The sequence below is a fragment of the Engystomops pustulosus genome, chromosome 10 (assembly GCF_040894005.1).
Source record: "Engystomops pustulosus chromosome 10, aEngPut4.maternal, whole genome shotgun sequence".
Lineage (NCBI taxonomy): Eukaryota > Metazoa > Chordata > Amphibia > Anura > Leptodactylidae > Engystomops > Engystomops pustulosus.
Window position 1 is genome coordinate 32,612,561 of NC_092420.1, and position 72,089 is coordinate 32,684,649.

General features: G+C 41.7%; 1 protein-coding gene across 1 annotated transcript; it reads right to left on the minus strand.

Moving 5' to 3' along the window:
* Nucleotides 1-22,683: 22,683 nt before the first annotated feature.
* Nucleotides 22,684-36,138, minus strand: PDGFB (platelet derived growth factor subunit B). The gene is made up of 7 exons (XM_072127021.1): nucleotides 35,722-36,138; nucleotides 32,688-32,784; nucleotides 27,660-27,752; nucleotides 27,222-27,415; nucleotides 25,101-25,248; nucleotides 24,761-24,935; nucleotides 22,684-23,593 (listed from the first exon to the last, which is right to left on the minus strand). The coding sequence occupies exons 1-6, from the start codon at nucleotides 35,776-35,778 to the stop codon at nucleotides 24,799-24,801; spliced, it is 726 nt and encodes a 241-aa protein (XP_071983122.1). The 5' UTR covers nucleotides 35,779-36,138; the 3' UTR covers nucleotides 22,684-23,593; nucleotides 24,761-24,798.
* Between the last annotated feature and the right edge of the window lie 35,951 nt (nucleotides 36,139-72,089).

Sequence of the window (72,089 nt, forward strand, 5' to 3'; positions counted from 1 at the left end):
TGTGATTTGTATCTACAAGCCCTATAGGTAGCCTGGCATTCAGGTTAAAAGAGTTAATAAAGTTGCTTCTCTATGAGTAGGAGTTGAAATGTTAATTATATGAATAAAAGCCATTCCCTGTTGTCATTGCACAAGTTAAACTTAATGGGGCACTAAAAGTGGTATTTCCGTGCATAATGCTGCGTGAGGCGATTCACTAAGATCGTGCGCCAGATATCATGAATGTGTCGCTTCCCCGCACTGGCCCAACAGAGTTCACCATCTTTTTTGTGGTGTACAAAACGTGCACAATTTGCAAGTTAAATACGGCGCTCAGTCCGAACCAACCGATGGCACGTCCCCTAATTTGTGTCGCATAGAGGGTTGTGTGCAACACATTAGCAGTGCAGACACTTCTTAAATACCAGTGCAAGCCGTTTTAGCCTGGAAGAACATGCACAGTCCAACAAAATTGTGTCGCAAAGCCCTTAGCAAATGAGATCCAACATCTGTGTCTGTGGTTTTTACTTAAAGGGGAACAGGGGGAGAAAAGTTATGGGTACACGCTATACATGCTGTCCCTTTGCACCAGTTTTGAGTCACCTTTCCCATCTCCAATACGTAACTAAAGTAGCATACATTCAGATTAGTTTGAAACCACTAATAAAATCATGTGTGGCTTTTTTTTAACGGAATAAGTTTGTAGAAAAACAACCATTGATATTTCTAATTAACACCTACTTTAGCAGCTAATGTAAGCACAAAACTGAAGGAAGACGGTGCATGTGTCTGGGTAACTCATCTGGATATTTTCACCATACATCAGTTTATTCAGCATATATTTTCAGCTAAATAAGCATAGGATAAACCTGTACATTAGGTCTCTGCACTACATGGAATTACAACAACACATTTGAGCGCATTTACTAAAGGCTTTGCGCCAGTGTTCTGTCAGACTGCATGTTCTTTCTAGTGCAAACTGCTTGCACAGGTATTTAAGAAGTGTCCGCGCCACATTTGTGTCGCATGCGACCATTTAGTTGTGCGGCTTCACTATACCCAATGTACCACACAAATTTCAGGGAGTTCCGGTGCTCAGTTGGACTGTGCACCTGATTCAACATGCAAAGTTTATTAGAATTGTGTCCCACGCCCCATGTTAAATGTGCACCAAAAAAAAGTGGGACACTCTGTTGGAGCGGTGTAGGGAGCCCCTGATCCATGAAGAACATGTGCCAGAAATCCTGAATCTGGCGCCCCGTGCACACTACACAGGCAAACTGCATATAGTGCAGTTTGCACTGTTGTTAGGATATGGGCCCCAGTATACATAAAAAAAGGTCCATATGCAAATATTGGAAATTTTTTTTAATAGCGTTCTAGTGTCTTCTACAGTGGCGTAACTACCACCGTAGCAGCCATAGCCCGGGCCCGGGGACGCACGGCCGCATGTGCTTAACCCGCCTACTCCCTCCCAAACAGCCTCCCATACGCCGGCCGACAAAGGGGAGCGACCACCCACCCCGTGACTGACCCACCCCGAATACTGAACTTCCCTCCCAGCCGCCGGCACAAGGAACCTCCGACCACACTGCCCGCCCCCACCGCACTATCCCCGCGCGCGCGCGCCCCCAGCACTTGCCATCCGCCCGCCCCCCGCACTTGCCGCCCGCCCCCCGCACTTGCCAACCGCCCCCCGCTCTTGCCATCCGCCCGCCCCCCGCACTTGCCATCCGCCCGCCCCCCGCACTTGCCATCCGCCCACCCCCCCGCACTTGCCATCCGCCCGCCCCCCCCCCCACTTGCCATCCGCCCGCCCCCCCCACTTGACATCCGCCCGCCCCCCCGCACTTGCCATCCGCCCGCCCCCCCGCACTTGTCATCCGCCCGCCCCCCGCACTTGCCAACCGCCCGCCCCCCCGCACTTGCCATCCGCTCGCCCCCCGCACTTGCCAACAGCCCGCGAACCCACCTGCCCGCCCGAACGCCGAACCACCCAGCTGATGGCCTACACAGCCGCCACGCTGGACATCAAAAAAGTAAGTACTATTATTTACATGTGTTTGTATATATATGCTAATGTGTGTGTTTTGTATATATATGCTAATGTGTGTGTTTTGTATATATATGCTTATGTGTGTGTTTTGTGTTTTGTATATATATGCTTATGTTTGTGCGTGTATATATATATATATATGCTTGGGTATGTGTATGTATATATATGCTTATGTTTGGGTGTGTGTGTGTATATATATATATATATATATATATATATATATACTAGTGCTTGTGTGTGTGTGTGTCTATGTGTATATATATGCTAGTGCTTGTGTGTGTGTGTATATATAATATATAAATGCTGTATGTGTGTTTTTGTATATGGTGCGAATGTGAATGTATGCATGTGCTGTATGTGTGTACATGCTATATGTGTGTGTATATGCTATATATACTAAATGTATGTGTGTAAATGCTGTATGTACTGTATGTAAACACTGTATGTATATGTTGTGTTTATACTGTATGTATAAGTATACATATACATACTATATGTATATAATGTGTATGTAGTATACAGTAAGTGTGCAAATTTGATGTGCATATACTGTATGAGTTTGTATATATGTGTATAAATGTATTTGTGTACATAAATGTATGCATATGAGTGTATACATGTATGTATGTGGATGCGAGTATAGGATAGTGAATGTATGAGTGTAGAACTTTATATGTGTGTATATGTCTGTATAAATTTGCATATATCTTTTAAAGGGGAAGGGGGCCCCATGCAGAAATCTGCTATGGGGCCCAGCCACTACTAGTTACGCCACTGGTCTTCTAGTTTACTTTTATCAATCTCTGTAAGGAACATATGCTCTGTTTGGGGTAATCACACATGATATGGTCTACCGTATATACTCAAGTATAAGCCCACCCGAGTATAACTGGAGACCCCTAATTTTAACACAAAAAACTTGGAAAGTCTATTTACTCGAGTATAAGCCGAGGGTGGGAAATGCATTGGTCACAGACCACCAGTATATAGCCTGCCAGCCCCTGTAGTATATAGCCACTAGCTCCTGCCCTCTAATTTATAGCCTGCAGCCCCTGCCTCTCCCCAGTATATAGGCTGCAGCCCCTGCCACCCTCAGTACATAACCTGCAGACCTGCCCACCCAGTATATAGCCTGCAGCCCCTGCCTCACCCCAGTATACAGGCTGCAGCCCCTGCCCCCCAGTATATAGCCTGCAGCCCCTGCCACCCTCAGTACATAACCTGCAGACCTGCCCACCCAGTATATAGCCTGCAGCCCCTGCCTCACCCCAGTATACAGGCTGCAGCCCCTGCCCCCCAGTATATAGCCTGCAGCCCCTGCCACCCTCAGTACATAACCTGCAGACCTGCCCACCCAGTATATAGCCTGCAGCCCCTGCCTCACCCCAGTATACAGGCTGCAGCCCCTGTCGCCCAGTATATAGCCTGCAGCCCCTGCCTCCCCCAGTACATAGCCTGCAGCCACTGCCCCCAATATAATGCCTGTAGGAAAAAACAAAAAGTGCACTCACCTTCCGACGCCTCCCGGCATCGGCTCTGTGTCCCTGGGTGGTCCGTCGTCCACACCATGACGACAGCCACTCGTTGAAATCATAGTGTACATCATGATACCTGCGACGGACCATGCAGGGACACAGAGCATTGATGGATAGAAGAGGACCTGCCCAGAGGGATGTCGGAAGGTGAGTACACTTTTTGCTTTTTTTCTTGACTCGAGTATAAGCTGAGTTAGGTGCTGAAAAACTCGGCTTATATTTGAGTGTATAAGGTACTTATGTTGGAACCTCCACTGATCACAAGAATAGTGTCCTATGTGTCTTCGATATGAATGAAGCATTAGGTTGCTGTTTCATGTCAGTTTACAAAAAAATTTGGGAAATTTATCAAAAGAAGACATATAAAACTTCAGGTGGAGATTTCTCATTAGGCGGTTCCTTGGGGCAGCTCTATGGGGGATATTTATCATATGCCGGTGCGCATTTTCGCAGCGCGATACATCAAGTGGCGGAAGCCTCTTAATGTATCGCCCAGGCTGCTGCACAGCGTCTATTCTGTGCTGGCCCACTCCCTGTCAGCCGCCCCCTTCGCTTGGCCGCCCGCCCCCCCTTCACAGCCCACTGATGTGTAGGTCGTGGATTAGGGCAAATAATCGCAAATGCTAGCAATAAGTGGCACAGATGCCCTGATAAATATGCCCCTATGTCTATCTTTGGGACTTTGTAGCTTGTAAGATTTATTAAAGTGGCTTTGGCCCTTTAATTAATGTTCTTATTCTCTACGTGTGTCTGGGATTTTTCTTTCAAAAAGTTAAAAAAAAGATGCAAAATGCATAAAAAGTCGCTGGAGCTACATTTTTGCGCCTTTATAAAAAAAAGTCGCAAATCACGAATCTGGCACGGGCAGTAGTTCTATATTAACGCCAGAATAGTGAAGTGGCGGGAATAGTCCTGTGTGACTTTTTAGCAATGAATAGTTACAAAAAACCTCTATGCAACTTTTTTGCAACTATTTTACACCAAACAAATCCCAGGAAAACCAATGATATATCTTCTCCAGGAGAGATTTATATTCCCCAAGCCATTGCAAAATGCCCCAGATATACTTTTATTAAATCCGGTGCACAAAACTACACCTGGACGAATTCGACCCCAGGTCGGACTTAAAGGGAACCTACCACCCCGATTCTACCTATAAAGGTAGAAGGGGTGGTAGGTGGATGAATGGGACGTGAGGATAGCCCTTTTTGGGCTAATCCTCACGTCCCGGCTATCTTTTTATAAAGTTTATTGCGGGCATATGCAAATTTATTTATGCGGCTACTGGGGCGTGGAGTAGCCGGACATGAGGCTACTAGTCGCGGCTACTCCACGCCCCAGTAGCCACATTACTCCGCCTACCATTTAATCTTCGGCGCGCAGCTCCTCGTAGCTGCGCGCCCTTGTCCGAGTCCCCCGACATCTGCGGCCTACTGCGCATGCGCAGTAGCTCCGGCCCCCGGAGCCACGGCTGCGCAGCCAAAGGCCTGGGTTCTGCGCATGCGCAGAACGCAGGGGACTCAGACGAGGGCGCGCAGCTATGAGGAGCTGCGCGCTGAAGATTAAATGGTAGGCGGAGTAATGTGGCTACTGGGGCGTGGAGTAGCCGCGACTAGTAGCCTCATGTCCGGCTACTCCACGCCCCAGTAGCCGCATAAATAAATTTGCATATGCCCGCAATAAACTTTATAAAAAAATAGCCGGGACGTGAGGATTAGCCCAAAAAGGGCTATCCTCACGTCCCATTCATCCACCTACCACCCCTTCTACCTTTATAGGTAGAATCGGGTTGGTAGGTTCCCTTTAAATTAGTAAATTCACCAGGCCCTACTCCAGCCAACCCTACTCCCCACTTCTTCACAAACTCTTTTCAAAAAAGAGAAACTGGCATACAAGGCATGGTAAATCCCCCCTGCAGTGCTGAACTTGCCTCCTTTTCAGCAGTCCAAGAGATCTGGGAAGCAGGAGCACACGTGTGTTCTGCCATTCCATACATCAGCCCCATAACTGATTAGTGGAGGCTTCCCAGTCAGATCACCAGTCAGCAGCATAGAGATACATGCACATGTGTGTCCTTAACTCCGGTGTTGACAATAAGCCAGGAATAAATCAGAAGCTTCCAAAGACATAATTATCATCATTATATGGGCTGCCCCATGTTGTTTAAAGGCATAGTAATCTTAGTGTATGTAAATCTTTGACTTTGCAGAAAGTCATAAAACGGTTTTAAAAATTCTCTCTCTCATTATTGTGGCATTTGGCAAATAGAAATAATTTTCTAATCTAATTGACCTAAAATTGGAAAGATGTATTCTGATTTCATGTCAGGTAGTGAGAAAAACATATCTATCTATCTATCTATCTATTTATCTATCTTATCTATCTTATCTATCTATCTATCCAAAACACTACTGAAACTGTATATCTGGGTGCAAGCAAACAGATGATTTTATGTAATTTATTCCAAAAAAAGATGCAGCACTAAACAATTAGAAAGTCAAAACCTCAAGTGGATTTATTCATACCACACCGCAATGTTTCAGCCTCTATCGAAGCCTTTTCACTTTCTAATTGTGGAATGCTGCATCTCTTTTGGATCTATCTATCTACAAGTATCTGTATATCTACTGCATTATTATTTTCACTGTTGTCATAATTGGGGAAACCACAAACGGTAGATTTATATCTCAGCCCCACCTGTGCTGCCTATATAGTGGTTTAGGATGGACCGCCACTCTTTGGCCAGTGCAATGTGCCTACCCCCAGGTTATGCTCTGTTCTATTAAACAATTAAGTCAGTCTAAAGGCCACATGTAAAAGTTAGAATAATACATGTAACCTTTGTGAAAATAAGGTGCCCTGTTCACAATAATTTTGTTGAGATAAAAAACCTTTTTATTCTCCGACCGGAGCTCTAAGTCTGTAGACTGTATCTTTTTGTAATGTTCTAAGAGTCTTAATTTACATAATAAAGTTCACTTATTCCATTGCATATGAAAGTACTCCGATTGGAATAGACCACTTTTCAGAACATCCTTAGTGGGTTTTTCTCCCTTCAACTCCACCACTCGGCACAGTAGGTCGCTAGGAAAAAGTAGACGCACAGAATAGCGTAGTATACTCACAAAATTATACTCACAAAAGTAGTATTAAAATGCTCATATATAAAATGATCAATGGGACGCCATTTTCTGGTGTTCGCCCTGTTCACAATAGTTGGCTATAGTTAGGATATATTTTAACTTTTCAAATGTAAAGCATTGGTTTTATCTGTGGCTTGGCACAGGTACGAGTCACCCTTCTCCACCTTTATGGTAGACTTTCACTGCATCAGTATCTCACTGTTTAGCAAAGTGCTTGAACAAATAGGTCAGTGGACTTCGGCCTCTTTTGTATAATGCCAAATTTATCACTTGATAGGCTCATAGTTTACACTATGCCTTTACTGTGCCTTTACTTACACCAAAGCTTTCTTAGAAGATAAGGTAGAGAAACTCAACTGCATAAAATGGAATTCATGTTTTTATATTTTTTATTTGACAAGAATTATGAAAATAGGTTTAAATATTAAAGCTTTCACAATTTAAATCAGAGAATTTACAATACTTTGTGTCTTTCATGTTTGTGCCCGCTGCAGAGTTACCCATTACCCAGAACCGGCTACTGGTATCCTGTGGCTTTCTCTACTGCTTGTCCCTGCCCCTGAACATATTAATTCTTCAATACCAGAGTATAATCTTATTTACCTGCATCTCCTGGATGTAATGTGTACCATAAGCAGCACCATGAACAATGTTCTCTGCAGCTACCAAAATCAGTTATCCAAAGCAGCAGATGTAAAGCACACTTGCACTTTTGGACTGTTAACTAGAGATGAGCGAACATACTCGTCCGAGCTTGATGCTCGTTCGAGCATTAGCGTACTCGAAACTGCTCGTTGCTCGGACGAATACTTCGCCCACTCGAGAAAATGGCAGCTCCCGCCGTTTTGCTTTTTGGCTGCCAGAAACAGAGCCAATCACAAGCCAGGAGACTCTGCACTCCACCCAGCATGACGTGGTACCCTTACACGTCGATAGCAGTGGTTGGCTGGCCAGATCAGGTGACCCTGGGATAGACTAGCCGCTGCCCGCGCTGCTCGGATCATTCTGTGTCTGGATGCCGCTAGGGAGAGAGCTGCTGCTGGTCAGGGAAAGCGTTAGGGTGTTCTATTAGAATAGTGTTAGGCAGGAGTGATTCAACAAGAACCCAACAGCCCTTCTTAGGGCTACAATAACGTTATACTTTTTTTTTTTTGTTTGCTTGTGGCTGGGCTTGCTGGCACTAGTAGTGCAGCTAGTACCATATTGTGAGGAATTTGCAGGGGGACTTGCTACCATTGTGTTTTGCTCTTAGTGACGCACATATCCACCTCAAACACCAAAGTGGGAAAATTTATTAGGGGTTTGATTTCAATTAGGCACAGTCTGCCATTTACTTTTTATTTTACGTTTATTTTTTCATAACTCAGCGTCATCTCATTAGTGTGCTTTCATACTTGGCTAGAAAATAGCCATAGGAGAATCCAAACGGCTTACTTACGCCTACAGTAGCGTTATATATATTTGATTTCTGGTTGATCTGCTGGTGGCTGTCCTTGCTGCAGTGCATCTACTAGCAAATTGTGAGCAATTTGTAGTGAGAGTTGCGACCGCTGTGTTTTGCGCTTAGTGACGCACATATCCATCGCAAAGACCGAAGTGGGAAAATTTATTAGGGGTTGGATTTCAATTAGGCACAGTCTGCCATTTCCTTTTTTATTTTACGTTTATTTTTTTAATAACTCAGCGTCATCTCATCTGGCATAGCAGTGTGCTTTCATACTTGGCTAGAAAATAGCCATAGGAGAATCCAAACGGCTTACTTACGCCTACAGTAGCGTTATATATATTTGATTTCTGGTTGATCTGCTGGTGGCTGTCCTTGCTGCAGTGCATCTACTAGCAAATTGTGAGCAATTTGTAGTGAGACTTGCGACCGCTGTGTTTAGCGCTTAGTGACGCACATATCCATCGCAAAGACCGAAGTGGGAAAATTTATTAGGGGTTGGATTTCAATTAGGCACAGTCTGCCATTTCATTTTTTATTTTACGTTTATTTTTTTAATAACTCAGTGTCATCTCATCTGGCATAGCAGTGTGCTTTCATACTTGGCTAGAAAATAGCCATAGGAGAATCCAAACGGCTTACTTACGCCTACAGTAGCGTTATATATATTTGATTTCTGGTTGATCTGCTGGTGGCTGTCCTTGCTGCAGTGCATCTACTAGCAAATTGTGAGCAATTTGTAGTGAGAGTTGCGACCGCTGTGTTTTGCGCTTAGTGACGCACATATCCATCGCAAAGACCGAAGTGGGAAAATTTATTAGGGGTTGGATTTCAATTAGGCACAGTCTGGCAGTTTCTTTTTATTTTACGTTTATTTTTTCATAACTCAGCGTCATCTCATCAGTGTGCTTTCATACTTGGCTAGAAAATAGCCAAAGGAGAATCCAAACGGCTTACTTACGCCTACAATAGCGTTATATATATTTTATTTCTGGTTGATCTGCTGGTGGCTGTCCTTGCTGCAGTGCATATACTAGGCAATTGTCAGGAATTTGGAGTGAGACTTGCGACCGCTGTGTTTAGCGCTTAGTGACGCACATATCCATCGCAAAGACCGAAGTGGGAAAATTTATTAGGGGTTGGATTTCAATTAGGCACAGTCTGCCATTTCCTTTTTATTTTACGTTTATTTTTTCATAACTCAGCGTCATCTCATCTGGCATAGCAGTGTGCTTTCATACTTGGCTAGAAAATAGCCAAAGGAGAATCCAAACGGCTTACTTACGCCTACAATAGCGTTATATATATTTTATTTCTGGTTGATCTGCTGGTGGCTGTCCTTGCTGCAGTACATATACTAGCCAATTGTCAGGAATTTGGAGTGAGACTTGCGACCGCTGTGTTTAGCGCTTAGTGACGCACATATCCATCGCAAAGACCGAAGTGGGAAAATTTATTAGGGGTTGGATTTCAATTAGGCACAGTCTGCCATTTCCTTTTTATTTTACGTTTATTTTTTCATAACTCAGCGTCATCTCATCTGGCATAGCAGTGTGCTTTCATACTTGGCTAGAAAATAGCCATAGCAATAGGATAGCATTGTTTGGTTTTAAAAACTAAAAAACACAAAAAAAACCTAAAAAACACAAAAAAACACAAAAAAAAGTTAAAAAAAAATTAAAGTTATAACTTTCATTTTCAAAATGTTTAACCCGAGGGTTAGGGGTAGAGGACGAGGGCGGGGACGTGGGCGTCCAACTACTGCAGGAATCAGAGGCCGTGGTCCTGGGCGGGGTGAGACACCACCTGCTGATGAGGGAGCAGGGGAACGCCGCAGAGCTACACTCCCTAGGTTCATGTCTGAAGTTACTGGGACTCGTGGTAGAGCACTGTTGAGGCCAGAACAGTGCGAACAGGTGATGTCGTGGATTGCCGACAATGCTTCGAGCAATTTGTCCACCAGTCAGTCTTCCACGCAGTCCACCCATGTCACCGAAATCGGCACTCCTCCAGCTCCTGCACCTCAGCCTCCTCCCCCCCCAGTCTGCCCCCTCCCAGGAAAATTTGGCATTTGAACCGGCATACTCTGAGGAACTGTTTTCTGGACCCTTCCCACAGTCACAAACCACTTGTCCGGTTGCTGCTGAGCAATTTTCCGATGCCCAGGTTTTCCACCAGTCGCAGTCTGTGGGTGATGATGACCTTCTTGACGTAGTGGAAGAAGTGTGTAAAGAGGTGTCCGACGATGAGGAGACACGGTTGTCAGACAGTGGGGAAGTTGTTGTCAGGGCAGGAAGTCCGAGGGGGGAGCAGACTGAGGGATCGGAGGATGATGAGGTGACAGACCCAAGCTGGGTTGATAGGCCGGGTGAACACAGTGCTTCTGAGACGGAGGAGAGTCCTCGACCAGAACAGGTTGGAAGAGGCAGTGGTGGGGCCAGACGGAGAGGCAGGGCCAGACCTGGTGCATCAGCGCCAAATGTGTCAACTAGTGAAGCTCCCGTGGCGAGGGCACCTGCGGCGAGGGCTAGATTTTCAGAAGTCTGGAGGTTCTTTAAGGAAACACCGGATGACCGACGGACTGTGGTGTGCAACATTTGCCAAACCAGGATCAGCAGGGGTTCCACCACTAATAGCTTAACTACCACCAGTATGCGCAGGCATATGAATGCTAAACACCCCACTCAGTGGCAACAAGCCCGTTCACCTCCGGCCGTGCACACCACTGCTCCTTCCCCTGTGTCAGCTAATAGTCAGCCCCCTGCCCAGGACCCTGCCACAAAAACCCCATCGTCGCCTCCACGATCCTCCACAGCATCCACCAGCGTTCAGCTCTCCATACCCCAGACGCTGGAGCGGAAACGCAAATATAGTGCAACCCAACCGCACGCCCAAGCCCTTAATGTCCACATCTCCAGATTGCTCAGCCTGGAGATGCTGCCCTATAGGCTAGTAGAGACCGAGGCCTTTCGCAACCTCATGGCGGCGGCCGCCCCTCGGTATTCGGTCCCCAGCCGCCACTACTTTTCCCGATGTGCCGTCCCAGCCCTGCACCAGCACGTGTCAGACAACATCATCCGTGCCCTGACCAACGCCGTTTCTGACAAGGTCCACCTGACCACGGACACGTGGACGAGTGCTGCCGGGCAGGGCCACTATATATCGCTGACGGCACATTGGGTTAACTTGGTGGAGGCTGGGACCGAGTCTGACCCTGCGGCTGGTCATATACTGCCGACGCCAAGGATTGCGGGGCCTACCTCGGTCCAGGTGTTTCAGGCCTACTATGCCTCCTCCTCCTCCCACCCCTCCTCCACCTCCTCCTCCGAATTACCATCCGTGGGCATGGCGCCATCAGTCGGTAGCTCTAGGCACAGCAGCAGTGCCGTCGCTAAGCGACAGCAGGCGGTGCTCAAACTGCTGAGCCTAGGCGATAAAAGGCACACCGCCCAAGAACTATTACAGGGCATCACGGCGCAGACTGATCTGTGGCTGGCACCGCTGAACCTGAAGCCAGGCATGGTTGTGTGTGACAACGGCCGTAACCTGGTGGCGGCTCTGCAACTCGGCAGACTGACACATGTGCCATGCCTGGCCCATGTGTTAAATCTGATAGTTCAGCGTTTCCTCAAGACATACCCCAATCTGTCTGATTTGCTCACGAAGGTGCGCCGCATCTGTGCGCATTTCAGGAAGTCCAGCACAGATGCTACCTCTCTCAGGGCAGCGCAGCGCCGCCTCCAACTGCCCGCTCACCGACTGTTGTGCGACGTGCCCACGAGGTGGAATTCAACACTGACCATGTTATCCAGAGTTTACCAGCAGCGCCGAGCGATTGTAGACTGCCAGATGTCAACTTCCACCAGAACTGGTAGTCAGGTCAGTCAGCTTCCTCAAGTCTACAATGAGGAGTGGACGTGGATGTCTGATATCTGTCAGGTGCTGAGTAACTTTGAGGAGTCAACACAGATGGTCAGTGGCGATGCCGCCATCATCAGCCTCACCATCCCGCTGCTTGGCCTGTTGAAAAAATCTCTGATCAGCATGAAGTCGGAAGCTTTGCGCTCGTCACAAGAGACGGGGGAAGAAGATTCCCTTGTTGATAGCCAAAGCACCCTTAGGTCTGTTTCTCAGCGCATATCGGAGGAGGTGGAGGTGGAGGAGGATGAGGAGGAAGAGGAGGAGAATGTTGGCGAGACACAAGAGGGGACCATTGTTGAGTCCTTCACTGTTCAGCGTGTATGGGCAGAAGAAGAGGAGTTGGAGGAGGAGGAAATGGACAGTCAGGCCAGTGAGGGGAGTGAATTCTTACGCGTTGGTACTCTGGCGCATATGGCAGATTTCATGCTAGGCTGCCTATCCCGTGACCCTCGCGTTCAAAGAATTTATTCCAGCACCGATTACTGGGTGTTCACTCTCCTGGACCCACGGTACAAGCAAAATCTTTCCACTCTCATCCCTGGAGAGGAAAGGAGTGTGAGAATGCATGAATACTAGCAGGCCCTGGTGCACAAGCTGAAACAGTATTTCCCTTCTGACAGCGCTAGCGGCAGAGTGCGTAGTTCTGCGGGACAAGTAGCGAGGGAGAGTAGGCGAGCAGGCAGCTTGTCCAGCACTGGCAAGGGTACGCTTTACAAGGCTTTTGCCAGCTTTATGTCACCCCAGCAAGACACTGTCACCTGTCCCCAGTCTCGGCAGAGTAGGGCTGATCTTTACAGAAAGATGGTGAGGGAGTACGTAGCTGACCATACCATCGTCCTAAATGATCACACAGCTCCCTACAACTACTGGGTTTCAAAGCTGGACATGTGGCACGAACTGGCGCTGTACGCCTTGGAGGTTCTTGCCTGCCCTGCCGCTAGCGTCTTGTCCGAGCGGGTTTTCAGTGCAGCTGGTGGCATCATCACCGATAAGCGTACACGCCTGTCGACTGACAGCGCTGACAGGCTGACGCTTATTAAGATGAATAAAGCCTGGATTTCTCATAATTTCCAATCTCCACCAGGTGAAGGAAGCTCAACCTGAATAATTGATCCACTCCTCCTCCTCCTCATTTTCCTCCTTCTCCTCCTCTTTGTACAGTAAAGCAGAGGAAACTGGCTATTTTTTGACAGGGCCCACTGGCTCTAGCTATAGTACTTTATGCATTTAATTTTTCTGGAGGGCCACCGACCCGGTCCTCTGTTTTAAACAATTTTTGGGAGTGCCACATACAGGCACTCAATCTATTCAATTTTTCTGGAGGGCCACCTACCTGCTCCTCTGGTTTGAAAACTTTTTTGGACTGCCACATACAGGCACTCAATCTATTCCATTTTTCTGGAGGGCCACCTACCTGCTCCTCTGGTTTGAAAACTTTTTTGGACTGCCACATACAGGCACTCAATCTATTCCATTTTTCTGGAGGGCCACCTACCTGCTCCTCTGGTTTGAAAACTTTTTTGGACTGCCACATACAGGCACTCAATCTATTCAATTTTTCTGGAGGGCCACCTACCTGCTCCTCTGGTTTGAAAACTTTTTTGGACTGCCACATACAGGCACTCAATCTATTCCATTTTTCTGGAGGGCCACCTACCTGCTCCTCTGGTTTGAAAACTTTTTTGGACTGCCACATACAGGCACTCAATCTATTCCATTTTTCTGGAGGGCCACCTACCTGCTCCTCTGGTTTGAAAACTTTTTTGGACTGCCACATACAGGCACTATCCAAATTAAATTGTCTCCATAGCAGCCTCCACACGTTGTCTCCATTGCTACCTCCAAAAGTCGTCCATATAGCTGCCTCCATACATCGTCCCTTTATCAAACGAGGTGTGTCAGGCAGAAATTTGGGTTGTTTTCATGGATTCCACATCAAAGTTGTTAACTTTGTCGCCACCCAGCTGTGTTATCCACAAAATATACTGGCAAACTTTTATCATTTACCAATATTATTTCAGCGCTTCTTGCGCTTCTGTTTACATTCCCCTCACCCGCCATATCCTAAACTTATAAGAACGCTACTACACTTGATCTTATACAAAAGGTTCTTAGAAGTGCTTTTTGGGGAGTAGCCTAGAGACACGGGCTTGGATTGGCGAAAGCTCGCCTGGCAGCGGAGCGCCAGCTCCATGCCAAGATCCAACTAACATAGTTTTAACTGCAGCACCTTTAATCTACTACTAGTTCACTGCCTCCATACATGGTCCCCTTATCAAACGAGCTTTGTCAGGCAGAATTTTGGGTTGTTTTCATGGCTTCCACAACAAACTTGTTAACTTAGTCGCCACCCTGCTGTGTTATCCACAAAATATACTGGCAAACTTTTATCATTTACCAATATTATTTCAGCGCTTCTTGCGCATCTGTTTACATATCCCAAACTTATAAGAACGCTACTACACTTAACTTGGTGCACGCTGGGACCGAGTCTCACCCTGGGGCTGGTGATATACTGCCGACGCAGAGGATTGCGGGGCCTACCTCGGTCCAGGTCTCAAAGGCCTACTATACCTCCTCCTCCTCCCACCCCTCCTCCAGCTCCTCCTCCTCCGAATTACCATCCGTGGCCATGGCGCCATCAGTCGGTAGCTCTAGGCACAGCAGCAGTGCCGTCGCTAAGCGACAGCAGGCGGTGCTCAAACTGCTGAGCCTAGCCGATAAAAGGCACACCGCCCAAGAGCTATTACAGGGCAGCACCTTTAATCTACTACTAGTTCACTGCCTCCATAATAATAATAATAATAATCTTTATTTATATAGCGCCATCATATTCCGTAGCGCTTTACAAATCATAGGAAACAAATTCAAATGTAATGTAACAGAGCACAACATTTGTATGGAACAACAGTAGTGAGGTCCCTGCTCGCCAGAGCTTACGGTTTATGAAGATGATGGGGTAACACGAGGTAAAAGAATTTTTAATGGTCAAGCCATTCTTCTTAGGGAATAGAACAAAATATAATAAATGGAATTGCTGTCGCTTGAACCACTCAGCTGTCACCAGGTCCAGGGTGAATGGGACTGCATAGAAGTCTGGTGCCTGTTGGTTGCTGGATAACAGATGGGAGGACGACACAGGACGGGTTAGTAGAAGAGTTAAAACTTCATGCAGTTAATGAGTGTTATAGGCTTGCCTAAAGAAATGGGTTTTAAGAGCACGTTTGAAACTTTGGAGGTTAGGTATTAGTCTGATAGTCCGGGGCAGAGCATTCCATAGAATTGGTGCAGCTCTAGAGAAGTCTTGGAGACGCGAGTGGGAGGTCCGCACTAGGGTAGAGGTTGATCTAAGATCACTGGCGGATCTAAGAGCACGGGTTGGGCGATAGACTGAGATAAGAGAGGAGAGGTAGGGGGGTGCAGCATTATACAGAGCTTTATGGATGAGGGTTATTATTTTAAACTGTATTCGAAAGGAGACTGGCAGCCAGAGCAGCGACTGGCATGAACTGTAGGCATACATGGTCCCCTTATCAAACGAGCTGTGTCAGGCAGAATTTTGGGTTGTTTTCATGGCTTCCACAACAAACTTGTTAACTTTGTCGCCACCCTGCTGTGTAATCCACAAAATATACTGGCAAACTTTTATCATTTACCAATATTATTTCAGCGCTTCTTGCGCATCTGTTTCCATTCCCCTCACCCGCCATATCCTAAACTTATAAGAACGCTATTACACTTGATCTTATACAAAAGGTTCTTAGAAGTGCTGTTTGGGGAGTAGCCTAGAGACAGGGGCTTGGATTGGCGAAAGCTCGCCTGGCAGCGGAGCGCCAGCTCCATGCCAAGATCCAACTAACATAGTTTTAACTGCAGCACCTTTAATCTACTACTAGTTCACTGCCTCCATACATGGTCCCCTTATCAAACGAGCTGTGTCAGGCAGAATTTTGGGTTGTTTTCATGGCTTCCATGTTAACTTTGTCGCCACCCTGCTGTGTAATCCACAAAATATACTGGCAAACTTTTATCATGTACCGATATTATTTGAGCGCTTCTTGCTCACCTCCTTTGGTTCCTCTCTGCCACCCATTGGTTTGAAGCCTGAGTCCATTTAGGGTATGTCGCCATGCCACTCTCTAGCCTGCCGCTGCTGCCGCTGCCTCTGCATGAAGTCCCCTATAGTGTCAGGGTCAATTATTGGATGTTTTAGATGCTATCTAGCTTCATTCTGTCACTCTGTCATGGCCATGCTGTTGCCCATAATTTTGGCATAATGGTGCGATTAAGCAGCCTCAGAGGCATCCATGCATGCTGCCCCTGCTGTTTCCTGTCCATTTCCGTGGTGTTTCCATCCTTTTCTGAGGTTCCCAGGTGTTTGGCCAAGCTTCCCTGTGCAGAGCCTTGGTCCCCTTGAAAAATGCTTGAGTCTCCCATTGACTTCAATGGGGCTCGTTATTCGAGACGAGCACTCGAGCATCGGGAAAAGTTCGTCTCGAATAACGAGTACCCGAGCATTTTAGTGCTCGCTCATCTCTACTGTTAACCAAATAATGGGCAGGAAGTAGGAGACTAGTCCATACGTTTTTGGAAAACAATGGGCCACATTTATTAAATCGTTTGCACCAGTTTTTTGTCTGACTTTGCGCTGAAAAGACAGGGACAGCTCCAGGTTTCAGTAGGCCCCTGGGCGAAAGAGCCGCAGTGGGCCCCTTTGCAGTAAACTCACTTGGCAACATTAAAAATTAAGAAACCAAAACAAGCTCCTGTTCCTCATTATCAACCCAAACAGCCCCTTCAGAGTTATTTTATATACAGTCCCCTCATGGTTATTTTATATACAGCCCCCCCCCACGGTTATTTTATTAGATATTGCTGGCCCTGGCTCTGAGAAAGAACATGCAAACTGCTTGCACATGTATTTATTAATTGTCTGCGCCAGTTTTTTGTCGCAGGTGCAATGTGTCCGAAAAGATAGAAAAGAAATTTACACTTAACCCTTTCCCGCCGAGGCCCTTTTTAGTTTTTGCGTTTTCATTTTTTACTCCCCGCTTTCAAAAATCTCTAACTTTTTTATTTTTCCATGTAGAGAGTTGTATGATGGCTTGTTTTCTGCGTAACAAATTGCACTTCATAGTGACAGTATTTAATATTCCATGCCGTGTACTGGGCAGCAGGAAATAAAATTCCAAATGTAGTGAAATTAGTGAAAAGAAGCATTTGCGCTGTTTTCATCTGGGTTTGGATTTTACGAATTTCACTGTGCGCCCCAAATGACACTACTACTACAAAATCTACTTTATTGTTTGGGTCGGTACAATCACGGGGATACCAAATTTGTATAGGTTTTATAATTCTTTCATACATTTATTTATCTTTTTATTTTGCCATCTCCTGGAGCTTTTTCATACTTCAGTGTACAGAGCTGTGGGTGGTGTCATTTTGTGTACCTTTTAATGACATTTTCAATGCTACTATTTTAAGGACTGTACAACCTTTTGATCGCTTTTTATTGTATTTTTCAAAATGGCAAAAAAAACCTGCCATTTTCGACTTTGGGCGCTTTTTTTCTGTTGCGGGATTAAACGCAGTGAAATAACGTTATTACATTCTGATAGATCGGACATTTTTGGATGTGTTTATGATTATTACTGTTTAATTATATTTATATCAGTTCTAGGGAAAGGGCGGAGATTTGAATTTTTAGTTTAAAAAAAAAAAGAAAACTTTTTTTTATTTTTACTATTTTTCAGACCCCCTAGGGTAAGGCTGTCTGATCGATCCTACCATACACTGCCATGCTACAGTATTTCCTTCCTCATTCATTACAATGTGCTAATTGCACTTTGTAATCAATGGGTTAAAACGAGACAGCTGAGGCCCCTGATGACGTCATGGGAGCGAGAGAGAGAGCGAGAGAGCAAGAGAGAGATACTATCCAAGTACATTGATACATATACATATACCATCAACTTAGACAAAGGTTCTTTACTGTACGAGCAGTGAGACTGTGGAACTCTCTGCCGCAGGAGGTTGTTATGGCCGACTCTATGTACACGTTCAAGAGAGGCCTGGATGACTTTCTGGAGAGAAAAATATCACGGGTTATGGGGATAAAACAATTATTTAATTCTTAAAGGTTGGACTTGATTTTTCTGGCCTTATACACTATGATACTATGATATACATGCAATTAAAAAAAATTTAAAAATTGGCTAAGTCTTCATTTTTCATCCTTTGGTTTGAATTAAATTTGTGACATGAATATTGCTATTGGCAATAATACAATTGTAAAATATTGGGACAATTTCTTGTGGGCTAAATAAATGCACAATCATGGAGATTATAGAATAGGCTGCATTTTTTGTAGAGTTTAAGCCAATGTCCAACTCTTGGCGATGCCTTTTTCTTCTTTTCCTCAAAGTTTACTGTTGGGAGGAGATCCCTTTAGCTAATCAATGTACCGTTTATGTTATGCGCGAGGTGTGCATGGCCAACTAAATGGGATTCTCCCGAGATTGAAAAACGCAGCTGCTTTCTTCCAAAAACAGCGCCACACTTGACCATGGTTTGTGCAGGTATTGCAGCTCAGCTGTATAGAAATGAATGTAGCTTAGTTGCAATACCCCCATCTGTGGTGCTGTCTTTGGAAGAAAACAGCCATGCTTTTTAACCTCAGGAGAACCCTTTAAGCATTTAATGTAATTGCAATGCCTGCAAAATATTTTAAGCAGTGCCAATTTTTTTCAGGCTAAACCAGTAATTTGATTAGCAAAAATTATGCCAAATGAATGTAATAAATATTCATAGTGCAGTTTTATGTAGTGTTATATTAGTTTAATACAAATACCTCTCAATACCTCTGACTGCATACAAATGTAGAAACATTGCCAGTCTGTGTATGGGTTAAACTTAGCTTCTTGCTGTCTGCTCACCTCAGTCCTGACCCCAGAGTCTCAGGAGGAGGAGTAGGTGATGTTCTCCCACCCTATTTCTTGGCAAGGCTTCGGTGTTACAGGAGCAGCTGCTCTCAGCCTGCCTAGTTTCTCTGCCATCTATAAAATCCCTTCTCAGTTTCCTAAGGATATGGCCGCCTCCGGCAGCTACTCGATCCTTCCTCCAGGAGTGGGGTTACCTTTGCAGCTGCTGTCTTCTATCAGTGGTCACCAGTGGGTGTAACTCCTTCTTAGAATCTACAGTGTTTCATTCCTTGCTTCAGAAGAAATAATACAACAACCTGGATTCCATCCCTTTGTTCATCATACAGAACAGTATATAACTCATTTTATAACCCATATTTATCAAAACTAGTGCAAACTGCACTGTGTAGTTGCCTGTGTAGTGTGAAGAGGGTGCTAGATATGTGATTTCTGGCGCACGTTCTTCAAGAGTCTTGCGCCCTTTGCACTTCTCTGACAGAGTGCACTAGCTTTTTTTGGTGCACCTTCAAAGGAAATCGACCATTTGCTTTAATGCATTTTGAACCAAACATACCTTGAGAATGCTGTAGCTACACTGATGCAGAAACATATCTTGTTTAATCCCTGATCCGAGTGGGTTTGCTCAAAAAACAATTATAAAATTCAGGACCTTGGGAAAACTGGTTGACTACATAAACACATTACACACAGAGCTTCCTGAACTGCCCAAACAGGACTAATTATTCTGAGCTGGATGACTCATACACAACATATTGATTACTTCTGCCTGTCGGGGACAACACAGTGATTACATATTCTTGGCTTATGCTGAGCAGGACAAGGCTGGAGCAGTGCATAATTAGGGTGAGGAGAGCACCGAGGCAGCCTCACGAGCGACAGAGCCTCATTATCATAATTTTATAATAGTTTTTTCAGCAGAACTAATCAATTCAGGGATTAAACAAGATATGTTTCTGCATCAGTGTAGCTACAGCATTCTCATGGCATGTTTGGTTCATAATGCATAAAAGCAAATGGTAGATTTCCTTTAACATAGGGCAGTGGTGGCACACGGGTGCCAGAGGTGGCACTCAGAGCCCTTTCTGTGGGCACTCAGGCCATCTCCCAAGGACAGAGTTCAAACAGGACCAAATCCACCAAATCTTCGTGCAGTCCCAGGCAACTGCTCTCAGCGCTATTTTAAAGCAACACTTCATTGACTGTTTGGAACTGCGGGAAAAATGAAAAGGTTTTGACAGAAGATCTTTGGAGGTCATCCTGTTGGACCCATCATTCTTCCTGTACAGAGAAACCCTGGAGAGAAGCTACAATTCTGAATTTTCCCTCCTTCTTTCAACTGTATTGATGGCCTCAGGCAGGCCTCAGCCGGTCTCTAAAAGGTTCGCCATCACTGACATAGGGTATGCAACATAATTCTGTGGGACATTGCATGATAAATGTGACACACGGTCCGACTGTGCACCTGAACGCCCCTTTATGTGCAGAAATATGTGTTGAAATATCTGTCTAACTTCTTAAATCCATGTACAAGCAGTTTGCACATTCTTTTTAGTGAAAAGTCCTCCGGAAAACTGGTGCAAAGGCGTAAATAAATTTGGGCCAATGTTGTTTTTGTGTTTTTGTTACATTTTGTTACATAGGATAAAACATTCTAAATCCAACGTTTAGAGACTTAGTGCTTGCTGAAGGTTCTCCTAAAATTCTACTTTCTCTTTAGCCTTGTCAGAGCATAAAACCATGATCCATAATGACTCTCATAGAGATAATTATAACTAAACTATGTTATCATACACAAGCCCATTCGTGTCTTGACTTACTATTTAGTCAATGTCTTTGGATTACCATCATTTCTGCGCCTTTATTTATTCAGAGAATTTCCGAAGGGTTCAAAAAATGGCATCACTACAAATCTTGTGCAGTATATTAATTTATATTGGATGGAGAAAATATTAATTTTTTTTTTTTCTTCTTCTGTTTAGGTAAAGTTTATGCAGTTCTTCTCAGTTCTTTCTGCTGCTAATATCATCAAATTAGCACAGATATTTTCAGACACCAATATGTGAAATGCCCCAACCAACGAACTGGAACACAAAGGATGTGTTAAGTTCCAGAGGTTAAAGGTCACTAATGTCACACCTAGGTCACAGAATGCTTTTCTATGAAAAAGCAACCTTAAAAATCCCATTAAATGTTAAGCCTTGGAATGAATGAAAACACCAAAAGAGTAAAAGTCAAAAAACAATAAATGCCAAGATAAAAGGCTGCTGTCAGGCTTTGTCATTCTTCTTTTAAAACCATTTAATTTTATTGTTGTCGTAGACCATTTTGCTTTTCATATTAAAATAAGTAGGGTCACCAACTGAACTCTTAACGGGGGTGTCCGCTTTAAACAAAAAATTGATATGATTTGCATAAAGAAAAGTTATACAATTTTACAATATACTCTGTGTATCAATTCCTCACGGATCTCTGCTTGCTGTCCTGCTATAGAAAGTTTCTATGTTTACTTCCATTGAGTCCAGTGAATAGAAACCTGTCCCTGGTCATGTGATGCACACACAGGTACACAGCTCGTTATTATCACAGAGAGTAATCAGAGCTGTGTGATATAATGAGTGGGTGCACCTGTGTAACGTCACATGACCATGGATAGATTTCTATCTACTGGAAGTAAACATTAGAAGCTTTCTATAGAATGACAGCAAGCAGAGATCTAGAAAACAGTGAGGAATTGATACAGAGGGGCACATTTACTTACCCGGCCGAAGGAGTTCCCACAATACGGAGTGTCCGACGATCATGCACTCCTGCGCGATTCACTAAGGTCGTGCGCCCGATTTCCTGCATGTGTCGATTCCCCAATCAGGTCCACCGGAGTTCACCTTCTTCTTCCCGGTGTATGTGAGTGCATGTCTTGCGGGATTTAACAATTTTAAAGTTAAATCCCGCGCTCAGTCTGAATCTGTCAGATTGTCCTACCACCCGCCCCCCAATTTCTTTCCCATGAAAGCCAGCGCGATTGCGCCAAAATCCTATCACGTGTAACACAATCCCCTTCTAAATGCCTGTCCCAGAATGTATATTGGAAAATAGCATAACTTTTCATAACACACACAATATCAACTGTATAGAAATAGTTGTTTTTTGCAGAAGATAGAATTTATAAAAACTATATGTCATTCTGCATCTCACAGTCTATAATATATTGTCTATAATAAGGATTGCATGTAGAGTGACAGGGTTCCTTTAAAGCAGTGGTTCTCAACCTGTGGGTCGGGACCCCAGCGGGGGTCGAACGACCAAAACCGGGGGTCGCCTAAAGCCATCGGAGCCGCAATTTTACTGTGTTTTTACTGCGAGTTGCATGGTTTGGGGTCACCACAGCATGAGGAACTGTATTGCGGGGTCCCAGCATTAGAAAGATTGAGAACCACTGCTTTAAAGCAATACTATACATATACTGTAACTATTGTGAACAAATTGCCCAAAACTGCAACTTTGTGTTTTAGAAGAACTAACCTATTTCTTCAATTACAGTGTGAAACACCAAGTTGTCTGGTCAGACTCCCGCTTTACCTATAGAACAGACTTATGACTGGCTCACCAAACATTGCTTGGAGACTTTCATTTCAATACAAAAAAGCAAATAAAAAAACCCAACAAATTCAAAAAAATGTTCTCGTCTTTAATACAAATGTCATCCCTTTTAATACAAATTGAAATTTGGTTGGGGGTTTTCTTTGTACAATTTAAATATTGAATATAAATTACTTTACATAATAGATCAATATTTTTCATTATTTGTTGACAGGCAGAGCTGTGTGCAATGAGAAAGGAATTCAGAGTAATGGGAAGGAGATGGATAAGTCATGTCAGAAATACTGGAAAACAGTGAGAAGAAGGACAAGTTAACGTTCCACATGTTAACAGTTTTCTGCCATCATTTATGGAAAAACACTGTCAAAAAGATAAGCCGACCTGCAATTCTCTATTGGATGCTTGTTGCATGGGATATTGTAGCAGGTTGCCTGTAGATAGTTTACTCCATTAGCTTAAAGCAGAAATACAATTGGGATATATCCAACATGTGGCCTCTTCCTTCTCAGTGGTTGCAATGTCATAGAAATACATAAATACTGGGCAATGAGGGTGAAGGTCACTAAGAATTCAGTCTCGTTCCCATTTTTCAGTCTCTGTCCTGCCTCGTGCAATCTGAGCAAAACCACTTTTTACAAAAATATGTATATATTTATATATTTATAAAAAATACAACATAAAGAACATTAAATAAGGTGACAAAATACATCCAGTGAGTTCAAGAGTGGTTTTGTGTTCCCCATCATTTTCTCCCACCACTTCTGATAATCAGAGATTTTTATTTGGCAGTAGGTTCTCTGCTCCGGTCAAAGGAACACATTTCTTTATCTCTGTTGAGAAATTTGCAGTGGGATCTGTGGGTACAGATGGAAAACAGTCTTTTTTGTGTCTGTAAAGCACCAGCGGCACCAAGTCCGGCACATGAAGCATCCAGTCAGAAGACCCCATAGGGGCCAAATTTCATCTTGCTGTGTATCCTGGGGACAAAATATAAGAAAATATGAGTATATTTAGACTTTTTAGATCAGACAAAGGGTTAACAGAGTAAGTGTATTCTTCATAGGATTTCCTAGATTCAACAGGGGCAAGGGGATTGGTAACTGCTACCAGTCAGGGCCCTGAACCGGTACAGGAGATAGAAGAGTAAACGTTGGCCACTGACTGGCTACAGAGGACCAGTCCCAAGGGTACACAAAACCAGGGGGCGCTGAATAGTAATGCGAGCCAGAGCATGGTTACTGCATTTAATTTTGACCCTCATTTACTACTTCTTTAATACTATCTATAAATGTCGTACCCGGGAAAAATAAGTAAACATTAAAACCTATTGTTCACTATATTGTACAACAAATATGTGAAATATTAGTAAACTGTTGGACTAAAGGCTACATGTATGGGAGGCATGCTATCCTTCCCTGATAAATGGCAATAGATATATGATATCGGATATATGAAATCTCTCATACTTTGTTCTACAGCAAGAGAATGGAATTTATTTAGTGGAAAAGATTGTTAAATATCTAGATAAGTGGACCCAAACCCGTAATGTTTGTGGGTAGGAGACCCCGAACCCAGACCTCAGCCAGAAGTTCGGGTTTTATGTTTGTCTCATCCCCAATCCCCACCCCCTCGCCTTAACACTCGAGATTGGTCACAATCTCCAGAAAAATCATGGCCACATTTGACCGTTGTGGTGCAACTAGTTAATGGATCAGTTCATCCCTATCAATATCTTATTAAATTCCGATTTCTGACATTCACACCAGGAAATTTCATTTGTGTGAAGTAGCAGGAAGGTAACCAGAAACTTCCCAGTTACATCGAACATTGTTATCAACTTTTGAATCATTATCTCCCATTATATGAAATGATATAATAGGATTAAACATTCTTGAAGGCTGCATATATTGTCTGTAGATATTAAGAGATAATCTCATAAATGTTTGTTAATTGTCGATGAAGACTTAAATGATTGCTGCTCCATTTTTACCGCAACTCCTTAAATTTGGATCGGATTGAAAAGAAAAGATTTCCATGTCATAGCAGCTACTTAATCCCACAAGTAATTGGTGTAACCCCTCCCCCCGGCATTTTTAGGATTAATTTAATGTGTTAATAATTGGAAGGGAAGTATCACATCTCACCTGCAAAATAACAGGTACAAAGAAGCCTTCCCAAGTCACTACGTGGAGAGAAAATGTCTCTGCTCCTTCTTGCTGGGTAGGTGCTTGAATTTTTTATTCTTTCGCTTCAACGGTCGTAGTTGAGACTCTTCCTTACGAGTTACAGTGGTTGGAGGTGGAGTGGTGGCCGGTACATCTATGATAGTGAATACAAAGAATAAATGGGATGGCCGGTACCCCAATTATAGACAAGTCCCCCTACAGCCAGGAAGAATAAATGGGCACTCATGGAAGATTAGAAACTGAAGATGACGTATCAGTGAACTAAGAAACCAAAAAAACCCTAAATTATAATAATTACCTGCAAGAATCCTGTGCTCGTTGACAGTGTGGTGACTTCTTACGGGTGCAGGATTGACAGGCTCACACTTGCACTCCACATGATCTTCTAAGGGAATAGGGACTTGGATGATATTTTTTTTGGTTCGATGGATGACAATTTTCTTCACCTGTTTCAACAGGAAAGTCATTAACACAGGTTCAGGGATCAGAATACTAGTAAATGCCAACAAGCTGTAAACCTTTAAGCCCTTTATGACTTATACACATTGGGTCCTAAACCATTCTTCTGTGTAATTTGTAAAATCCAATTCTCTTAGATCCCTGCTATAGGAGACTCACATTACAGGGAATGATCACATACTGCTGATATAGTAGATCTTTCCATTGCCCAACTGCATATTCCATCACACAAATATCCAGCCAGGAATGTTCCATAAAAAATACTCAACTTTTCCAAAGCACAGTGATTTCCTGGAAAGTACCCCCAACAGAGGTACATTAGCAGCACAATGGGAGATATACTCTGTTACAACACAGTGGAGTGCGGATATGGACTATTCCATCATTTTTTTCAGGAATATCAATCTTTAAAGTAAATATCTTTATGTTGTCTTTTGATTAGACATTTATAATTATTACAAAAATACATGTAAAATGTCCATCAATTTAACAACTCATCTTAGCACTCCATGCTGGGAGGAAATTTGGCAGTGCCTCAAAAGTAACATAGCTTTAATATAATGGAAATTGGGGAGTGGGGTACTGTATTTGAGATGTGTTATGTAGTTTCTTTTAGAGTTCCTGTGAATATTTTTGGGGAATTTACAGGTGGTATTATCGGTATTATTGTTCAGTAGAAAATCATATACATGTGGTCCCCTACTTAAGGACACCTGACTTAAAGATGACCCCTAGTTACAGACAGACCCCTCTGCCCCTTGTGTCCTCTGGTAAAGCTCTCTGGATTTTACTATAGTCCCATGCTGCAATAATAATAATAAAATAATAATTCTTTATTTATATATCGCACACAGATTACGCAGCGCTGCACAAGCACGTCAAATCAGTCAGCTGTAAGGTGTCTGTAATGAAGCTTTATTCATAAGCCTTGGTCCCATTACAGCAAAAAATGTTGAAACTCTAATTAGACTTTCATACAAATTCAACTTAAGGACAAACCTATGGAACCTATCTTGTACGTAACCCAGGGACTGCCTGTAATGTTTTTTCATTGTATCTGATGAATTATAGTTGTCAATTTGAAAGAAAATCGACTATCAAAATCAAGTATGATAAACCAGGGAGACTAGAGCCCTATGCACACAACCGTATGGGGGGCTGGTGACCCTTATAGTGGTCTATGGCACCCGGTCACCTCAGTGTGACTGAGACGGGCAACTGCAAGGCAAAATATAGGACATGTACTATATTTTTCCCTTTTTTAGTGCACGGATGATTGGCTTTCAATGGAGTGGATAAACACACAGTCGTGTGTATAAGACCTTACTCATAGAACCAGGCCTGTGGCTGTGGTATTCTTCTTATATTTGTTATCTATTGCCTCCTTCCTTCTAAGCAGGAAGTTCTCACTGCACAGATGCCGAGGAAGCAGGAGTGGATGAGACAGTGTAACAGCCTGTAAAGCCAGATCTCAATGGGGCCTGGGTAGCCCCTCAGGCTCATTAGCAGTATTTTTGAAGTTGATGTTAGAAGGAAGGATAACAATTATAAGAAGAATATTACAATCGCCGTGCCTGGTCCTATAAGTAAGTGTCCCTGGTTTATCATTCTTGAATTTTTCTTGATGGTTGAAACAGAGAACTCCTGATAGTATTTACGATTAAATCATACACATATTAGTCCATATTGGGTGTAACAGTCGGACCAAACAGACAAACAAATCTAGCTTTTCTCCAGACGGTGTTGTTGTTTAAGCAGTCAGACAAAACAATCATTCATCAAAGGGGTTGAAGTTGAATTTTGTCAACTGAAGTTGTGATTGTTGAAAAAGCCAAAAAACTGTGACTGTTTTCTGACCAACAGCTTTTGGGGTGTTATCAGGACCCGTACAATTGGGGCCAAATGTAAACATACATTAAAATATGTTAAAATTATTTTACTGTCAGCATCACAAAATTACCTTGACATGCCGGATATGTACTCGATGGGGCACACATTTCATGTTTCTTGAGTTGCAACATCCTGAGCACCTCTGCACCTCCACACATGATGGCTGAACTAGAAAGTTAGCATTCGTTGGATCAACCAAATTACGGGTGATTTCAAACACTTCTGTTCTTGTTTTGCATTGTGCAAGCTGAGCTTGTTCTACATCTGAAAGAAAAAAAATTGTCAGTTCTCTTACCTGCAAATGGGGTCACAAAAATGTAGAGTTGTGAAATTTAGGTGTAATATTCAGTTGCTAATACCTATAAAGGATCAGAGCTGTGAACCGATGCACAGCTTCAGTGTGATTATGAAATGAGGTGGCTATCATAAAATCGGAATGTATGATGTCACTCCTAAATTATGGCTCATAGTGAGTGTAAAACCGTTTACCCCAAGCAATCTTCCTTACCTAAGCTACGAACGACCCGGGAGTGGCTGGAATTGCCCCTAGGGAAACTTCTTGTTCCATTCCTGCTTAACTCATATATATCCTCCTCCTCATCTGTTAAGGGAGACACAAGTTGAATTTCAATTGAATGAAAAAGATTTCCCACATAATGACATTAATGATTCAAGGTCAGATTACAAAGTCGTTATATCAGATAAAATGACGATTATAGCACTGGAGTTAGTTCTCACACCCTTCTTCTGGAACGTTAGTGTACAAGGTCATTCCTATTGTTCACGATTGAAGTTTGAGGTTTACATTTTCTTTCTTGACTTTGTGTTTGCATATATCATGATATCCTAACAGTTCTATTATACTATTCATATAAGACTGAAGAAATCACAAAAAAGTGTGCCGCAACCATTGACCCTCTTGATATATGAATTACATGACATCACTTGGGCTTCGACCAAATTGTTGTACGATGGGCTTGCCAGGTCTTATGACACCAGACTCTTCAATATAAAAGTAATAAAGTATAAAAGGTTTGTCAACAGTTTGTAAAGTGAATCCGGTGCTATAATCCTAAGTACATACATTTTGTTTGATAGCAAATCTCGGTATTTGCTTGCTTAACGACTATCTTCCTGGATATGTGACCATTATGAGAGATCCGTGTAAACTCCAGCTGCAGAAATAAGGTCATGCACCCCTCGCTGACAGTAATGAAAAACCCTTTCATGCTATTTTTGGCACTCTCTACAAATATGTAGGTAAAAAGTGATTGAAACATTTTCAAAGGAAAGCATTTCCAAAGGGATGGACTCTGAATGGAATGATATCAGTATTTTCCCCAAAGAACCTGGCTTTAGCGAAAACACAGCCTGCTGAGAGGTTCCATGGAACAACCAGCATGCAAATGTAAGCCTCAATTATTTCGGAGACCATGCTCTGTAGGCTAATGAATGGGGAGCCTTGCAGCTTCTAATAGTTTACGTTTTTCAATGTTGTGTCTGTTATTGTGCTGTAAATATGAAAGTACATGTAGCCATAATAAAAAATATTTAGTGAACGTTATTATAACTTAGAAATGTAATCTATGCACGTTTACGTCTTTGTTCTTTTTTTTTGCGTGTAGGTGGAATAACATGATTATTCTGTAATATTACACTATATCGAGATCCTAACCTTTTAGCATTATGAAACAATGACGCGCTGACATTTAAAGGCGCAGGACAATGACATACTGTGACACACTGACATTAAGGGTCTAATAAGAATGGCACACTGACATTTAGGGTCTAAGTTCAATGATACACTGGCACTTGGGGTCCTAGAATAATAACAAAATGAGTGAGAGTATTGGCCAAAGAACAAAGGCGCACTCACACTTGGAGCCCTACAATAATGACACATTGACTTACGCCAATAGACCAAGAACAATGACACACTGACAATTGGAGCCTTGGAATAAAGACACGCTAGCTTACCCCGAGTGATTGAGGACAATGCCACTCTGACACTAGGGGGTCACAACATCATTAAGGAAGAATCCTGGAGAGTGTGAAAATAGAGCAATGTGCTGCAGAATATACACAGCACAAGGCACAATTACCCAGTTCCAGATTGGACTATTAATTCCAGTTTTAATCATCTACAGCTCATTTGTGGTTAGTGGAAGGGTTACGGTAAACTTGGGTTATTACCACTATTAAAGTGATTTTCTACCAGCAACATTGTCATAAAAGAGATAACATGAGTACATATGTCATCACTACACAACTACAATGAGCTGCCCTGCAGGGTATATCTAGTCAGTTTGCTAATAAATGTCATTTAGGTATACATTACATCGGTGGAGGTAAAGCAGCATATGTAGCCAGAGGCTATTCTGAAGTAACGGGGCAGAAAACTACTTAATAACAAAAGATGAGTAATTTCTTACCTTTATCTAAAGAAACAATGAATAACTTTGTTTTCTTATTTTGTTTAGACTGTTTTAATATAAAAGCCTCTTACTGGGAAAGGAATAAGATAAGACAATGGCTATTATTGAAATTTTAGGTAATGCTTAGAAAGTCATGTTTCCAAAACAGCTGCTTACCACACCCTGTCTGTATGAGAACACACCAAGGACAAACACTGAATAGGCCGGGAGACGCTGGGGTCCGGCTGTCCACAGACTCATTACTTACACAGTGCATGACACATTGAATGACCCTTTCTAAAAGTCAACTAGCAAAACTTCTATACTACTATATCTTACTATACTATGCTATACTATAGCAAATGATTATATATTTTACAATATGGAATATCAATTGAAAATTAAATGGAAAAAGAGAGTCAATTCCCACTTAACATCTCTACAAAACATATACATATCCATTGTTTTGGACTCCACTATTGTTATTTAAAATGCAGGTGATATTATAGTAAGAAATAGTGAACTACACTCAGATTTTGGAAGCCATACAAGGCAGCGGGGAAAATCCATATCTATCTAAGAAATTTCCATTTCATTGACTGGTACAGTTTTATCTTGTCTAATGTTAGAGGTTTCCATATGTGTGGCCAGCACCAGACCAGGGTAAGATGGGCCTGCCAAAGTGGGCCCTGTCTCGAATCCCATGTAGGATGTATTATCTTATACTCCATAATATTTATGAATCATGGTATTGGTAATAGATCATAGTGACAAGTGATTGTTCCATTTGCTTACAAAGGTTTTAGTCTTCAGCTGGATCTTAGGAACCCAATGGGGCACATTTACTGAGGGTCTGCACTTTGGTCGGATAGTCCGACGATTTCCGATCCACGCTGCATTTAGCAGTTTTTGGCGCATCAGCGCCGGCTTTCATGCGACACAAACCGGGTGGAGGGGCGTCGGACGATCGGACTGATCCGGACTAAGCACTTTAACACCAAGCAATTAAATGCACCGGAAGAAGATGGTGAACTCCGGCAGACCTGAACAGGGAAGCGACACATGCAGGATATCGGGCGCACGATCTACGTGAATCGCGGCAGAGTTCACCCTTGTCAGACATTCCGGATTGGGGATCAAGCAGGGAAGGGGTAAGTAAATGTGCCCCAATGTGTTAGAACCTTTGCCCACTGAAGAATACTCTGGTACTCCGGTGTAGGGTCCTGATGCTGAGATCCTCACCAGTTACAGAAATAAAGGGTCCTCTTCAACCAGCTAGACCTACCTTCACCCATATGACACTGATTTGCTATGTAAACCAAGTATCTAAATAAGTTCCCATAAAAACCAAAGTGTCTTCTATCACCCATCAAACTTGTGCCACATGCACCCCTTTGCCATTGTAACAATCTCCATAACTCACTTTTTGGCCAGAGTAAATCCTAGTTATGTGGAAAAACAAAGGTCTCCACACCTACATTATTTGTCCTTTCCAAACTACTGTATGCCAAATCTCAATATGTCATGCCAGATTCTCACTGGCATTGCCAGGTTGAAGGTTGATGTGCTTGTTGGGTATTAATAGCACATCCAGCTGCAGCAGCTGGACGTAGTCTGGAAGTGAGAGGGCGGGAGGGGGAGGGAGCGCAAGGAATTCTTTTCAAGCACAAGCCAGAGTTTGAGACTGGCACATCAGACAAAGAGGGGAAGTTGTGTCCAGACACAGATAGCAGAGTGCAGGGGTCTGACGTGCGCATGGAGACAATAGCTAGGAGGGAGGTCGCAGTACAACATAGCAAACTCTGATGTCCTGCAAACACTGTTCTCCTGGCATGACTTCATGCACACTCCGGCCAGTTCTATGTGCCATTGTCATTAACCCTTCTCTCAGGTGAAAACTATTCCCCAAACATATCTCCATTATTATTGGGGCCAGTACATTCCTGTTTGTATAAGACTGCATATTGTAACTTGCAAATAATTGTAGGCACCTGGTTTCTAGAAATATTCATGCGCTGACACGCTGATAAAAGCGAATAACACACAGCATGCACAGAACGTGACTGAATTATGGCTAATGTCAATATTCCCAGCCCGTTATGTAAAACTCTAAGAATTACTGCTGTGGAGCTCCTCATAGAAATCGGTGCACATGTCAGCATGATGCAGGTCTATGAAGATTGACTATAGTTGTAACCAGTCTAAGGTGACACATGTTCTAATGGAACATAAAGCAGACGGCAACAAAACAGAATCAACAGCAAAATGAAAACACAACTTTGTAGGAATATTGTGATTTTGTAATATAAATCTTATAAGCTCTAGTACATTGGGAGATAACTAAAGGAAATAAATACATTAAATCCATTTATTTCGCCACATCCCATTTGAGACCCCCCATGAGCTTGTACAGTAACATAGCCGCCATATAATGTGCCCATGTCACATATAAAATACCTGGGTGCTTTCCTCTGCCCTCCTGCATACCATGGAAAAGGGCCATATGTCGTCCCGATCCCATGGACTGCATATATTGTACAGAAGGGGAATCCTCGCATCATACCAAAATATGATGCAAGGACTTCCCATCTGCCAACTGGACTGGAGCGACAGTACTGGAACCGTGTGCAGTGTGGCCATCAGACAGGAATTCCATGCATTATATTTTGGTATAATGCAATGACTCTCCTTCTGTACAATGTGTACTGGCCCACTTCCAGGGGGAGCACACAATCTTCAGGGAACTTCATATACATTGTGGGATAGTTGGCAGAATTCTTTCTCATTTTGCACATTTATGTGTTTTGGCACATTTTGCACTTTATTCAATAATGGAGTGAGGTTTATCACAAAAGTATTGGGGTTTGTGAGACAAATAAAATGTGGATAAATCGGATAAAATGTGGCTTAAAATTTTTGTGCTAAGTAAAACAACCAATTTATCGTGTAAAGGTAGAAAACTTTTTTAAAGAGTTGCCACATTTATCATACCATTTCAAAACATTTGGCTTCTTTACACTTTTTTCTCTAGTTTAATCATTAGAAAGGATTAGTAAATCTGCCCCATAGTACATCATAACAGAAAAACATATAGAGGAGAACAGAACTCTGTAGAGATTTACCTACGGATTCTATCTGCAGCAACCTTCTTATATCTGCTATAGACTTGACAGATCCTCCTGTGATCTTCTTGTACATCTCACTTGGAATGGGGTCCCCCTGTTAGAAAATATAACTGGGTGAACAAAACAATCCAAAGATCACATGTACTAGAATTATAATATCAAAAATTAATGGACTGATCATACATATTCAAAGTCTGAATATTTATACATGCTTCTGGTGTAGGAATACTTTAGCGGCCTGACCTACATAACAACATGTATATTATTCACTTTCCCGAGGTGGTTGTGTTGATACTAGAGTGTTCTCATTATAACTTTGTAATAGTTCCCAAAGGGTCTAGTCAAATACATTGCATTTGATGGATATAGAGAGAATATTCCTGCAAGAATTTGCTACAGAACCTGTGTAAATACATGTTCCCGTGATTCCTGTGTGCTGGATATACATTTCTTATCCTCCTGCCATATCTCCCCTTTACTTTGAACTATTTTATTTACAAAGAGAATACATTAACATTGCAGCTGTCATCTATTCAAGTGATGCTTGCCAGGTGCATGAAAGCGTATGAAGGTGGTGCACTGTACCAGGGCTCAGAGCATTGTATTACTGAAAACAACCAAACAATTGGCCGTAATGCCACTATATAAGCTTTAATGATCCCAGGTGACTTGTATAAATATATAGTCTAGAAATTAAAAACCAATATTAACATATACATGTAGAATTATTTAGATTTGTCCGTCTTCATGTCCACGTTTGTATGTTGAGGATGACCATTTCATTAAATAAAAGCTTCATGATTTTGCAGTCCTGTGTCATGGGATGTCTATGCTACATATGGGTGCCCACCCAGTGGTGACGCTGTGCATTGCACTTCTTTTGCATCTGTTTTGTGAGAACTTGAGTCCTTAAACAAACTCAAACAACGTCAACAGTGGACGTTTCTGTATATAGACATTCATAGCAGATAAGTGTTACTTAAGTGTTATTGTGCTGTAACATAAGATCTGTGTAATTCGGGAATGATCGTTTCATACCAGATTTTGTTCAGCGAAATATACCATATGTTATCAGGATTTGAAGATTTGCGAAGTATTACACAGTCCTAACTCCATGGAAACACTACATCTAAACGTTCAAGTCAATTGAGAAGGTTTTTTTTTTTACCAATATCAGCACTTTTGAGGATCACAGAAGTATCTAAGCTGGTTACGACGCATGGCCAAGACAACATTGTGAGGCAACACATTTCTTAAATCCATTCTGTACTCAATAAGGTACTTAGATACCTAGTTCTCATCGAGAGAAAATCCCAACCCAGAGGCAGAACAAGCCAGGACAAAGAAAATGTTGGCAAGCAACCCTTCTAGGAAAGAAATACTAGGACTGTAGGGAGAGATGCCAACTATTGTTCTTCAAAGAAACTTAGTGCCCTGGTGGAGAGAGGTGAGAGGGCTGAACGGGGAAAGTGAGAAGCTTTGGGAACCCTTGTAAATAGGAGTGGACTGAGAGACTGAACCATAGCATGAGTGGTGAGAGCCAGACAAAAGTCACCTATTTGCTTTAGATAAAGTACCACTCTGCACTATGCTGCTAAGATATTCAGTAAGACAAGGGGCAGTGAGACGCTGCACTAGAGGAACAGTCTGTAGGTCCTAGATGAAACCTATAATCATTTATTAACCTCAGCCAAATAATAAAGGTAAAATAAACATATAATGAACAAAGAAACACAGAAGAAGGCTTGAGCAGACAGGAGCTCCAGACAGCCTGACATAATGCACCTGTATTGGAAAGCATCCAAAGAACATACAGAAGTCATTGCTGCCCCATGTTCTGGCAGTCCCCAGAGATGAGCTACAACTTCTAGATGGTCTAATATTTGGGGTGTACTTGGAGTACAACTTGGGGTGTATGGCGTACGTCCATAAAATATGGATAGGTAAATAACACAAAGTTGTTGTTTTTGTATATTATAACATAACACATGATTACACAGCATGATCGATGACATAGATAAATTGTACATTTACATCAATTAAAACTGTTTGGAGCATTAGGAATCTCAATCACACGGACTCTCATGGACTATTATTGGGGATCAGATTTTTGTGACTTGCATTTACCTGCAGGATCATAAAAAACACATATAGCAGCACATTGTGGTATGAGCTCTGATCAATGACAAGCTCAGCTCTTCTTCATTAAGAAACTTAGCTCCTTCTGTACAGCTTAACAGATGGCATCCTCACACCTTATGTATGTTTTTCCTCCTATTTTGCAACCTCCCCGGTGCACTTGTATTCCTCCCTCCATGCTGCGCTCTCTCCCTGCCTGGCAGGCATGTGTGCGTGTTGTAATGTAACCTGCCCCTGCTCTCTCCCTGAGGCTGCACATACAGTGTGTTCCAGGCAGCTGGCCATACACCCACTTCCGCATACACACACAGGCACTGCTGGCAGGTGCTGTGCGAATGTGCAGGTCACCTCTACAAGTGGCATCCAGCACACCCCATCTTAGTGCCTAGCTGGATCCGCAATTGTACAACCTCTCTAGTCTCCAGGTATATACCTGCATAGCCCCGACTACATTCCTGAAAACCCCAGTTAATACACAGTTCTTGGATTTGATCATTAAATTATATTGGATTCCAAAGTCTGACCTAAGCAAGTGACAATTACATATTTCTGATAAATTTAGTTTTAATTTGGAATGGATTGTAAATGCCTGTCTCATTTGCATCTTTAAGATTCAATGGTGAAAAGAATTTCCGATACCCAGATTTGATCCGTCAAGTACAAGATCTGCGGCAGATTGAGCTAAAATTAATTCAAGTGAAGCATGGAACAAAATATTAATGGTGAAAAGAATTTCAGGTACCCATATTTGATCCGTCAAGTACAAGATCTGTAGCAGATTGAGCTTAAATTTCTTAATATTAACTAAATATTAACCCTAATTCAGGACACTATGAAGATGGGCACTTACTTACATCTTAAATATATATAAGAAAGCTTCAGACATTCTTACCTCAGCACGAACCACATGCAGAAGCCAAATCGACATTAGTAGACCCCCAAGATTCATCCTGTAGTCCAAGGGAGAATATGTGGAACATGTATATAGCAGCTGTCAGATCTTCTCAGATAGTGAATAGCAGGGAGGCTGGCACCCTTCCAGTAGGGGATACCCCTCCCCAAATAAAGGTCTCCTTATTCCAAAGCCTGTGCGGTGGATGTTGTTGAAGGTAGAATTTTAAGGTTGTATGTAGAAAGGGAGAAACAAGATGTGAAAGGTGATAGGTGGCATCAGTATTCCAGCAGAGTGACACAGACTGTCATGTAGAAGCCTGACGTCTAGGGTTTCCTTCCAGAGCAGATGCTAAGAGCTGAACCAAAGCCACTAACTCAAATCCTAAGTGTGCAGTTTCTTTAGCTATCCCAGTGAAGAGGCGGGTGCTGAGAGGGGAAGGGCCTGGTTATTGAAGGAGGGTGCCTGCTACAGTCAGGACTGTATGGAAAGGTGTGTAGGGAGGGGTGTAGAATGGGACTGATGTCACCACGAGTAGGAGGGTAAAGTGAACTCCCTTTAACGGTGCAGACACAACATGTACACGAATGATAAGGGAAAATCATTTCCCAATTCTTCATCTATTGCTAAGTGTTTGCACATTTTTCACTGGTTCATTGCACATTGCACAGAATTTACCCTCTTACAAGCTCACTCATTATATATCAGACAACAGATATAAATGAACCAGAAAAGATTGTAACTGTGAATAATTGGTATAGGTTTGACACAAAAGACGAGAAGTAAACTGGCAGTATCCATGAGTGTGAAACTATTCTGTTCTTGAAATTCTGTTAAAGAAATAGTTTGTAAGTGTCCCTTTTTTGATACCCTACCTACCCTATCACAAAGCACATTAGGTGCATCCCTGGGCCATAGGAAAGGTCAGTGAGGATATTGACACCCAGCAGCTCAGACAAACAGCTCCATTTCACTTGATAGAAGGAATGATAATAATAATTCTTTATTTATATACCGCACAGACAGCTCTATCCATAGTATACAGGCTGCACAGGAGAACTGCAGGGGTGGCCTCTATTGAGATGAATGAGAAGTCTACTACTTGTAGTGAGTCTGAACGACTGCTACCACAGGACAGAGCTGTCTGCTTCCGACTTTGTAGTGTAAATGATAAATGAAAAGGGTGCCACTTATCACTTATTAATCTATCCCCAAAGATTACCCATTAATGAACCATCCTCCTGTCTCCCACGGTCCCATAGCAGTAAATAAAGCAGTAGTCCGGCATGTCACTAACACTTTATTGATAAGAAAGCGTAAGGAACGCTTCAGACCTCCATTCTCATGATCCACTCTGAAAAGGGAATAACTGTACAAAGTGGAAAAAAACTTTTCAATGTTTTTCAAATTTTGGAAGAATCTTTAGGGGCATCTATTCTTGACTTCTCAATAGTATTTTGTCATTGTTTTTTGTCCTTGCTGCACCTCTTGTGCCTTCTTTATGAAGTGTCCGCACTACAATAATTGTCCTTTTCTGACACTTTTTTTTTTTTGGCGCACAATTTTTTTCCTGCACTTTGAGTTTCCCAACATTGTTTTTGGTGCAATTTTGGTGTAAAAAGCTGATCTATAGAGTTCTATTTTACCGTGATGAACGCAGAGACAGTTCTAACCATTTTCGGTCCTGCGCAAATTCATTTACCCTATGCGCCACAATCTAACATCCCAGTGTAAATTATAGCACAATTTGTGCACCAAAATCACAGACCCTGCATCACAATGAATAAATGCCCCCCCTTAATACTTTAGACTCTGGAGCTTCAGTTTTAATCTGAAAATGGGCAAAAAAGTCTGTTTCCCCTGGCTGCTTACTTACATTGACTAAGGCATCTGGCAGGGAATGTACCCAGGGGGAGGGCAGTCGTTCATCAAGATTTATATTTATGAACGGGGCTCAGATATCATACCAGATCATGAACCTAGGACCAGGAAAGCCTAGCTACATCTCAATTTGCTTAGAGAAGACCCATCACTTCTCTTTAAACACTTTTTTACAAAATTATTACATTCCCTCCATGTTAAAATTCAGAGACTTTCTTTGTGAGTTCCTACACATTTTCACAAGGTACAGTCAGTTCATATCCCTTTTGTAATATGAATGGTAACATCCAGTTGTGAATTGTTCAATAATTTTGCAGGTTGATTTAGGGACACTCTGAAATTGTTATTTTATGCAGAATAGGCATTGTCATCGAAAATAGAAATGTCAAGAGAGCTGACGTGAACTTTTTAATCTTTCATTTAGGGCCGTAAAATCATGGTAATAAGTTATCCGACTTTCTATAGAAATTAGTGTTGGAAATAAGATTGTGAAGTCTACAGGGTAAAATGATTAGTTTTAGTAATTAAAGCAGACCCCTTCCTCCTCCAGCCTCTGTACCACATCTACTTATAGTCTTCTACCCCAATCAGCATTGATTGACATAATGCTCTATGGGGGACATTTATCACTGCTTCTATGCCATTTTTTTTAGCATACAAGCCGTGAAATAATCACAAAATTGCTTTTGAATAGAGAACACGCCACCTCGACGCCATGTGGGCGTGGAGAAGGCATAGCACAGCACGGTAGCTGGTTGAGGGGGCAGGCTAGGGGAGTTCCTATGAAAAACCAGAAAACTTTCATTCAGACCTGGCATAGTTATGCTTGCTGGCCGTGCACCCGCCAGATACGTCAAAAGGCCTAATCCTCTTAATGTATTTGGCGCGACAAAGGGGGTTGTGGCCACTATCATACGTAAATCTCCCTCTATATATGCATATGAATGGCTGTCAGGATAGTCTGTTGAACAGGGGTTACCCGTGCCTCTCTGGTGTCTGAGGTGAACAGCAGAAAGGTAGCCCATTCCCTCCCAAAAGTGTGTCCCAACCGTGACAGAGAAAGATTGCAAGCACACACGGCACACAGTCAGTCGCATACAACTGCTCTGGGCCTCTTCCCAGATGTAAGTGTCTGACTGCAATCTGATGCTTCCCCCAACCGTTGCCTATTATTTCTGTTACCAAAATTTCTCCATTATGGGTAAATTTCTACATCTAATTAATGATCCATGTAATAGGTGACACTGTCAGCTCATTAAACAGATTTCCTTATGAATGGAGCACAAGGCTGTGTTATTATGCTGATGCTCCATTTATCAGATGAAGGGAGCATATTGTAATATCGGATATGAGGATATAATGTAGTGACACGCAGTCCACCCAGACATTTGGAATGCACTCCAGTCTTGCGATATCCCTTACAGCATCTACACATTACTACAAGTCTGTAAGTAGATGGCCTGTATCCCTATATAGAGGGTGACATCACTAGGTAACTATATATAGACATACTTGTCTGTATGCATGTCTATCTATTGATAGAAACCTTAAAAAGTGATCATTCAATTTCAAGAACTCGCGTTTATGGTGTTGTAAATGTTATTACCTAGAAGTAGTCAGCTACAACCAAGAGGCCATGGCTCTGTACCAACAGAACGTTTGTAAAGGCAGCTAAAAAAAAGATACAAAGACATAAAAAAATATTAATTTTACAAGCAGAAATATGTACCTTTGAAAACTATTTTCATCCTACTCACATTTCTTACCATGTAAAATCAGCAGAAATTTGACAATACCAAAGCGTATATGGTATCAATTATCGACTGAGAACTTTTTAACCTAGAAAATTCTTCACAAATTGGTGCAATTGGTATCAATTAAAAGCTAATTCTTTTATTGGTCACCTATCCTCAAATAAATTGGCAGTAACATTTGGACCGATTCTGTAGCTTCTGGAAAGTCCAACCGGAACAGCGCTGTACATTTTGTTGTGGAGATTTGTGGTGGTACCTGGTGTCAGGTGATAGGTGGCATCAGTATTCCAAGCGGTCTTAATTACCACTTGATTACTTACCCTGAGGAGATGTGATAAGAAAATGGACCAGAAAACCACTTAACATCCAGGAAAAACTAGTACCTATGCCAAATAAGCTTTCAGAGCAATGGACCAGATTATCTATAGGTCTCTTGTACAATTTTCTAAAAATATTCTCCACTAGAGACACTGTCTAAGTGTCTTAGAACAAAATGTTCTAGTTGCCCATCACAGCCAATTAGAGCTCAGCTTTTTATAAAAACTGCCCTGGGAAATTGAAAGCTGTGCTCTGATTGGTTGCCATGAGCAACTAGAAAAGTTTCGCTCTCAAACACTAAATCTCCTCCACTAACTCTCCGGGTAAACAGCTTCACAATATACATAGAATGTGAAAATAAATTGTATCAGTTTAAAGAATCTCTGTATGTGTCTAAGGCTACATTAACACGATGTATGCCCGCCGTACCGTAGTACGGCGGGCATACATCGGCGGTGCGGAGAGGAGCAGGGGATGAGCGCCGCTAACCCCCGCCCCTCTCCATAGGAAGATACAGCGCACGGCGCTGTATCACGGGAAAAGATAGGACATGTCCTATCTTTTCCCGGGCTACGGAGCAGTACGGTGCCGCACAGTGCCGTGAGCCCATAGAAGTGTATGGGGGACGTATATCGGCTGTATACACATCGGCCATATATACATCCCCCATACATGCGTGTGAATGTAGCCTTATAGTGTAAAACACAGTGGGGGCGGAGCATTTATTATTGACTCGCATTTTCTTTCTTTTTTTGGTGGCCTGTTGCACCTTATTTATGAAATTTTGGTGCCACAATAATTGTCCTTTTCTGACAGTACTCTTTTACATTTCTTGGCTGCACAATTTGGGCGCTATTTTAAAGTCCAGGCATTGATTTTGGCACAATTTTTGGCTACACTGGTCTATGGAATTCTAATTAATCATGTATGTGGAGACAGTTCTAAACTTTTTTTGGTCATGCACCAGTTTATTAACCCACTGCGTCCCAATCTAACATCGACGCATACATTCTATATATTCATATATTCTAACATGATTTGTGCACCAAAAACAAAACTGTGACAAAATTGATAAATGCCACAAATTAGATATGATATATTGCCTTTAAAGTATATTATTTGATACAATGTTTTATACATCTACATTTTATCACATGTATGAATAGTAAAACAAAAGATAAAATGCCTTTACAAACAGATTATTTCCTTAAGTTGGAGTGTGAAGCTTATTGTTCTGCCTTGTTGGAAATAGGAGGAGGGACTCTCAGTACTTTGACCATTTTCCTCTGACCTCTGGCATCAACAAGGCATTTCCGCCCACAGAACTGCCGCTCACTGGATGTTTTTTCTTTTTCGGACCATTCTCTGTAAACCCTAGAGATGGTTGTGCGTGAAAATCCCAGTAGATCAGCAGTTTCTGAAATACTCAGACCAGCCCTTCTGGCACCAACAACCATGACACGTTCAAAGGCACTCAAATCACCTTTCTTCCGAATACTGATGCTCGGTTTGAACTGCAGGAAATTGTCTTGACCATGTCTACATGCCTAAATGCACTGAGTTGCCGCCATGTGATTGGCTGATTAGAAATTAAGTGTTAACGAGCAGTTGGACAGGTGTACCTAATAAAGTGGCCGGTGAGTGTACATTTGATGTTCCATATGTCTAATGGTACAAAGAAACCATTGAAAACTGACCATTGATTGATGAGGTGCTGTATATTGGACTGTTGATAAACTGACACTGATAACCTGTCCTAAGGATACTCTGACACCATCAATGTCATTGCTATCACAGGTTAGTGGTCCTTCACCTTGGGATAGTCTGTTGTTAGATTCCTCTTAGAAAACTTTGTAATATAGCAGCATCTATGTGCCTTTTTTCTGCTGCTTCTTTATCTTGCAGTGAGCAGTGTATCTGATGTCGCTACACACGAAAGAGATAAGGAAAAGAAGCTAAATATTAACTCTTTCCAAACTTAGAGAATATTTTACTTGATGAGTCTCTTCTGTAAGGAGATAAAACTATCCAAGGACTGTCTGTTAATAAATATGTAAGTAAAGATACATTTATCAGGTTCATTTTTCTTTTACATCAGTTTAGTAGAAAGCGTATTGCATTATACATTTATGTAATTTTGTTAAAAGCTTAGTTCTGTTTTGAACCTTTTTATATTACAACTAGCTGTAGCTCCCGGTGCTGCCCGGGATAGTAAATAACTGCTCTTAGCTATAACAAAATAGAAAGAGTGAACAAAATATTTTATATGTATCTATCTCTCTCTGATGGACTGTCTCTCTCTGTCTCTGACTGACTGTGTCTCTCTGACTATGACTGTCTATGTCTCTAATGGTCACTTTGTCTATGGGGAGATTTATTAAAAGTGTCTTAAAACAGGACTGTTTAGTTGCTCATGGTAACCAATCAGAGCTCAGGTTTCATTTTCCCACAGCTGTTTCCAAAATTACAGCTGATCTTTGATTGGTTTCCATGGGCAATTGGAAGAGTTTTACCTCAGACATTTCTTATAATTCTCCCCCTATCTCCGTATCCCTATCCATCTGACATCACACATAAGCTGTCCTATACTCATTTCCTATAGTAACCAATCAAAGCTTTGAGCTCATATTAATGACCTGTGGAAAAATGACAACCAATCACTACTCAGCTTCTTGCCACAGCAGCAGACAATGGCTCTTGTATAATAAGTAAAATACAAGTATTTTGGAAAGTGTGGGGTGAAATTTTGGTTAAAAACCAATTCTATGACGTTCCATGAGTCACAAAGAGGGACAGTGAAAATTTGGTGATTGTAAACGTGATGGCACAGATTCTTTTTGCGGACATACACACATACGTACACTCAGCTTTATATATTACAAAGTTGAAGTCTGATGTATCTGTTTTAAGCTATAGGGATCTGTAAGATATCTCTTATTGGTCAATAATCAAGCAGTCTGAAACAATGAGATTTGACAAAAAACATTACATTCCTTTATCTATTCCAGGCTCTAATATTCTGGAAACATGTAGTAAGCGTGACTGACACAAAGCTGGCCATACACATTACATCAGTCATCTGCTGATTTTGGCAGTTATTCAAATGTGGATGAGGGTGGTCTGACAGTCTGTAACTACAGGAATCATGCTGACCGAGAGGAGAGGTGTAAAGTACTGCAGTACCACAGCCAGCTTTATTATGTTGTATAAAAATTGTTTTTCATGTACTGGGTTCGAATCCCACCCAGGTCAACATCTGCAAAGAGTTTGCATGTTCTCTCCATGTTTTCGTGGGTTTCCTCCGGGTACTCCAGTTTCCTCCCACGCTCCAAAACATACTGTTAGGTTGTCTTAGTATGTCAAGGAGGTTATTTTATTTTTCATTCATATTCTCGTTTTGATGTGATTGGATGTATGTGTGTGTGTGCCTGCCCCCATGTGATGTCATTCCAACTTGTGATTGGTTCTCCAGCCCTACCAATTACTTAAATAAGAACCATGCCTCTTTGTTACCATTACCCATTGAGGAAGTGACGGCGAAACGCGCGTCGGGGTTCAGTGGTCCATCGCCATATCTCCTGTTTACAATGCAACCTGGTCAGTATATATGAATTATTTTGCACTGTGCACTTTACATTGTGGTTGTTGATGTTTACATGACCCCCTACCAGGATCCATTTTACATGGCCAGGACATATATATGGTATTATTACTTATAACCATACCTTATTGTATCTATATATCATTGTATATGATATTATTTGTACGGGATTGGCTATGCACTTTTTGTCCACCAGGGATTGTTTTTATGGGTTGTTTTTAATTGTAGTGATTATACATGTGTTATCTCTGTATCACTAATAAAATTTATTGAACTCTGCATTAATTGTTGTTTATTGTTTTTGTATAGTTTACAAGGCCTGTATATAGGTATACATATGCTCTTTCGGTAGCAGTCCTTGTTTTTCATAAATTGCCCTGGATAATTGGTATTGATTGCATACTGTTAGGTTGTTTAGATTGTGAGCCCCATGGGGACAAGGACCAATTTGACATGCTTTGTGCAGCGCTGCGTAATCTATGTGCGCTATATAAATAAAGAATTATTATTATTACTACTATCTAATGTAGGCTCCGGGTACATCTGCTGTTTTTGGGCAACAGATCTGTGGTTAGTTGCTTGCGCCCTAGGTATGTCATCCACTCGTGATGTCCACTCCCATGCTGATGACAGGAGAAAAATTGACGGAGCCACAGTTCTGCGGTTCTTAGTTCTGTGGCTTAGACAGACAGCTCCCATACGGATATGCATCCCCAACGACTACATGCATGAGCCTATAGCAGTGGTGGCGAACCTATGGCACAGGTGCCAGAGGTGGCACTCAGAACCCTTTCTGTGGGCACCCGAGCTATTGCCCCAGCACACCAGACAGGACTCGAAGAATCTTCCTGCAGTTCCAAGCAACTTATAAGATGCTACTTCCAGTCATATTTTGATACTTACTTCACTACTTGGGACTGTAGGAAGAGGGAGAATGAATAGACAGGGCCGAATTATCTTTGGAGGACCTCCTGCTGGCCCCTACAGGTCTACAGAGGGACACTGGAAAGAAGCTAAAATGATGAAAATTTTCCATCTGTCTACTGTGTTGCTGTCCTCAGGAGGCCAATATGATTGTTGAAGAATATGGAGCAGTAAGTTCATTTTTGGTTGGCACCTCGCGATAAATAAGTTGGGTTTTGGGTGTCTTTTTTGGCATTCGGCGGCTAAAAGGTTCGCCATCACTGGCCTATAGGAATACATGTGTCTATGTGCTATCGGTTGAATCAAAGGTTCATGTGCTTATGTACATGAAGGCTTATTTTACAATGTCTCCTAATTGTCTGGCATGTAGTAATTATGTTTTCATTCTTTGTTGTTTATTATGCTGCATTTATTATACCTTGCTTTGTCTCATGATGTTTCGTATGCATTACCAATGTAATTTTGCTAGATAACTGTATATGCTCACCATGCATGCCCATCATATAAGTTATCAGATTTTTCATCTTTTTATTGATTTTTTGATATATCACAAGGATTTACAACCCATTCTGATGTGTAAGAACAAATATGTTTACAGTTCTCCTTGATATGAAGAAGAAATTGATGTCCACACATGTTTGTTTACTATAAAAGCCATTGAGACACTTGGGACTCTGGAACGGTATTTTTTAGTAAGATTGTGACCTACAAAAAGATTGTTGTATATCCCTTATGTATCTGCCATATGCCATCACACAAAAGCAATGGCTGGTTAGTAAAATATTCACAATGAATAAACAAACATTAGAATTTTTTTTTTAGATTAATTTAGTTGGTTATATTGGTCTGTTGGTTTTTGTGTGTTATGCTTTTTCTTTCAGATCTCATTAATTACCATTTTTTATGACTTTTTTTTAAGATAGGACAGAAGAGGAGAAGAATTACCCCAGTGGTACCCCAGATTTTAAAATCATTCTTCATCACATCAGTGGTTAGTTTATAGTTGTCAATATCAGATGATAAAAAAAGTGTAAAGTGCCCTCCATCCCTAACAATTTAAGGGATTTTCGGGTAGCGGCACACATCTATTGATGTACACTTGTGCATCTATACTCAAATGTACAATTTGGAGTTTCAGAGCCATCAATGACCAGAAGTGCTGATTTATTAGATTGTACTTTCATGCGAGCAAAGGTCTGCTGAAAATCCCTCCTTTAGATAAAATGATATATCATGGACAATAAAGTGTTCCATTAATATGATCATTTGTATAGTCACTTACCCTTTAACAAAATACAGTTTACACATAAGAAATAACGGCTATCTTGCATGCTCTGTTTATTGAGTTAATTATGGTACAATAGTGTTTAGATGAATTCTCATTCCTGATAATGGGTCAGTATAAATGTCCAACCAGTCAGTTATTAAAAGGGCACGTTGGAGGTTACAGCATACAAGAATCTGGGTTGTGTCAGTGTATCATCCTTTGTGAACAGTAATTTTCCCCCGAAAATCAAGAGGTATAGAGGAGGAAGAATCAATTTCCTGGCATCAACCTAAAAGTTTTGTGAAACTAATTACCAATCAAAGCGTTACAGTGTCAAACTTTTCAGGCTATTTCTGCCCATTATATGACTTGTGTATCTGTTTTCTCCGATGCAGGCTTTATGTCTAATTCTCAGTTGCCCATAAACTGATGGAGACTAGTTACTTTCATGTCAATAAATTTTATTAGAAAGGTTGGGAGGGCAAATATCTGAGGAGAACTCCAAATACCACTCAAGTTTCTATTTAAAATGGGTTGTCCAGAATTGGGACCTCCTGTCATCGCTGACCTCTGTTGGTATCTATTGGTTCAGTGGTGATGTTACATAAACGTCAGCACCCATTACAGCCTAAAACAGTATACCGACACAGGCCAGCTGTGACGGGAGGCCCAGTGCTAGAATGGAGATCAGGATTGAACTAAGGGCTCATGCAGAAGGCTGTGTGCTCACCCATACCTAGGCCACGAGGAGGAGGAGGAATGGATTAGCTCTCCTCACTCTTCCTCCCTTCATAGGCAGATGAGAGGCCGCCAGACTCAGTCTCGGTGTGGTGACACCGTTTGCTTACCGCACCATGACCAGGAGCCATAGAAGTCTTTGAGGACTGTGATTTGGTCGCAAATCATGCTACCAGATCACTGTCCCCATAATGGATGTACCCTAAGGCCTCTTTCACATGCCACAGGACGGGCAAGCATACTGACGCATGATAGAGAGAGGGGGTGAACGTTGCTTACATCTTCATAGTGAGGCACGTTGGTCGGCCATACTTCCAGGAAAAGGTAAAGCAAGCTCTTGTTCCCGTGGATAGTAAAGTACAATGATACATGCGTGCTGACCGTACCACGGTTGTCCGTCCGGCTTTTATGGGGATCGAAATCCGTCTGCAAACTGTGCGGCCAGATATCGGTATCTGTTATGTTAGTGTGAAAGAGACCCAAGTCTAAGTTATTTCTACACCTGCTAGAGCCAAAGAGCCCTAGACAAGTCCACCTGACAAAACGTATGACTCAAATCTAAGACAGCTCCTGGATGACTAGAATTAGATTTTCTGTTGGATGGAGGGCAAAAGATGTGCCACATCCAGCATATGTTTCTTAATGAATCAGGAACAGATTACTAACCTTACAGTGTTTCTCTGTAATGAGTGTACACTTTCTGGAACTTTCTACAATTATAATGCTTATATTGATTTCAGAGAGACTCGTTAATTGGTGATATGTTCACAAACAACATGATTTTTGACAACCTAATATACTCAGAACGTGTATTAGTCATATATCAAAAACATACTATAGAAAGGGAGGCATGTTCATTGTAAATTGTACAAATGTAGGAATTCAATACGTCAAATGACTTAAGAGAGACTTCAGAGCGGAAGTTAGAAGAGACAGCAGCTCTGTCTGTTTAATTAGATGAACTCAGGCTTTCCTGTTGGGGCTGCATTAGTGGATATTTATAGGTTCAGGAAATTCCCTACAAACTCGTGCCCCATTGCAGGTATTCCTCTCCTAAAACAAACGCCCACTTGCAAGAAGTTTCCATAGGACGTTGGAAAATCTGTAGGCTTTGCAACGTCACATTATCCATTATTACATCGATTCTTCTGGTATTTTAGGATACGTAATGAAGGAAGGGACTCTTATCTATCAAAACATAAGGTTAGGCCTCGCTGTTGATGATTTATTCTTTTTTTATATTTTAACTGTATGATTATTGTGGTCAGGGGGCGGATTAAGACTGCCATGGGTCCTAGGCTATATGAATATTATAGCCCCCTATAAGTCTAAATTCACTTCCTGCATATGGTACTAGAATTGAGCAAATGCTCCTTCTGCCTGCTTGTAATCCTTGGTTTCAGGACCTTTGGAGGACCGTCAAAGATCCTGAAAAGACTCTTGTGTACATGTGTGTTAAAAGCAGGAACAGATGTACCAGGATTTTATGGGTGAAGATCCTGTGCAGTATAAAATTTAGTGTTTGGTTGTGGTGGCCAGGGCCCCTTATTAGGCTTGGGCCCCGGGCCACCACCCAAACCACCTGTATTATAATCCAGTACTAATTGTGGTTTCTCACTACATATATACATTAATGAATCGCTACCAGATGCCATTAAGTGTAATTTTAATGGTTGTGATCAACACTATGATAAAGTACCATTGCCAAACTGCTATACATATTGTGACACCTTGTTCATGCTGGTTCTTGTTCAATATATTAGGTTCAGTTTCACCCTTGGATGTCGTTCTTGCATTTGTTTGACATAGCTGTATATAATGATGTCTAAAAGAGGTATAGTATATTACCCCAGTTAGCCAGTTAGGTTTTTTTAGTTAAACTGTAAAGTGCTATATAGAGGTATACAAGACTGAGATATAATGAATCCTCGGCAATTCTGGATAGTAAACCATCATTTGGGAGCGGTAAAGACAGATTGTCTTCCATGCCAGATGTTATGTATTTTAGATTCTAGATAAGACATTTGGTGTGTAAATAATATTAATAATTTGCGAGCAGGTATATAATGCAGGGAGTATTACTGTGCTCACTATTCCCACATACTCCGCATGCTTATTTCAAGGGAAAACTCTATGAACTGTCTAGCCAGAGCTTTAGCTGTGTTACTAGTGCCAGGCAACTACTTGTACTGTATATTCCACCTGGAATCCAGTGCAAGGGTGGCCCAGAGATATTATCTATATTAGGATTCCCGGTGTTGTGCTGGCTTGTAAGGGTATGACCCAGCTAATGAATGAAAAGAATATTTCAAGTTAATATCTCCATCCCACCTTCATTATTATTAGTTTATAACAGTTTCATCTTCCATACAGCTGTAACACACATACAATAGTTGTGAAATTAGTTATACACTGGATATGATACATCTGAATATTGGTCAGAAGTAATGAAAAGTCAAGGCCCTCCATGCCTACCGGGGTGTAGACATTGGGGGTCATTTACTAAGGGCCTGATTTGCGGTTTCCCGACGTGTTACCCGAATATTTCCGATTTGCACCGATTTTCCCTGTATTGCCCCGTGTTTTTGGCGCACGCGATCGGATTGTGCCGCATCGGCGCCGGCATGCACGTGACAGAAATCAGGGGCGTGGCCGAATTAAAAAAACGCATTTAAAAAAAAAATTGTCGCTCGGCACGCGCTTACCTTCACTCAGCCCGGCTCGGTGAACTCCAGTGCGTTCCGATGCTCTTCAGCACAGCAGCGACATCTGGTGGATGGCGGAGGAACTGCCTTAGTGAATCGCCAGAAGGCCCGAATCCACCGCAGAGAACGCGCCGCTGGATCGCGAATGGGCCGGGTAAGTAAATCTGCCCCATTGTGTGAATGGGGAAATAATCACAATTACTGATGGTTCACTTTAAAAAATTGTATTTATTTCAGGACTTTTATGCCAGGAAACTTGTGTACAAGTCCTGATAAATTTCCCCAAAAATGTTCATACACAACTAAATAATAATGGGGTTAGGAAGAAAGAAATCTCACTAAACTTTAATTTTTAGTTTGGGGTTTCAATGACTTTTCAGATAGGAGGTTAAAGGGAATAATAATTAACTTTTATGTTCTTGTAAGATTGCACATTTCCACGTAGGTGTTACCGGAGTTTAGTAAATATGAAATGATAAGACACCAGGTAACAATTCATCAAACTGCAGGAGGCTCTTGTCTGAAGTTGTGTCTGATTTCTGTATTACTCTATGAATGTGTTTGCCTTGAGTCTGATGCTTAACTCTACTGATATCTTATCTTCTCAGATGAAAGGAGTCGGCTGCTTTCACACTCTAAAATTAATTGAGTTGAAAATTGGCAATAATATCTGTAATGTGAATCTGGGAAGGGCACAAAAAATGTTGGCAAGCGCATTAGAAGTTTGTTTTTTTTTTGTGAAGTGAAGATTCTAATATCAGGATGGATCCATATGTTGTAAAGTTAGCCGTAATCTGAAGGCTTCTGGGGCTTTCACAGTGAAAGTGTTGGTAGACATTAGAGCTTCTGGGATTGCGGACCCCCCACTGTGTGTATGCTGTCCCCACGCCTTAAGGGATGAGGGGAATTCCTTGTTATTGCTGCATTTTTCAGATACCTGGAGAGGTACCAGACGATGATTAATAGGGAAGAGAAGTCAGACATTAACACAGCACAGCCAGCACTTGAGGGCAGATTCAGTACACAGAAGGTCATAATGTAACATAGAGAGGGAGGTGAGAGACGATGTGTAGGAGGGTAAAGTAAAAAATAGAGCTATGGAAAAATAGTTCATTCAGATGCTGAAAATTAAGAAGAAAATGGGATTAAACTTTTGTTTTTTTTTTAATATATTATACAGGCAGTCCCCGAGTTACGTACAGGATAGGTTCTGTAGGTTTGTTCTTAAGTTGAATTTGTATGTAAGTCGGAAGTACATATTTTATAATTGTAATCCCAGCCAGATTTTTTTTTGGGTCTCTGCGACCATTGGATTTTAGGGTCGTCATAAGAACCAGAACTAACAATAAAGCTTAATTGCAGACACCTTTAATAACTCCTACAGCTGATTATTGTATCCTAGGGCTAAAGTACAGTGAATTAACAAAATCCAGAGGTCCGTTTGTAACTAGGGGTCGTCTGTAAGTAGGGGACCGCCTGTATATGGAGGTTTGTAAGTGTTCTTAAGTAGGGGACCGCCTGTATATGGAGGTTTATGAAGAGTAACATCATACTTCCCCATAAAATTACAGTAGTAGTAGAAATAATATAAACAAAAAATGTGAGGGGAACTATGGAGCTATAGGTTTAAAATTGTACCAAGAAATTTTTAGAGAGTTTTGTAGGTAGGATCATAGTTAAACAGGAGTACACCTGGCAGTGCTACAGTTTAAAAAACATGACCAGGTTTGGTCTTTAGTTGAGTTTGTTTGTAAGTCGGTACTGTATATTTTATAATTGTAGATCCAGACAAAAAAAATTTTTGTCCCAGTGACAATTGGATTTTCAAAATTTTGTGCTGTAATGGGAATATGGATTATCAAAAAAGCCTGGGACTAAAGTAAAACATCCAGAGAGCTTCACTAGAGGTCGCTGGGGGCAGAAAGGTCCGTCTGTAACTAGAGGTCATCTGTAAGTCAGGGACTGCCGGAAGGTTAAAAAACCCATAAGGCATGAACTTCTCCAGGTGGCATTCAGGTACGGCAGGCTATGACATCTTCTGGAGGCCATGACTTTTAAGAATTTTCAATGTCCCCTGGATAACACATATGTGCTACACTGTGCTCCTTACTAATATTTAAACTGACCATGATGTGCTCCCCACATATTCACCTAATACACCGTGACACTTCAATATATTATAGTATCTTCTACAGTAGTTGTTCCTTTATAAAATCACATGTAACACGACCATCACAATAGTAATTACACCATCCCATTACAAATGTAACACAGCATCCCCCTTAAAAATATAGCACAGCACCCCTCTTAATTTTGCACATCATCTCCTTAATGTAGCACAGCATCCCCCTTTATTGTAGCAGAGCAGCCCCTCTTAAAATTGTAAGACATCATCTCCCTTAATATACCACCCCCCTTCTTAATGTTGTACAGAACCCCCCTTAATGTAACAAAGCCCCCTTTGTGAAGCACAGCACCCCTCTTAATTTTGCACATCACCTCCTTAATGTAGCACAGCATCCCCCCTTATTGTAGCAGAGCAGCCCAGTGCCGGATTAAAGGAGGGGCTCCTGGGGCTCTAGCCCCGGGGCCCCCACCACTTTCACTTTTTAAGGGGCCCCCACCAGTTTCCAACAGTCAGCGACTCTGCTCAGCAAAGTCGCTGACTGTCTCTGTGTGCGATGCGCAGCGGCTCATAGGGGTCTAGGATGTCAGCTGTGTCAGTGAGACACAGCTGCCATCGCTGGGGGAGTTCTCCGATGCACTATTTTGGTGGCAGAAGGTTGTGATGGGACGCCGGCGATGGCAGCTGTGTCTTCAGTGGCCGGCAGCTGCCTGAAGAGGAAGAGCCTGCAGCGTCATGGGATCACTGGAAGGGAAGGTGAGGTAAGTATGAAGTTTATTATTTTGTGGCCATGTTCTACAGGGGACTGGCGGCTAAATTCTACAGGGGGCTGGTGGCTGTATTCTACAGGGGGCTGGTGGCTGTATTCTACAGGGGGCTGGTGGCTGTATACTACATGGGGCTGGTGGCTGTATTCTACAGGGGGCTGGTGGCTATATACTACAGGGGCTGGCAGGCTATATACTACAGGGGCTGGCAGGCTATATACTACAGGGTCTTTGCAGGCTATATACTACATGGGGCTGGTGGCTGTATTCTACAGGGGGCTGGTGGCTATATACTACAGGGGCTGGCAGTCTATATACTACAGGGGCTGGCAGGCTATATACTACAGGGTCTTGGCAGGCTATATACTACAGGGGGCTAGCAGGCTACATACTACAGGGGCTGGCAGGCTATATACTACAGGGGGCTGGCAGGCTATATACTACAGGGGGCTGGCAGGCTGTATACTTCCAAAAACATTGTTGAAGGGCCCCCACCAGTTTGCGCCCAGGGGCCCCCACCCCCCTTGATCCGGCCCTGGAGCAGCCCCTTTTAAAATTGAGAACATCATCTCCCTTAATATACCACCCCCCTTCTTAATATTGTACAGAACCCCCCTTAATGTAACAAAGCCCCCTTTGTGGAGCACAGCACCCTCTTAATTTAGCACAGTACCCACCACCCTTAATGCAGCGCAGCATCCCCTTTCAATGTTGCACAGCAATTCCCTTAATGCAGTATAGTATCCCCCACCACCTTCAATGTAGCACTGCGCCCTCTTAAGTTAGCACAGCAACCCCCTTAACCCCTTAATGACCTGGGCCTTTTTTGTTTTTACAATTCCATTTTTCACTCCCCACCTTCAAAAATCTATAATTTTTTTATTTTTACATGTAAAGAGCTTTGTGATGGCTTGTTTTCTGCGTAACAAATTGCACTTCATAGTGATGGTATTTAATATTCTATGCTGTGCACTAGGAAGCGATATATATATTTTGAATATACAAATTTGTATAGGTTTTATAACGTATTCATACATTTATAAAAATGAAAACCTCCTGTACAAAAAATGTTTTTTTTTTTAATTTTGCCATCTTCTGGCGCTAATAACTTTTTCATACTTCGTTGTACAGATCTGTGAGTGGTGTCACTTTTTGCAACTTTTGATGACGTTTTTAATGCTACCATTTTAGGACTGTAAGGCCTTTTGAGCACTTTTTATTGAATTTTTTATTTTTTCAAAATGGCAAAAAAGTGACCTAATAAACCACTACCAGGATGTTGTCTAGAAGCTTTACAGTTTCCAGATCATGTTTCTTTCATGGTTCCATCATCCTAAAAATAAACTTTGAGGCGGAGAGTTTAGCACTAAAATCAAGCTCTCCCTCCCTCTGAACGCCTTCTCGCCTGACATCTTGCACCGGATTTCTGGAGATCTGGTCAGTGATGTCTCCGGGTACAGGACCATCAAGTACAGTGAGGAGCATTCTGAGGCAAGGAGAGCTTGAATTCAGTGTTGAATTCTCCGACTCCTTGACTTTATACAACTAATTTACAGCTCAATTTATAGTTGATTTTCTGGATGATGCCACCACACTGGAAAGAAACATGATTTGGAAGGTTTTAGCCGCTTGACAACATCCTGTTAGTGATTTATTAGGTCAATTTCTTCTGACAGGTTCCATTTAAGCACCATTCCTAAATACTGCAATATTCAAATATTCTATGTTGGCTATATTACTGTGTGGGGGACAGTCACTTCTAGAAGCATACTCCAACTCTGCACTGGATGTTCCTTACAGTTTGCCAGAAAGTTTACATATTGGGGCAGATTTACTTACCCGGTCCTGTTGCGATCCCGCTGTGCGTTGTCCGACGAGGATTCCGGTCTGTCGCGATTCACTAAGGTCGTGCGTCCAATTTCCTGCATGCATCGCTTCCCCGCTGAGGTCCGCGAGAGTTCCTGTGCATGTAAGTGCTTGATCTTGCGACACAATTTCGTTTTTTAATTCTGTGGTTTGTCCGAATCCATTGGGTTGTCCGACGGCACGCCCCCCGATTTCTGTTGCATGCAAGCTGGCGCCAATGCGCCACAATCCGATTGCATGAGCCAAAAACCCGGGGCAATTTGGCTCAAAATGGAAAAATTCAGCTAACACAATGGAATCGTGGTCCGCGGACCCTTAGTAAATAAGCCCCATTGAATGTGTTGCTCTTTACTATAATTTTCCTATAATCAAAGATCCTAGGTTATGTCCTCCTAAAATTGCTTGCCTTATCATAGACTTCAGTAGTTCACTATACTGAAAGGAAACCTACCACTTGTAGTGGCAGGTTTCCGATGGAAATACCGGGCACCAGCTCAGGGTGAGCTGGTGCCGGAGCTTATTTTAGTTAGTGTTTTAAACCGCGGTATCGCGGTTTAAAACACTTTTTAAACGTTATAGCCGGCGCAGGCAGGTACGCGCTCGGCGCTTACCGTGCACGCGGCTCTCATTCACTTCCTATGTAGCTGCGCGCACGGTAAGCGCCGAGCGCGTACCTGCCTGCGCCGGCTTTAAAGTTTAAAAAGTGTTTTAAACCGCGATACCGCGGTTTAAAACACTGACTAAAATAAGCTCCGGCACCAGCTCACCCTGAGCTGGTGCCCGGTATTGCCATCGGAAACCTGCCACTACAAGTGGTAGGTTTCCTTGAACTGTCTGCATCAGACTGGGACTACTGACTCATTGAAATGTATTATAATGACTACTGATTCACACTATTGTGCTGCGTCTCTCAGGGACCACTGACTCACTGTATTGTGTAGGGTCATCAGGATCACTCATCCAGACAATTCATGTATCGCTTTATATAGTGATCATTGTTGATCAGGTTTCATAATATACGGATGACTGTTTTCTTTTCCTGCAGTTTTTTAGAATGTAGATTGAAGTTACTTGAGTATGACTCATTGCTTATTTGTCAAACTCCTTTCCCAGTATAGAAGGCGATAATTGTCTCTTTTCTCAGCTGTCTCCGGCAAGTCATGCATTTGTTCATTTTACATTGTGTTATTATAGAAATTATTGGAAAAGTATTACATTTTTTGGCTTAGGCTGTTGCAAAGATTTAAAGTGTTTAGCTGCTTGTTCTTCTTTCCAAAGACTTTATCCCATCTGGTTCAGGATTGCTACAGCTATGATATTAATCTCATCAAACATTCTTCCTATCTTGAATAAATCAATATCAACTCTACAGATTTTGATGTAAACAGAAATAGGTAATGTTACAGATTTATATGTACAGTATATATTGATACTGAGCCTTTAAAATGGTTCTCCAATAAAATATAAATAAAATTTCCAGAAACAGCCCTGCAGCCAGTGGCACTTCAGGCTCATTAGCATAATGAATAAAAAGTTTATTTTAGGGAAGGAAGCCTTGGATAAGAAATATAAGAAGGTTATCAAAGTCATGGATCTGGATTATCATTCTTCACTTTGATGATAGATTTCCTTAAAGGGGTTGTCCCACCAAACAAGTTAGGCCCTATCCACAGGATCCTCAGTGAGATCTGCACAGATCACAAGAGAAGGGGGTCCAACGGCGTCCGAGGAACCTCCGTCGGACCTCCCGTTGCTCCCCGAGATGAGTGGGGCAGATGGCCGCACATGACCATTCTAGTCCATTCATCTCTATGGAGTTTATGGAGATTGCTGAGTGCCCGGAATAGCACCTAACTTATTTGGTGGGAAACCCCCTTAAATATCGGATCTTCATCCTCAGAATCTAATTCATCATGTGATACATTCAAAATAGTCTCAAAAGCTTTGGTTACCTAAGGAAGATTCCAATCTGGAGTTGATATACTGTATATTGTTACTTGATGTAACTTTCTATATTGCAATATTTTGTAAATTTAACCATTGGAGCCTTGGAGCTTTTTGGTCACTATTTTGATATACTTTACTAATATTAGGAAGTGTAATTTAGACAGAGCCCAATTCTTGAAGCATAGTCACCCTAGGTGAGCAGCTTCTGCAAAGAATGCAATTTATTCCTTTGATTTCTCTGATTTATACCTTAGAGGTAAACTTTATTTCTACCTTCTTTCATTTTTCTATTTCTTAAAAAATAATGTATTGTCCTCAATGTGGCAAGACAATTAGAGATAAAAAAAACATCAAAAGTAGAGTGGATTGTCCCCCAACTTGTGTTCACTGGCACAGTGGCAGTGGTGTAAGTCTAGCTGCTGACCTGGCTTGCACAGTGGCTGTGGTTTTAGCCTAGCTGTTGGCCTAGTTTGCACAGTGGCAGTGATGTTGGCCTATCTGAAGGCCTGGCTGGCACAGTGGAAGTGGTGTTAGTCTGGCTACTGGCCTGGTTGTCACAGTAGTAGTGGTGTTAGCCAATCAGCTGGCCTGGCTGGCACAGTGGCAGTGATGTTGGCCTAGCTGCTGGCCTGGCTGGCACAGTGGCAGTGATGTTAGTCTAGCTACGGGCCTGGCTGGCACAGTGGCAGTGGTGTTAGTCTACCTGCTGGCCTGGTTGGCACAGTGGCAGTGGTGTAATTCTAGCTGCTGGCCTGGCTGGCACAGTGGCAGTGGTGTTAGCCTATCAACTGGCCTGGCTGGCACAGTAGCAGTGATGTTGGCCTAGCTGCTGGCCTGGCTGGCACAGTAGCAGTGATGTTGGCCTAGCTACGGGCCTGGCTGGCACAGTGGCAGAGAAACAGTCTGTGAGCTGGATGTCAAACATTTCTGGTGGGGCCCTCTTATGAGTAAAGTATTGGGGGCCCTGATGGATGTGCCAATGGAGCCCTCACTATAATCTAGCCCTAACTTTTACTTTTATTTATCTAAAAATAATCAATAAAAACACAGATAAGTAGTAATTGATGAGTACAGAATCGGGCTTGTTACTCTACCAGACTAAAAGAATGTGGTAAACTACAGTATGAACCAGGAGATATAAACTACCTATATATTTCATATAGGAATGGCCAGAAGAGAGAGACATAAATGGAGGAGATAGGGGTGAACTATAATCAGGTTGCCAACTTCCTACAGTACTGTAGTGACTGTCCCTAATGTACCATAAAGCAACAGAATGCCTAACACGCCCTAATATACCTTAAAGGGGTTTGCCCATAAAAGAAAATTCTCACATTGTCCCTAGTGATGTCTACACCATGAAGATAATTTTTAACACCTTACTTTACAATTTTGCTTAGTTTTATTGCCTTTTTAGCTCATATCACTCTCTAGGCAGTGTAAAATTCCCGGGTGTGGGTGGAGACTCACTAACCAGACACTTCTAGTTCTGTGAGATGCTGTGTGTTGACAATGTGGTTGGATTATCAGGGTACAGGTTTATATACACTTTCATTTAGCTTCTAAACATTGCTCTAGTATCTGACATTTGGAAAGAGAGATGAGACATATCAGAGAGCCTCTCCTCCCCTAGACAAAGACCTTATCTGTCTGTAGCTTGTAGCTTTACTCTCCTCTCTATGTTGTTGTTTGCCAAAGTCTGGAGTGTGGAGAGCAGCTCAGGGCGGCGTCAGACAGAAAAACAAGATGTATGCTGATCCTAAAGTCAGAATATCCAGGATCGGGTCCGGAGGCAACCAAAATTATGTACACCAGGACTGATAGAGACAGGTTGGAATTATATCTGTGAGTTTTTGTTAATTAGAATTAGAGAACGTGTTATCCTAAGTACATTTGAGAATCTTGTCTTCCTGGGAATACCCCTTTAACTAGGAGATCCAGCCATATGAAACTGCCAAGGCTGACCATATTGTGAACTTCTCCACAGGGATAAGTCCCAGGAAAATTGATGTAAAGTTTAAAGGTGTAAATCAAAAATAGCATGTCCTGATATGACCACTGTTGGCTCCTCGGGGGATTGAAATGTATCACACCAACCTCCTAACGCCCAAAAGCAATGCCTGGCATCCTCGTAGTATCCAATGCCTAATCACAACAAAGGCTAATGGTGGGAGTTGATTGCTGGTCAGAGGATTCAGTTGTTGAGAAGCTCCTGTCCGTTTAGCTAGTTGGATTTATTAGTCTGGTAGAGGATCTTCCTGGTTGTGTACTCTTCCATTACTACTTCTCTGTGTGGTTTTTTTCAATCATCATTAATAGATAAGTAGATGTAAAAGTTATGTTTTAAAACACGTATTCACCATTTGTTTCAGAATAACCTGATATAAAAGTCTGAAGAAACAGTTAGACACTGATAGCTCCAGCCATGCTGCCAGAACCATTGTGTTAATGACCAGAGTCATCTGTCAGCCAAGCACCCCACTTAAAAACAGCAAATGATCTTTTCACCTCTACAAACAATTGAAAATTCCACATACATTGTGACCATAGATATAAATAACACATTGGTGTCATTACTTCCTGTTTGGTCACTGTCTCTCCCAGTATCACTCTCTGCAGACCTCTCTGTAACACTATTGTGCAGGGCAGACATGGCACAGAGAGGTTAATATATGTGTCTGCCTCTGCATAGTTCATTTTCTATTATTATGCCTTTAAAGTCTTTTGTTTCCTGGAACCAGCAGGCAAATTATCCAGAGACAATGCCGTTTTCGCGTGTCCTTTCCATTAGCACTTTGTTATTTAGTCTTCGTGGAGGTATATATATATTTATGGAGGTTACGTTTCTCAGTCTAGCAGTAATATGGATAGAATCTGTGAGCAAGTTTTCCTACCACTAGTTGTCTTACTATAGCGTGAGCAAGTTGTCTGATCAGTTGAGGACTGACTGCTGTGACCCTAATACATACAGTCATTTCTTGCAAATGGCGATAACACATTTGGAAAGGGTTTTCAATAGACGTTAACATATTTTACCTAAATAATAAATTTGTACTAAACCATCTAAACCCTCACGACATGTAACTGTAGAATATGCAGCTAACCTATAGGGTAGCAGGGAATGCAACCGCTATTGTGCCAATAACCAAGGGAGGGGGGGCTTTATATAAAATAATCATGAGGGACACTAGTGAATATTTTAGGGAAGGATACTGTTTTAATTTCTGAATTTTTAATGCTGTCACGGGAGTTCACTGCAAAGGGACCCACTGAGGCTCTGTTGCCCAGGGGCCTACTGGGAGCGCTCCTCTCCCCTCCCCTCTCCAAAGTCATTGCATGCTTACCACATCTTGACCGGGTGCAATAGATCTGTATGGGGGCCCTGATATGGCCGTAACTTGTGCAGCTGTATCATGTGTCCCCATTATGGTTGTGTGCTTGGAGCCTTATACTGCGATATCACTGTCCACAGTATTCCTGTACTTTGTTATTCCTGTACCTGCTTTATTATATACATACTGTGACATCACCATGTTTATTATCTCAGACTATGACGTCACCGTGTACATCATTCCTGTCCTATATCAGTGTCTGTAGTATCCCTCTCTTGTGACATCACATTGTTTGTTTTTATCTCAGAGCACGTCTGTGCATTATCCCTGTACTGTGACATCACAGTATTTCATTGAGTATCCCTGTACTGTGACATCACAGTATTTCACTAAGTATCCCTGTACTGTGACATCACAGTATTTCACTGAGTATCCCTGTACTGTGACATCACAGTATCTCATTGAGTATCCCTGTACTGTGACATCACAGTATTTCACTGAGTATCCCTGTACTGTGACATCACAGTATCTCATTGAGTATCCCTGTACTGTGACATCACAGTATTTCATTGAGTATCCCTGTACTGTGACATCACAGTATTTCACTGAGTATCCCTGTACTGAGTATCCCTGTACTGTGACATCACAATATTTCACTGTGTATCCCTGTACTGTGACATCACAGTATTTTATTGAGTATCCCTGTACTGTGACATCACAGTATCTCATTGAGTATCCCTGTACTGTGACATCACAGTATTTTATTGAGTATCCCTGTACTGTGACATCACAGTATTTCATTGAGTATCCCTGTACTGTGACATCACAGTATTTCATTGAGTATCCCTGTACTGTGACATCACAGTATTTCACTGAGTATCCCTGTACTGTGACATCACAGTATCTCATTGAGTATCCCTGTACTGTGACATCACAGTATCTCATTGAGTATCCCTGTACTGTGACATCACAGTATTTTATTGAGTATCCCTGTACTGTGACATCACAGTATTTTATTGAGTATCCCTGTACTGTGACATCACAGTATTTTATTGAGTATCCCTGTACTGTGACATCACAGTATTTTATTGAGTATCCCTGTACTGTGACATCACAGTATTTTATTGAGTATCCCTGTACTGTGACATCACAGTATTTCATTGAGTATCCCTGTACTGTGACATCACAGTATTTCATTGAGTATCCCTGTACTGTGACATCACAGTATTTTATTGAGTATCCCTGTACTGTGACATCACAGTATTTTATTGAGTATCCCTGTACTGTGACATCACAGTATTTCATTGAGTATCCCTGTACTGTGACATCACAGTATTTCATTGAGTATCCCTGTACTGTGACATCACAGTATTTCATTGAGTATCCCTGTACTGTGACGTCACAGTATTTTTTTCTCTTTTTTTTTTTTTTTTTTTTTTCCCTTCATTTTAATAACTTTTATTTGTATCCAACATATATAAGAATCAATTCATACAAAAGTAATCAGACATTTCAACTAAGATACATTTAGACTACAATGCATTTTAACTCTAATACACATGAAAAAAGGAAAGGATTGGATTGGCTCGTCACTCATGTCTAGACCACAATTCCCAACATTTAAGTGGCTTCTTTTTATCTATTACGTCCCTATTATACATGAACAGTTCGCATTCCTTTAGTTTGTTCATCATCTGAATAACATCTTCTACCACAGGGATAGAATTGTTTTTCCATTTCTTAAAAATTTCGGTGCGGACTATTGCACATAGTCTAAAAAAAATTTCTCTGTGTTCCTTGGTAGTTAAGATATCTTCCCCTAAAATGTTAAGAAGGAATAACTCCGGTTCAAGGGGCAGTTTATTTTTACACAGCCCTTCAAACAAACTGGCAGTCTGCCTCCATAAGTTTTTGATAAATGGACAACTCCATAATAGATGTAGGAGATCTGCCGGTTCCCCACACCCTCTCCAGCATAAATTGGAGTAAGTATCATAAATCCTTGATAGCCTATTAGGGGGCAAATGCCATCTAAAGATCGTCTTATAAAAGCCTTCACTATGGTTAAGACAATATAAATTTTTTAATACTTCATTTAGTGAAGATAGCCAGGCTTTTAATGGGAGGGCTTTCCTTATGTCTGCTTCCCATTTTAACATATAGGTTAATTTGCTGTTAGAATAACTAACGATAGATATGTCCCTATAGGCTATTGAGATTCCCCCTTTGTTTTTATTTCCTGTGTTCAGATATTTTATAAAGTTTGGCTGATTTGAATTATCCAAGTGTAATTTATATTGTATAATATCTGAATTTAAAAAAGCTTCTATTTTTTTATAGTTGAGAAATTCACTCTTTGGGATGTTATATTTGTAGAGGATCTCTTCAAAAGACATTAGAGTGTCTTCTTTAAAGATATCGTCCATCAGGTGAATATTCCCTTGTTTCCATTTCATCAAAGACATATCTGGGATACATAGACTTAGAACTTCTAATCTGATCTCTTGCCTCCCCAGGGGGATTAGTTTCCTTTTTGTATGGTAAAGGTGCCATGCCGTCAGCATTGCTTTTGTGGAATCTAGTATTGACAGATTCATTCTCCCTCCCAACCAGTCACCAATTATCAAGCTTTTTAGAGAAGTTCTCTTTAACACCTCCTCTTCTATAGATATCCATTTTTTACTCTTTAAATTTTCCCAAATGGGTTTTAAAGGCTCTATACGTATTGCGTTGTAATATTGCTCAAGATTTGGGTAAGCTGATCCTCCCAAAGATCTAGGGGCAAAAAGTGTCTCTTTGGGAAGCCTCGGGGGTTTCCCTTTCCAGACATACCTATCGATATATTTTTGTAGCCTGTTTATTACTACTTTGGGGAATATTAAAGGGATACATCTAAAATAATAGAAGATGGTTGGGATTATGTTTCTTTTAACGGCTGCTATTTTATTTAACCATGTCAGATGATGTTTTTGCAGAAAATTTATAATATTATTTATTTTTATACTTAGTTCCTCCACATTTTTTGAGATGATATTTTTGGGTGTATTAGCCAACTGTATGCCGAGGTATTGAAATCCCTCAGCAGACCATACATACTTAAACTTCTCTCGGATCTCCCTTTCACTGTTTATGTTCCCGTTTAATAACATTACTTTGCTTTTGTTTTCATTTATTTTATAATAAGATACGTACGAAAATTTTTCAACAAGCGATTTAAAGGCCATTAATGAGCTAATCGGGTTTTCACACGTTAAGATTATATCGTCGGCATATAAAGCAATTACATATTCCGACTTCTTTATGCCTATCCCTTTTATTTCTTTACTCGATCGGATCGCTTCTGCGAGGGGCTCAATAAAAATATTAAATAAAAGAGGGGAGAGCGGACATCCCTGGCGTACTCCATTGGTTATTGTGAACTTTTTGGAGCAGAACCCTAGCCCGCTAATGAATGCTGAGGGACGTCCATATAAACTGAAAACTGAATTGATAAAGCCCTCCGGAAATTTGAATTTTTCCATTGTCGCTTTCAGGAAGCCCCAGTGCACCCTGTCGAAGGCTTTTTCAGCATCAATCGACAGGATTGCACAGGGGGTCCCTTCCATCTCCGCGACCTGTATCAAATCAATTATTCTACGACACGCATCTCTAGTTTGGCTGCCGGGCATGAAACCTGATTGGTCATTTGAGATTATACCTGGGATGATTTTTGCTAGTCTTGTCGCCAGTATTGCTGAGAAAATTTTAATATCCCCATTTAAAAGAGATATGGGCCTGTGATTTTCTACCTTTGAACTATCTTTCTTGGCTTTCGGGATGGTTATTATCTTAGCTATTAGCATCTCCTCTGGTATTTCTGCAGTGCGTTTTATTTCATTAAACATCTCCACTAAATATGGAGATAGTATATCCGTAAACTGACAATAGTACTCATTAATTAGACCATCTGGGCCAGGTGCCTTTGCTTTTCTAAGTCTCTTTATTGTGGATTTAACTTCATATAAGGTGATATCCCCTTCTAATTCTTGAGCTTGCTGTTGGTTTATACTTGGTAGAAGTAATGGCTTAAAAAAGGCCTCGATAAGGTGTATGTCTGGTTTAGATACCTCACCCTTAGTCTCCAAATTATATAAACCTGAATAGAAGTTTTGAAAAGTGGCTACTATTTTTTGCGGATCATAAGTTACAGATCCATCTGGTGTTATGATCTTTTCTAGTTTGGTATCCGTTGTTTCTTTCTTAATTTTATCAGTCAGTAGTTTATTTCTATTGCCGTCTAATTCGAATTTATGTAGCTTCTGTTTACGTAGTGCTTCTCTATAGTTTTGAAGAGATAGTAACTTTATTTTTTGCCTTAGGTATGTAATTATATCTGCTGTACTTTTGTTTGGATTTATCTTCTGACATTTTTCTAATATTTGAATACGTTTTATGAGGGCGTCCCGTTTTTTGGATTCTTCTTTCCTCATATGGGAGTTTAGCATTTTGAGATGCCCCCTAAAGAATGCCTTGTGGACACACCACAGAAGCGTTGGTGAGTTACATCCAACTATATTTTTTTCAAAAAAATTTTTTAGATCTGCTTCTATCCTTTTTTTAAATTTTTTGAGAACCGTATAGTTCAGTCTCCATGTTCTGCCAAGTACCGACGTTCCTTCAACGGATATCCTCAATTTTATTGGAGAGTGATCCGAAAAAGTCATTGGCATAATGTCTGCCTTCACTGTCTTGTTTATTAATGGTCTACTCACTAAAAAGTAATCTATCCTTGAATAGCTCTGATGTGGATTGGAAAAAAACGTGAAGTCTCTTTTTTCTCCATGTTCGTATCTCCATACATCATGTAAGTCTATTTCTTTTATGAGTTTCTCGATACACGGTCTCCTCTTAGTTCCAGGACCTTTATTTGTGGAGTCTAGACATGTATTTAGTATTGCGTTAAAGTCCCCTCCCACAATGATATTTCTTTTGTATGTGTTATTTAATTTACTAAGGACAGTTTTTATAAATTTTTTCTGTCCCCGATTTGGAGCATATATATTCAGGATAGTGTATGGTTGGTTGTAAACAAGACAGTGAATTAGGACATATCTCCCTTGGCTATCTGATTCACATTTCACCTCTGCTATTGGGAGTGAATTTTTTATTGCTATTAACACCCCGGCTTTTTTTTTATCTGTACCTGACGCAAAATATATAGATGTATAGAGATCATTTCTGAATCTGTGTTGGTCTTTTTCCAGCAGATGTGTCTCTTGCAATAAAACAACATCTGGGGAGTAAGACTTTATGCATTCCCATACCATGAATCTTTTTATAGGTGAGTTAAGCCCTCGGACATTTATACTTATCAAGTCTAAATACACCATTTTTTATTTATATATTTCTTGGGATTGTTTGCCCATCTTTTAATTCCAGTGACGAGCCATCTCAACATAATAATCAACTGATAGATATTAAAACACCAATCACAAAAAACAAAAAAACAAAAATATTCCTTGTGAAAAATTTGCCTTGTAATCAAAATAACATGCGACTCTATCTTTTTTAGTCGCCAATATTCTTGGCCTATGATGGAATGGCCAGTTACGCAGACGGGATTCCACAGAATGTATCTGTGTAGTTGCATCGAGTTCCAAGTACATCTTGGTGGGTGGTGGAAAGATATATTGAGGAGATATTAAAGAGAGATGGGGTAGGGAAAAAAAAAATAAAAAAGGAAAAAAAACACAAAAAAAAAAAAAATAAAAACACAGAAACTTAGCAAAAACCGAACCACCATCTCCCTTTCTTCTCTTTTCCAGCTTGTCATCATCTTTTTTCTTCTAGAGAGTCGTTGAACACCATATACAGACAGAGTTGTACCCAATATACCTCATTTTAACCCGTCTGAACAGGATCGTCTTCTACTATGTCCCTGTTAATTTCATATTAGGAAGTTGGGTTCCGTGGCATACTCCAGTCCGGTTTTAATTTCTCTGGGATCGATATCTCTTTAGTTAATGTACGTTGTGAATCGTGCATCCAACCCCAGTTGATCAGGAGATCTTCCGCCCTTTTGGGTGTTAAACAGATAAATTTTTGGTCATTCTTAATGAATATGAGCTGTACAGGGAAGCCCCATGAGTAACGAATATTTTTTTCCTGAAGGATTGTGGTGACGGTTCTAAAATCTCTTCTTTTACTCAGTGTTGCGGGTGAGATATCATTGAATACTGTCAGATCTTTGAATCTTTCCGGGCGCTTCTCTCTCTGGCGTTGTTGCTTAACAAATTCTTCCTTGATATGGAAGTAGTGAATCCTAATGATTACATCTCTGGGGGCTGAGTGAGGAGCTGTGTTTGGTTTTTTCAGTCTGTGTGCTCTGTCGATCTTAAGATCCGAGTCAATGGCATCTGTCAAGGTTGCTGACATAAAATCCCAGATGAAGTTTAGTAGTTCCCCATCGATGACTGACTCCGGGATACCACGTATTCGTATATTGTTCCGGCGTGAGCGGTCTTCTAATTCCATAATTTTTTTTCCTTGGTATTCTATAGTCTCCTTCATAGCTGAAGCTGTATCAATCAATTCATTACAAGTGTTAGTCAGAACCGTAACAGATTCTTCCAGCTTAACTGTACGTTCGCCTAGCTGGGATATATCTTTTTTTATTTCCTGCGATAGGGATCTAAATTCATTTTGGATTTTTAAATGATGTTTACTCAGGATTCTTTCCATAGCCGCTTCCGTCATCCATTCCGGCTGGCTCTCTGATGATTGCGACCGAGCAGTTCTATTTAGCAGCAGGCTTTCCTCGTCAGTATTTTCTCCTATTTCTTCCAGTGGAGTATCACTTTCTGTCTGACGATTTTTACTTTCTTGGTGCGTATTTCTCCCTTTTTCTAAACCTGATGTGACTCGTCGTTGTTGGTTAGTTTGTGGAGAAAAAATAGGCGCGACTTGCTTAGGTTTTTCCATCTTGCGTCTGGGGCCCATTCCAAGATATTTCTATTTATATTAGATCTTGCTCACTTTTGTGTTCTATTTGTTTGTTAAGCCAGTTAAACGTTCATACCGCCCTCAATGTTATTTACAAGATAATTTTTTATGATGGTTTTATAGTATTTATGTTTTCCTCATTGGTCAGTCCTGCCCTTATTCCAAGAAAAGTTTGTGCAAAAAAAAAAAAAAAAAAAAAAAAAAAAAAAAAAAAAACAAACCAAAAAAAAAAAAAAAGTCCTTGCCGCAGAGCTCATGTGGTTAGTAGGTTAGTTTGTTAAAGTTTTTTAACCAAATAAATGTTAATCCCTTTTTTTTTTTTTAGGTATTAGTCAGCAGGGGTTATAGACATAATTCTGTACAGTTCTTACCACATTACTCCGTTATCTTCCTTCAGAGTCCCTTCCTGGGAAGTTACAGCCATCAACCTTATAATGCGCTCCACACTCCGAGCTGGTCCCGTTGCCGGCACTATTCCTTTCCCTGCTGTGCCTCCTTCTGACACCGCATGTTTGGGTTAGTATCGGCGTTTCCGCCGTCTCTGCCGCCCCTCGTGCCGCGACTCTTTCCTCCTTCCTCCTTCCCGTCGCGCCGGCAAAGCTTCCTTCGCTTCTCACTGCGGCTCCGGACCTCGGGCTCCCCGCTGTATATTTTGTCAGACGCTCTCCTCTACTCGATCCATCCACCCGCCTCGACTAGCGTGCTTCGTTGCGTCAGCACGTCATCACCGCCCCCCCTCAGCACGTCATCCCCCTCAGCACGTCTGTGACATCACAGTATTTCATTGAGTATCCCTGTACTGTGACATCACAGTATTTCATTGAGTATCCCTGTACTGTGACATCACAGTATTTTATTGAGTATCCCTGTACTGTGACATCACAGTATTTTATTGAGTATCCCTGTACTGTGACATCACAGTATTTCATTGAGTATCCCTGTACTGTGACATCACAGTATTTCATTGAGTATCCCTGTACTGTGACATCACAGTATTTCATTGAGTATCCCTGTACTGTGACGTCACAGTATTTTATTGAGTATCCCTGTACTGTGACATCACAGTATCTCATTGAGTATCCCTGTACTGTGACATCACAGCATTGATTATCTTTGTACTTTCTTTGTACTTTGTACTGTCTATAATTATGTAAGCCTTCTGAAATGTGCTCCTGAAAGAGTCATGTTATAGAGGGGGCCCCATTTCATGCTTTGGTACCCTGTGGTTACTAGTTATGCCTCTCTATAGGAAATACTTAAACTGGTACCCCCTTCTGCCCTACTTTTATTTTGGGTAATTGCTTGGACATCGCTAACTCCCTCCACAACTGCCACATCATTCATATGGGCTACATGGGGTAACTTCTCCTAACATGTTCATATGACCCACTATGCATTATTGAAGCAGTAAGACAGTAATTCACTCACTTAAGACCTCAGTTAAGTTAAGAAGCTACCATTACAGGATCTGCTTAGTTTCCTAAGTGGTTAATTGCCTTGACTTCCTGAGACCTTTATTTGTGCTTCTGGCATCCTCCATGCAGGTGTAGTAAAGCCGCATGTTTGTAATATGAATTTCCTCTTGTAAAGGAAGTTCTCCTGAGTTTCCTTGTAACTGCTTTCTTTATCATATATTTAAAATAAATAACCACATTATACAAAAGGTTGTATTATTTAAAGCTCTATATAGTTTTATTTTATAAATGTTGATTTTTGGAGTATGTAGCAAAACTATATTAAATTATAATACTTTTTTTTGTCAGAGCATTCCAACTATGGCATGTTTCAGTTAATGTCATATAAACTTATCACTGATAATAGGTGGCATTCAAAGTTTAAAAAATCTAATTGTACATGTAAAGTATCTCAATGAAATAAAAAACATGTGAGTGATTATCCTTCAGCCACGTGCCGGCTGTAGAGTCTGTGAAACCTTCATTATTCCTTTTGGTCCGGGTGGTTTACATATTTGCTAGGTGTTAGATCACTTGATTACACTGCTGTTTGTTAGGCTCCAGGGATAGTGGACCTACTGGACCACTGCGGACGATGACGTAAGCCGACACCTGGGACCGGAGTCTAAGTGGTTTTCACCAGAGCCCGCCGCAAAGCGGGTTGGACTTGCTGCGGTGTGGTACCACCAGGTCGCTCCACAGACATGACTTTTTCCGCGGTGGCAGCCAAGGCGAAGTACAGATACGGAAGGCAGGTTCATGGTCAGGGACAGGCAGGAGGTCAGGTCAGGTGGCACAGAATCAAGGTCAGAGAGCGGAGAAGTGTAAACTGAAACAGGTCTGGGGTCACAACGGAAAATCAAAACATGAGCACAGGGCAACAATACTAGCATTCTCAAAAGCATATAGCACAGAAATCTTGCAGGGAATGCTGGGAGAGGCTGGCTTTTAACAATTTCCTGGAAATGGCCTGCACCAATTAGTGGTGCGCTGGCCTTTTGTATCTTAGCGAGCCAACACGCTTGCCCTAGCAGTCGGGGACATGCGCACACAGCCGTGGGAGCCAGAAGAGGAACGGGGACAGGTGAGTGCCACGGACGCTGCGCTGGTGGGGCACGAGGAGCACGGGTGAGCCCGTGACCCGCGATATGGGTTGCGGGACTGCCCATTACACTGTCCTTTGGGAGAATAGCGGTGACAAAATGACAATCCTATCAAAACTCATGTATTTCTTGAAGACTCTGCCCATTCCAATCCCATTTAGGGAATTGCTTCTCTCATAAGCTTATGATGCAGGCGATAGATAGAGGGGACGTTGAACAAATGCAAAAGATGCTGGCTAAAAGCTTGTCATTATCTACAGGGAAACAAGGGCAGTATTGACATGCGCTGAAAGGATACTCTGCCAGGAAGAAGCAATTGCTCGATTGTCACCAGACAATGCACTTACATACACCAGGAAGAATAAGGTGAACTCCGGCGGACCCGAGCAGGGAAGCAACACATCCAGGATATCGCGCGCACAATCTTAGTGAATCGCGCCAGAGTGAATGATCGTCGGGACAATGCACATAGGATGAACCTCTTGGCCGGGTAAGTAAATGTGCCCCTATGTGGCAATACTGAAGCAACATCTCAAGACATTAGCCAGGAAGGTAAAACCTTGGGCACAAATGGCTCTTCCAACTGGACAATGTGCCAAAGCATTTGGTCAAAGTGGATACAAAGTGGAGTCAATGGGGCACATTCACTTACCCGTCACTTAAATCCCTCGCTCAGTCCAAATCAGTCAGATCATCCGAAGGCCCGTCCCCCTATTTCTGTCCCATGAAAGCCAGCGCAGCTGCACCATAATCCGATCATGTGTGACACAATCCTCAGTTAAATACCTGACAGAGCGGCGCAATCCCCGAAAATGTCATAAAATCTGACAAAAGTGCAATCCGTGGTCCCTTAGTAAATAAACCCCAATATTAAAGAGTGGCCATCACACAGCCCTGATCTCAATCCTACTGACAATTCATGAGAGTAAGGCGTCTACAAACACAGCTTGGTTACACCAGTTCTGTCAGGAGGAATGGACCCAAATTATTGCCAACTATCGTAAGAAGCTTGTGGTAAGTTTTCCAAAACTTTTGACATGCCGGTTAAGATCAATGGTACCAAATACTAATGAAATGTGAGTAACCTTTTGACTACAGAAAGTAATTTTTTTAAATTTTATTTAAAATAATTGTAAGGAACCCTTAAGATTCTCTGTGTCATACTTGTATGTATTTTTGAAAAATGACATAATTTCCTGTATTTATTGAGTGGAGAGATATGTAACAATAAACGGTTTTCATTACAAAAACAGCTTTGTCTGTGTTTCTTTTCTTTGTTATACCTCAATGATATCCAAAGAGATACGTCGGATCTTAAAATACAGAAAAAAAAACATATCAGGAACTTTAACTAGCAGTAAAAATGGAAGGAAGAACCAAAAGGACCACATGGAATATAGCCAAGAAAGGCACAAATGAGTCTGCTGTGCAACTGTGAGAAGTCATTCGAAAAAATATGAAATGCAGGGGTGCTAGATTATTCTTGGGAATTATTTCAAAAGTCCACATATCGTGATAAATGATGTAATTGTTCAGGGCAAATGATTCCATGAGGGTGGTTCAGGGAATGTGTCTGTCAGGCCATGTGGGGGAGGGAAGAATAGATGAGTCCCACCCCAAACTTCCCCTCCCTATTTGAGGGAACTATGTTCCCAACACAAAATACACCAAATAACTGGCAATGGACTGCAGTCTCAAGGAGACTTTATAGTCTAAGCAGCTAAAGAAAACCACTAGAAATTGTTAAAGATTGTGTGTGTCCAAATTAGGAGCCAGGGGCGTAACTACAGTGGTAGCAGCCATAGCAGCTGCTATGGGGCCCACATTGTCAGAATGGAGGTTATGCACCATCAATCTGAGCAGCAACCTTAGACACAGTTAACACTGCACGTTGTACAGCATAATGGGGCTTATTTACTAAGGGCCGCGGATCGCACTTTCGTCAGACTCTGCACCGTTTTCGGGATTTCCTCAGCTTTGACGGGTATATAACAGGTGTCTGCACTGGGATTGTGGCACACACAATCATTTTTTGGTGCAGCTGCGACAGCTTCCATGCGATGCCATTTGCAACACAATCCGACTGATTTGGGCTGAGCGCGGGATTTAAAGTTCAAATTGTGGTGCAAGACAATGCACTTACATGCACCAGGAAGAAGAAGGTGAATTCCGGCGGACCTGATGGGGGAAGGGACACATGCAGGATATCGGGCACACGATCTTAGTGAATCGCTGCACAGTGCATTCTCATCGGACAATGCACTTTCTGTCAAGTAAATGTGCCCCAATATGTATATAACAGTGCACATCTTCCACAGTACACAGCAGGAATCGGCAGCTCAGATGAGAAATGTTGGGGAAGAGGCAGGGGAACTCTTATCTCTAATTCCGGCCATGTACTTCCCCCATGTGGTCAGCAGCTACTGAGACAGATCTGTCTGAGTGTATGAATGTATATATCAGTGCATACATGTGCATGCATACGTGTATATACAAATATTTTCTGTGGGGGTAGGGGGGCCCCATTCAGAAGTCTGCTATTGGGCCCTGCCTCTCCTAGTTACGCCCCTGATGGGAATATATATATGATGACATTAGATGAGACATCCAAAACTTATCTTGCGCTCCTTCTACACAGCAATGACATTTTTTTTCAAGATCCCCAATAAATTGCACAGTGCTGCTTGTAAATTGTACATCTAACATTCAAGGTCAGCTAGAGAGGTTGTTACATAATCCTACCACGTGTATCTGCAGCACTAATGCTATGTCAGTGATATAAAGTAATGGGTAAGGATAATGTATTGCAATTTAAACAGACTCTGGGAGCAGGAAGGCTGAATTTGTCATCCTGTTACTTCAGCAAATTTGTCTTGAAACTTGATCAAGTTACAATTCCAGACCCTTGGGTCCATATACCCTTCCTGTTCTTGACTGATATATTGGATACCTGGTGTTTGTATACTTGACCTTTGGCTTCTTTTAAGTTAATCTCATCCTGCAGCTTTACATCCATTAACTTTTATTATAATTACTCTTAGTGTAACCTTACAAATATACTCTATATGATATATATATATATATATATATGAGAAAAACACACAATTTCCTAAATGTCAAGGTCATTGTGTAGTCCTATTTGAATACATGTGTAAAATAGCAGTATTTAAAACTTAGCTCATAAATTCTATTTATTCTAAAGCACATAATAAAAATGTACAGGATATAATTTTAAAAGAACACTGATCAAAATAGGAGAACACTTTCAGATACCTACAAATTATTAGTGGTTAATCTGGCACCTGGTGCTAATTTCCTTAATTATCTGACGAACCCTATTTAACTGACAGCCTAACTTTCGAATTTGCATTGAGTTTTCAAAAATTGTGTGCCGTTCCAAAGTGACTGAAACCCTTCGGCAGCAGGTTGTTCAGATGAAGGCCAAGAGAGATGACTTTATCAGTCATAGCAAGAGAAGTTAGTTGTTCTAAGCCTCTGATTTCTAGAATATTGCATCTTTACAACATCACAAACTCATTCAAGTCTCCCATGAAGGCTGGTCACCCTCAAAAGAAAAATACAAGAGAGGACAGGATAATGCAACG

Excerpts from the sequence above, each read along its gene's own strand:
- PDGFB (XM_072127021.1), bottom strand. The coding sequence starts at position 35,778 with ATGAATCTTGGGGGTCTACTAATGTCGATTTGGCTTCTGCATGTGGTT. Across the intron at positions 27,753-32,687 it reads GCTGCAGATAGAATCCGTAG|ATGAGGAGGAGGATATATAT; the intron begins GTAAATCTCTAC and ends CTCCCTTAACAG. Across the intron at positions 25,249-27,221 it reads TACATATCCGGCATGTCAAG|GTGAAGAAAATTGTCATCCA; the intron begins GTAATTTTGTGA and ends CTGTTGAAACAG.